Here is a 71,936-nt window from a genome sequence, read left to right on the forward strand (position 1 = left end):
TGGACTTTTTTGTGCATCTAGTCATGATACACAATAGTCTTTGTTTTTTTTGAAGATCGGTGAATGCTAAATGAGGGGCTTTTCCGTAGGTGGCGCTCTTGAGCCATTTTGCCACGCCCTTTTCAAAATACTCCAGAATACGAAATTTTTCGCCGCCTTCGAATTTACTGCAAACTCCTACAACTTTTTGAGCACATTAAAGCCGTCAAAAAGCCAATTCATTTAAGCTAAGAAAAATAATAATAATAATAATAATAATCATTTCAATTTCAATAGGGCCTCCCACCGATTTCGGTGCTCGGGCCCTAATAATAATAATAATAATAATAATAATAAAAATCCTTACAGATTCAATAGGGCCTCTCACCATTCGGTGCTCGGGCCCTAATAATAAAAATCCTTACAGATTCAATAGGGCCTCTCACCATTCGGTGCTCGGGCCCTAACTAGGGCTACGTTGTAGCACTAACGGGCCCGAGCACAGGCAATTTCAAGTCTGTTGCGGTCGGGGAAGAGAGAACGTTCGATGACCAAGCGCTCGTCTCCACATTGCCTGCGTTTGCCCTGTGCGGCAAGGAAGATCGCTCCACTTCTTCTGGCCAGCCGCTGGTGCTGAACTAGAGGTAAGTAACCTTGAAACTATCCAACATAACATATTGCTTTATCTATCATCATATGCTTACATGCCTCAAGTTTTTTGTAATATGTAATTGTTATAAAAGTTACCGTTTATTTATCACGTCTAATGAACAGATTGAAGCAAGATAACTCGACAGTCTTGTTTTGGTTGTGACATTATTTTTTTTAATGAGTTACTATCAATACGCTACACGTGTACGTTTCATGTGATAGTAACTGTTTCACCAATATTCTGATACAGGATGGTATATCCGCCATTACTATTTTCACATCGTTTATTTAGTCTGTCATGGAGTTGTAGAGTGAATTAGACAGTAGTGATAACATTATAATGTCCACACATCAGTGTTGTAAACACTTCTCCAATTAATTATATAATTATGTTTTCACACTGAGGGAAGTGGAGAGACTTGATGTGGACTGTTATCAACAGCTCTGTGGGAGATCATCACCTTGAATATTACAGATGAGGTAGAAAGACATTTTATCTATGTGTACAATGTTGTATTTCTTTGTCACGTTTTATCAAAAGCGATTTAAAGTATGTGCATTTAACCATTAGGATACAAACCCAGACCCTAGTACATCGGTTCTAGCTGAAATAAGTAGTGCTTCATAAACAACACAAAACATTCATAACAGTACGCTTCTGCTCCTCATTAATGCAGCTCCTGATGTCCCCAGCAGCAACATGGTGGAGATCTGCAGCTTCATGCTGGTCAACTGGAAGACAACTGATTAAGATTAAAAGATTAAGATTAAAATCCATGTATTCATCCAAAACACATGCACAGACATGCAAAGGCACACTCATGCAGGTAGGGACATTTAATCGCTGCTTTTTACCCATCTGGTGCAGGACACACAGAGCAGTGAGCGACCATGTACGGCACTCGGGGGAGCAGATGTTGGGGGAGTGAGGTGCCTTGCTCATGGGCACTAGAGAGGGTAGGGAGACTCTTGGATTTTTGGACAGATCAATCCAGGTGCGACTTTTGTTGTCTCTCCATGGAGTCGAACCAAAGACGAACCAGAGACCTTCTCTGCCCATAGTCCAAGTTTCTGCCACTCGACCACCGCCTCTCCTCATGCATCATCAAACTAGTAATCTACACATCACTCCATGCGTTGCTCCCTTAACTACAGATGGCCTGCGAATGTCATGGAGTTTTACAGTGAATTAGACAGTTTAGGTATGATTTTAATCTCCACACATCAGTGTTGTAAACAGTTCTCAAATTAATTATAGAATTATGTTTTCACACTGAGAGAAGTGGAAAGACTTGATTTGGACTGTTATCAATAGGTCTGTGGGAGATTATCACCTTGAATAGTACTGATGAGGTAGAAAGACATTTTATGTATTTGTACAATGTTGTATTTCTTTCAGCACTTTTATCAGAAGGGACTTAAAATATGTACATTTCACCATGAGGATATAAACCAAGACCACAGTACAACAGTTCTATCTGAAATCTGTTGTGCTTTATACACAACACAAAACATTCTTTAACAGTGCGTTTTTTCTCTTCATAGATGAAGAACTGCAGCACCTGATGTCCTCAGCAGCAACATGGTGGAGATCTGATTTGATACACTTTAGATAAGAACCCAGTGTTTTATATTTCTGCTTTGCCATAAGAGACAGAACATGGTCATCACAGCTGTGTCCTTCAGGCTCGTCTGTCCCTAATAAAATGATAGGAAACATGAAAGTGATCGTCATTATTGTAGAGGAAGAGTTACATATGAACAAAGTGTGTAATCTTATTTTCTGTGGATATTCAACTGTGTATTTGAATATGCTTTTGGATTAAAACGTGCACTACCATGACAATGAATGTTTTTAATGGAGCTATTTCACATTAAAAGTATTGCATTATAATTTAATACATTATGTATTATGTGCAATACTTTGATTGTTTTTAAGTAATGAAATCAGGTCTGTACCTGGAGTCAGTGTTCAGTCTGGTTGGATTCAAGTTGTGTGTCAAGTTGGACCTTCTAGAGGAACATGAAACCAATACACAGATATGTAAAGTCATACATGGGCCAGGTTAAGTAATTAACAGACTTTTAAATGGTAAAAATAAAATATTAGTTCAAAGTTAATCAGAGCATAATCATTTCAGATTAGGAAATAGGTAGTGCATATAAACCCACAACTCTGTATGACACTGTCTGTTCTAGTAAAGTTACAAGGCTATGACTTACTCATATTTAACAAAAGAATTCAGTGAAGTCTGTCTGAGATTAACGATTTAAATACTGAAGGTGGGAGACACGGTTATTTTTCACTGTAACACGTGACAGGACATCAACACCGTGACTCTGAATAAAGAGCCTTAAAAGACGTAGTGCTCCTTTGAACAGCTGCTCTTACAATGTGTAGCAAGTGCTAAATCTCCATTAGTATAATAGTAACAAAAATCACCCTTTACATAATTGAACATATATTTTCCATGTGAACCCCTTTAACACAGTTCAATTCAGGAGCAAAATATAATTTATACAGTATTTATTAGAGCTAGTATTAGTAAACAGATCAAACAAATGCAGTACAACACATCACACATCCACAGTGTCTCTTTTGCTTATCATCACAGTCAGTCAGAAGTGTCCGTTTAACTTACGTAGCAGTTGAGAGATGCTTCGTTGGAGGTAGCAGGAGCTAGCTCATAGCCAGTGCTGCTGTTGAGAGCGGCAGAGTTCACACAGGAAAAGACACGACGGACGGGGGAAAAAAGCTTTGAGTCCCACACTCTAACCTGCTGAGCGAACAACGTCCACAGTGACTCCGCCGCCGTCCTCTCATCCAGACTCGCCAACCGTTCTCCGGTTCTTCGTGATACACAGCTCCGCAGCTTGTGACGACGTAACTCATGAGGCGTTCACTTGCAGCTGTGTTAAATGCAGCTTCGTTTGTCATGGCGAGTTGAAGAAGTCTGCTGCAAAGCTATGAATAATCCGCATGATGAAAACTCACAGCAATGTTATGCCTACATTATCAATATATTGAGACCCATGTGACACAGTTTGACATGGTTTAGCAAAGTGAATGAGGAGAAATACATCCAAGTGTGAGACGTAACAAACCGAAAGCGGTCTCATGCTGCGTTCAGGGTAACTCTGTTAAAATGGGTTTCATAGGTCATGATGAGCTGATGAACTTTGATGCCACGCCATTAACAATCTGCATGATGAAAAGTCACAATAATGTTATGCCTACATTATCAATATCTTGAGACCAATTTGACACAGTTTGACATGGTTTAGTAAAGTGGCTGGAGGGAAATACATCAAAGAGTAAGATGACCAAAACAAGACATTTCCTGATGCCACCAGGGGGCGCTTTCCTTTTAAGTCATGATTTCTAGGTAGATGTCTTCCGGTCGCGACTCTTGTCTTATATGTGTAGTTTGGAGTCGATTGGACAAAATATGTCTAAGTTACAGAAGCTCGCTTATATTGGCGTTTAGTCGAACTTTGAGACCTCACCACGGTCACACGGTATGATGAAAAGTTTAAATTCTGATAACTTTAGATCTTCATCTTGTTTTGTAGAGTCTCATCTAATTTTTAAGTTGATCTGATGAAAGCTGTCTGAGTAGTACATAAAAACATAACACGTACCAAAATAAGACATTTCGCGTTACCACCAGGGGGCGCTGTGATTGTAAGTCACAATTTCTGCACCCATGTCTTCTGGTGGCGACTCTTGTCGAATGTGTCTAGTTTGGACTCAATTGGACAAAATATGTCTGAAATATGGAAGCTTGTGTTTTGATGGCGTTTCATCAAACTTTAACGCCACACCACGGTCAGACGGTTTTGCTAAAACGTAATCCTTCAATAACTTTAGATCTCCAATTTGTTGTGATGACGATCGTCTAAATTTGAAGTTGATCTGATGAAAGCTGTACGACAAGTACATCAAAGAAAAAATATGGAATATGACCAAAATGGCCACTAAAGTCAAACTGGCGGGCTTCCTGTTGCGTTATTCATAATGCACTGATGGACTTTTTTGTGCATCTAGTCATGATACACAATAATCTTTGTTTTTTTTGAGGATCGGTGAATGCTAAATGAGGGGCTTTTCCGTAGGTGGCGCTCTTGAGCCATTTTGCCACGCCCTTTTCAAAATACTCCAGAATACGTAATTTTACGCCGCCTTCGAATTTACTGCAAACTCCTACAACTTTTTGAGCACATTAAAGCCCTCAAAAAGCCAATTCATTTAAGCTAAGAAAAATAATAATAACTAGGGCTACGTTGTAGCACTAACGGGCCCGAGCACAGGCAATTTCAAGTCTGTTGCGGTCGGGGAAGAGAGAACGTTCGATGACCAAGCGCTCGTCTCCACATTGCCTGCGTTTGCCCTGTGCGGCAAGGAAGATCGCTCCACTTCTTCTGGCCAGCCGCTGGTGCTGAACTAGAGGTAAGTAACCTTGAAACTATCCAACATAACATATTGCTTTATCTATCATCATATGCTTACATGCCTCAAGTTTTTTGTAATATGTAATTGTTATAAAAGTTACCGTTTATTTATCACGTCTAATGAACAGATTGAAGCAAGATAACTCGACAGTCTTGTTTTGGTTGTGACATTATTTTTTTTAATGAGTTACTATCAATACGCTACACGTGTACGTTTCATGTGATAGTAACTGTTTCACCAATATTCTGATACAGGATGGTATATCCGCCATTACTATTTTCACATCGTTTATTTAGTCTGTCATGGAGTTGTAGAGTGAATTAGACAGTAGTGATAACATTATAATGTCCACACATCAGTGTTGTAAACACTTCTCCAATTAATTATATAATTATGTTTTCACACTGAGGGAAGTGGAGAGACTTGATGTGGACTGTTATCAACAGCTCTGTGGGAGATCATCACCTTGAATATTACAGATGAGGTAGAAAGACATTTTATCTATGTGTACAATGTTGTATTTCTTTGTCACGTTTTATCAAAAGCGATTTAAAGTATGTGCATTTAACCATTAGGATACAAACCCAGACCCTAGTACATCGGTTCTAGCTGAAATAAGTAGTGCTTCATAAACAACACAAAACATTCATAACAGTACGCTTCTGCTCCTCATTAATGCAGCTCCTGATGTCCCCAGCAGCAACATGGTGGAGATCTGCAGCTTCATGCTGGTCAACTGGAAGACAACTGATTAAGATTAAAAGATTAAGATTAAAATCCATGTATTCATCCAAAACACATGCACAGACATGCAAAGGCACACTCATGCAGGTAGGGACATTTAATCGCTGCTTTTTACCCATCTGGTGCAGGACACACAGAGCAGTGAGCGACCATGTACGGCACTCGGGGGAGCAGATGTTGGGGGAGTGAGGTGCCTTGCTCATGGGCACTAGAGAGGGTAGGGAGACTCTTGGATTTTTGGACAGATCAATCCAGGTGCGACTTTTGTTGTCTCTCCATGGAGTCGAACCAAAGACGAACCAGAGACCTTCTCTGCCCATAGTCCAAGTTTCTGCCACTCGACCACCGCCTCTCCTCATGCATCATCAAACTAGTAATCTACACATCACTCCATGCGTTGCTCCCTTAACTACAGATGGCCTGCGAATGTCATGGAGTTTTACAGTGAATTAGACAGTTTAGGTATGATTTTAATCTCCACACATCAGTGTTGTAAACAGTTCTCAAATTAATTATAGAATTATGTTTTCACACTGAGAGAAGTGGAAAGACTTGATTTGGACTGTTATCAATAGGTCTGTGGGAGATTATCACCTTGAATAGTACTGATGAGGTAGAAAGACATTTTATGTATTTGTACAATGTTGTATTTCTTTCAGCACTTTTATCAGAAGGGACTTAAAATATGTACATTTCACCATGAGGATATAAACCAAGACCACAGTACAACAGTTCTATCTGAAATCTGTTGTGCTTTATACACAACACAAAACATTCTTTAACAGTGCGTTTTTTCTCTTCATAGATGAAGAACTGCAGCACCTGATGTCCTCAGCAGCAACATGGTGGAGATCTGATTTGATACACTTTAGATAAGAACCCAGTGTTTTATATTTCTGCTTTGCCATAAGAGACAGAACATGGTCATCACAGCTGTGTCCTTCAGGCTCGTCTGTCCCTAATAAAATGATAGGAAACATGAAAGTGATCGTCATTATTGTAGAGGAAGAGTTACATATGAACAAAGTGTGTAATCTTATTTTCTGTGGATATTCAACTGTGTATTTGAATATGCTTTTGGATTAAAACGTGCACTACCATGACAATGAATGTTTTTAATGGAGCTATTTCACATTAAAAGTATTGCATTATAATTTAATACATTATGTATTATGTGCAATACTTTGATTGTTTTTAAGTAATGAAATCAGGTCTGTACCTGGAGTCAGTGTTCAGTCTGGTTGGATTCAAGTTGTGTGTCAAGTTGGACCTTCTAGAGGAACATGAAACCAATACACAGATATGTAAAGTCATACATGGGCCAGGTTAAGTAATTAACAGACTTTTAAATGGTAAAAATAAAATATTAGTTCAAAGTTAATCAGAGCATAATCATTTCAGATTAGGAAATAGGTAGTGCATATAAACCCACAACTCTGTATGACACTGTCTGTTCTAGTAAAGTTACAAGGCTATGACTTACTCATATTTAACAAAAGAATTCAGTGAAGTCTGTCTGAGATTAACGATTTAAATACTGAAGGTGGGAGACACGGTTATTTTTCACTGTAACACGTGACAGGACATCAACACCGTGACTCTGAATAAAGAGCCGTAAAAGACGTAGTGCTCCTTTGAACAGCTGCTCTTACAATGTGTAGCAAGTGCTAAATCTCCATTAGTATAATAGTAACAAAAATCACCCTTTACATAATTGAACATATATTTTCCATGTGAACCCCTTTAACACAGTTCAATTCAGGAGCAAAATATAATTTATACAGTATTTATTAGAGCTAGTATTAGTAAACAGATCAAACAAATGCAGTACAACACATCACACATCCACAGTGTCTCTTTTGCTTATCATCACAGTCAGTCAGAAGTGTCCGTTTAACTTACGTAGCAGTTGAGAGATGCTTCGTTGGAGGTAGCAGGAGCTAGCTCATAGCCAGTGCTGCTGTTGAGAGCGGCAGAGTTCACACAGGAAAAGACACGACGGACGGGGGAAAAAAGCTTTGAGTCCCACACTCTAACCTGCTGAGCGAACAACGTCCACAGTGACTCCGCCGCCGTCCTCTCATCCAGACTCGCCAACCGTTCTCCGGTTCTTCGTGATACACAGCTCCGCAGCTTGTGACGACGTAACTCATGAGGCGTTCACTTGCAGCTGTGTTAAATGCAGCTTCGTTTGTCATGGCGAGTTGAAGAAGTCTGCTGCAAAGCTATGAATAATCCGCATGATGAAAACTCACAGCAATGTTATGCCTACATTATCAATATATTGAGACCCATGTGACACAGTTTGACATGGTTTAGCAAAGTGAATGAGGAGAAATACATCCAAGTGTGAGACGTAACAAACCGAAAGCGGTCTCATGCTGCGTTCAGGGTAACTCTGTTAAAATGGGTTTCATAGGTCATGATGAGCTGATGAACTTTGATGCCACACCATTAACAATCTGCATGATGAAAAGTCACAATAATGTTATGCCTACATTATCAATATCTTGAGACCAATTTGACACAGTTTGACATGGTTTAGTAAAGTGGCTGGAGGGAAATACATCAAAGAGTAAGATGACCAAAACAAGACATTTCCTGATGCCACCAGGGGGCGCTTACCTTTTAAGTCATGATTTCTAGGTAGATGTCTTCCGGTCGCGACTCTTGTCTTATATGTGTAGTTTGGAGTCGATTGGACAAAATATGTCTAAGTTACAGAAGCTCGCTTATATTGGCGTTTAGTCGAACTTTGAGACCTCACCACGGTCACACGGTATGATGAAAAGTTTAAATTCTGATAACTTTAGATCTTCATCTTGTTTTGTAGAGTCTCATCTAATTTTTAAGTTGATCTGATGAAAGCTGTCTGAGTAGTACATAAAAACATAACACGTACCAAAATAAGACATTTCGCGTTACCACCAGGGGGCGCTGTGATTGTAAGTCACAATTTCTGCACCCATGTCTTCTGGTGGCGACTCTTGTCGAATGTGTCTAGTTTGGACTCAATTGGACAAAATATGTCTGAAATATGGAAGCTTGTGTTTTGATGGCGTTTCATCAAACTTTAACGCCACACCACGGTCAGACGGTTTTGCTAAAACGTAATCCTTCAATAACTTTAGATCTCCAATTTGTTGTGATGACGATCGTCTAAATTTGAAGTTGATCTGATGAAAGCTGTACGACAAGTACATCAAAGAAAAAATATGGAATATGACCAAAATGGCCACTAAAGTCAAACTGGCGGGCTTCCTGTTGCGTTATTCATAATGCACTGATGGACTTTTTTGTGCATCTAGTCATGATACACAATAATCTTTGTTTTTTTTGAGGATCGGTGAATGCTAAATGAGGGGCTTTTCCGTAGGTGGCGCTCTTGAGCCATTTTGCCACGCCCTTTTCAAAATACTCCAGAATACGTAATTTTACGCCGCCTTCGAATTTACTGCAAACTCCTACAACTTTTTGAGCACATTAAAGCCCTCAAAAAGCCAATTCATTTAAGCTAAGAAAAATAATAATAATAATAATAATAATCATTTCAATTTCAATAGGGCCTCCCACCGATTTCGGTGCTCGGGCCCTAACTAGGGCTACGTTGTAGCACTAACGGGCCCGAGCACAGGCAATTTTAAGTCTGTTGCGGTCGGGGAAGAGAGAACGTTCGATGACCAAGCGCTCGTCTCAGCGTTGCATGCATTTGCGCACTGCTGCGATATAAACGCTTCACTTCCTGTAGCCAGCAGGTGGCGCTATGATTTTAAGTCATGGTGTCTTTGTTGATGTCATCAGGTCGCGCTTCTTGTCTTACATGTGTAGTTTGAACTCGATTGGACCAAATATGTCCAAGATACAGAAGCTTGTGTTTTGATGGCGTTTAGTCACATTTTGACGCCTCGCCACGGTCACACGGTGTGGCGAAAAATTGATCTTTCAATAACTTTAGATCTCCATCTTGTTGTGATGACACTCGTCTAAATTTTCAGTTGATCTGATGAAAGCTCTCCAAGAAGTACTTGAAAATAAAAAACATGGAATATGGTCCAAATAGAAAATGGCGGGGTTCCTGTTGCGTTTTTCAAATTGCTCCGAGCGCGTTTTTTGTGCATCTGGTGATGATACACAACTGTCTTCAATTTCGTGAGGATCAGTGAATTCTAAATGAGGTGTTTCTCCATAAATGAGGGGAAGCTCCGTTGGTTGCGCTGTTGAGCCATTTTGCCACGCCCATTCTTTAAAACCATCTGAATATCTTCAAGGGAGGGGGGCTGATGATACACACATGTAGTTTGAGGGAGATGGACCCATGAACACGGAAGTTAAAGCGTTTTCGTGTGTCATGGCGAGCTGATGTGACGCCCCGCCACAGTCAGACAGTGTGACGAAAAGTTGTTTCTTTGGTAACTTTAGATCTCCATCTTGTTGTGATGACGCTCGTCTAAATTTTCAGTTGATGTGATGAAAGCTGTACGAGAAGTATATCAAAGTAAAAGATTATGGAATATGACCAAAATGGCCACGAAATCGAAAATGGCGTGCTTCCTGTTGCGTTTTTCATATTGCTCCGAGCGCGTTTTTTGTGCATCTGGTGATGATACACAACTGTCTTCAATTTCGTGCGGATCAGTGAATGCTAAATGAGGTGTTTCTCCGTAAATGAGGGAAAGTACCGTTGGTGGCGCTGTTGAGCCATTTTGCCACACCCATTTCCAAATACCCCAGATTACGTAAATTTTCACGAGGCCCATAATCTGCCCTATAGATGTTGAATGCATTCTGTAGTGAGAACACATTCAAGCACATGTCCTACACCTCCATGAGAGGGGGGAGGGGTGAGAAGGGGGAGGGATGAGAGGGGTGAAAGGGGGTGGGGTAAGATGGGGGCAGGTTGATCTGAGGAGGTCTGTTTTAGACAGAGTAAAAAGGTGCTGTTTTAAATTATCCTTGGGGTATTTTTACCAAAATATTTTACAGACATTTCATTAAGACCCCAAGGAACCATATCAACTGTGTTGAAATGGAAATAATATGTCCCCTTTAAAGCGAATATGTCCCCTTTAAGCGGTTTCGTGTGTCATGGTGAGCTGATTTGACGCCCCGCCACAGTCAGACGGTGTGTCGAAAAGTTGTTTCTTTGATAACTTTAGATCTCCATCTTGTTGTGATGCCACCCGTCTAAATTTTAAATTGATGTGATGAAAGCTCTCCGACAAATAAATCAAAGCGCACGATGTACAAAAACAAGACATTTCCTGATGCCACCAGGGGGCGCTTTCCTTTTAAGTCATGATTTCTAGGTAGATGTCTTCCGGTCGCGACTCTTGTCTTATATGTGTAGTTTGGAGTCGATTGGACAAAATATGTCTAAGTTACAGAAGCTTGCTTATATTGGCGTTTAATCGAACTTTGAGACCTCACCACGGTCACACGGTGTGATGAAAAGTTTAAATATTGATAACTTTAGATCTTCATCTTGTTTTGTAGAGTCTCATCTAATTTTTAAGTTGATCTGATGAAAGCTCTCCGAGTAGTACATAAAAACATAACACGTCTTAAAAACAAGACATTTCCTGTTGCCCCCAGGGGGCGCTGTGATTGTAACTCACAATTTCTGCACCGATGTCTTCTGGTCGCGATTCTTGTCGTATGTGTCTAGTTTGGACTCAATTGGACAAAATATGTCTGAAATATGGAAGCTTGTGTTTTGATGGCGTTTCATCAAACTTTAACGCCACACCACGGTCAGACGGTTTTGCTAAAACGTAATCCTTCAATAACTTTAGATCTCCAATTTGTTGTGATGACGATCGTCTAAATTTGAAGTTGATCTGATGAAAGCTGTACGACAAGTACATCAAAGAAAAAATATGGAATATGACCGAAATGGCCACTAAAGTCAAACTGGCGGGCTTCCTGCTGCGTTATTCATAATGCACTGATGGACTTTTTTGTGCATCTTGTCATGAGACACAATAGTCTATGTTTTTTTTGAGGATCGGTGAATGCTAAATGAGGGGCTTTTCCGTAGGTGGCGCTCTTGAGCCATTTTGCCACGCCCTTTTCAAAATACTTCAGAAAACGTAAACTTGCGCACATTTGTAATTTACTGTACACTTTAGAAACTTTTTGAGCACGTTAAAGCCCTCAAAAAGCCAATTCACTGAGCGAAGAAAAATAATAATAATAATAATCTTTTCAATTTCAATAGGTCCTCTCACCGATTTCGGTGCTCGGGCCCTAACTAGGGCTACGTTGTAGCACTAACGGGCCCGAGCACAGGCAATTTCAAGTCTGTTGCGGTCGGGGAAGAGAGAACGTTCGATGACCAAGCGCTCGTCTCCACATTGCCTGCGTTTGCCCTGTGCGGCAAGGAAGATCGCTCCACTTCTTCTGGCCAGCCGCTGGTGCTGAACTAGAGGTAAGTAACCTTGAAACTATCCAACATAACCTATTGCTTTATCTATCATCATATGCTTACATGCCTCAAGTTTTTTGTAATATGTAATTGTTATAAAAGTTACCGTTTATTTATCACGTCTAATGAACAGATTGAAGCAAGATAACTCGACAGTCTTGTTTTGGTTGTGACATTATTTTTTTTAATGAGTTACTATCAATACGCTACACGTGTACGTTTCATGTGATAGTAACTGTTTCACCAATATTCTGATACAGGATGGTATATCCGCCATTACTATTTTCACATCGTTTATTTAGTCTGTCATGGAGTTGTAGAGTGAATTAGACAGTAGTGATAACATTATAATGTCCACACATCAGTGTTGTAAACACTTCTCCAATTAATTATATAATTATGTTTTCACACTGAGGGAAGTGGAGAGACTTGATGTGGACTGTTATCAACAGCTCTGTGGGAGATCATCACCTTGAATATTACAGATGAGGTAGAAAGACATTTTATCTATGTGTACAATGTTGTATTTCTTTGTCACGTTTTATCAAAAGCGATTTAAAGTATGTGCATTTAACCATTAGGATACAAACCCAGACCCTAGTACATCGGTTCTAGCTGAAATAAGTAGTGCTTCATAAACAACACAAAACATTCATAACAGTACGCTTCTGCTCCTCATTAATGCAGCTCCTGATGTCCCCAGCAGCAACATGGTGGAGATCTGCAGCTTCATGCTGGTCAACTGGAAGACAACTGATTAAGATTAAAAGATTAACATTAAAATCCATTTATTCATCCCAAACACATGCACAGACATGCAAAGGCACACTCATGCAGGTAGGGAAATTTAATCGCTGCTTTTTACCCATCTGGTGCAGGACACACAGAGCAGTGAGCGACCATGTACGGCGCTCGGGGGAGCAGATGTTGGGGGAGTGAGGTGCCTTGCTCATGGGCACTAGAGAGGGTAGGGAGACTCTTGGATTTTTGGACAGATCAATCCAGGTTCGGCTTTTGTTGTCTCTCCATGGAGTCGAACCAAAGACGAACCAGAGACCTTCTCTGCCCATAGTCCAAGTTTCTGCCACTCGACCACCGCCTCTCCTCATGCATCATCAAACTAGTAATCTACACATCACTCCATGCGTTGCTCCCTTAACTACAGATGGCCTGCGAATGTCATGGAGTTTTACAGTGAATTAGACAGTTTAGGTATGATTTTAATCTCCACACATCAGTGTTGTAAACAGTTCTCAAATTAATTATAGAATTATGTTTTCACACTGAGAGAAGTGGAAAGACTTGATTTGGACTGTTATCAATAGGTCTGTGGGAGATTATCACCTTGAATAGTACTGATGAGGTAGAAAGACATTGTATGTATTTGTACAATGTTGTATTTCTTTCAGCACTTTTATCAGAAGGGACTTAAAATATGTACATTTCACCATGAGGATATAAACCAAGACCACAGTACAACAGTTCTATCTGAAATCTGTTGTGCTTTATACACAACACAAAACATTCTTTAACAGTGCGTTTTTTCTCTTCATAGATGAAGAACTGCAGCACCTGATGTCCTCAGCAGCAACATGGTGGAGATCTGATTTGAAACACTTTAGATAAGAACCCAGTGTTTTATATTTCTGCTTTGCCATAAGAGACAGAACATGGTCATCACAGCTGTGTCCTTCAGGCTCGTCTGTCCCTAATAAAATGATAGGAAACATGAAAGTGATCGTCATTATTGTAGAGGAAGAGTTACATATGAACAAAGTGTGTAATCTTATTTTCTGTGGATATTCAACTGTGTATTTGAATATGCTTTTGGATTAAAACGTGCACTACCATGACAATGAATGTTTTTAATGGAGCTATTTCACATTAAAAGTATTGCATTATAATTTAATACATTATGTATTATGTGCAATACTTTGATTGTTTTTAAGTAATGAAATCAGGTCTGTACCTGGAGTCAGTGTTCAGTCTGGTTGGATTCAAGTTGTGTGTCAAGTTGGACCTTCTAGAGGAACATGAAACCAATACACAGATATGTAAAGTCATACATGGGCCAGGTTAAGTAATTAACAGACTTTTAAATGGTAAAAATAAAATATTAGTTCAAAGTTAATCAGAGCATAATCATTTCAGATTAGGAAATAGGTAGTGCATATAAGCCCACAACTCTGTATGACACTGTCTGTTCTAGTAAAGTTACAAGGCTATGACTTACTCATATTTAACAAAAGAATTCAGTGAAGTCTGTCTGAGATTAACGATTTAAATACTGAAGGTGGGAGACACGGTTATTTTTCACTGTAACACGTGACAGGACATCAACACCGTGACTCTGAATAAAGAGCCTTAAAAGACGTAGTGCTCCTTTGAACAGCTGCTCTTACAATGTGTATCAAGTGCTAAATCTCCATTAGTATAATAGTAACAAAAATCACCCTTTACATAATTGAACATATATTTTCCATGTGAACCCCTTTAACACAGTTCAATTCAGGAGCAAAATATAATTTATACAGTATTTATTAGAGCTAGTATTAGTAAACAGATCAAACAAATGCAGTACAACACATCACACGTGCACCAGCATGCAGTCTCAATGTCGCTACGGAATTGACTCTGCAAAGTCAGTCCACAGTGTCTCTTTTGCTTATCATCACAGTCAGTCAGTCAGTCAGAAGTGTCCGTTTAACTTACGTAGCAGTTGAGAGATGCTTCGTTGGAGCTAGCAGGAGCTAGCTCATAGCCAGTGCTGCTGTTGAGAGCGGCAGAGTTCACACAGGAAAAGACACGACGGACGGGGGAAAAAAGCTTTGAGAGCGTCCCACACTCTAACCTGCTGAGCGAACAACGTCCACAGTGACTCCGCCGCCGTCCTCTCATCCAGACTCGCCAACCGTTCTCCGGTTCTTCGTGATACACAGCTCCGCAGCTTGTGACGACGTAACTTTTTTCAGTCTCATGAGGCGTTCACTTGCAGCTGTGTTAAATGCAGCTTCGTTTGTCATGGCGAGTTGAAGAAGTCTGCTGCAAAGCTATGAATAATCCGCATGATGAAAACTCACAGCAATGTTATGCCTACATTATCAATATATTGAGACCCATGTGACACAGTTTGACATGGTTTAGCAAAGTGAATGAGGAGAAATACATCCAAGTGTGAGACGTAACAAACTGAAAGCGGTCTCATGCTGCGTTCATGGTAACTCTGTTAAATGGGTTTCATTGGTCATGGTGAGCTGATGCACTTTGATGCCACGCCATTAACAATCCACATGATGAAAAGTCACAATAATGTTATGCCTACATTATCAATATCTTGAGACCAATTTGACACAGTTTGACATGGTTTAGTAAAGTGGCTGGAGGGAAATACATCAAAGAGTAAGATGACCAAAACAAGACATTTCCTGATGCCACCAGGGGGCGCTTTCCTTTTAAGTCATGATTTCTAGGTAGATGTCTTTCGGTCGCGACTCTTGTCTTATATGTGTAGTTTGGAGTCGATTGGACAAAATATGTCTAAGTTACAGAAGCTCGCTTATATTGGCGTTTAGTCGAACTTTGAGACCTCACCACGGTCACACGGTATGATGAAAAGTTTAAATATTGATAACTTTAGATCTTCATCTTGTTTTGTAGAGTCTCATCTAATTTTTAAGTTGATCTGATGAAAGCTGTCTGAGAAGTACATAAAAACATAACACGTACCAAAAACAAGACATTTCCTGTTGCCACCAGGGGGCGCTGTGATTGTAAGTCACAATTTCTGCACCGATGTCTTCTGGTGGCGAATCTTGTCGTATGTGTCTAGTTTGGACTCAATTGGACAAAATATGTCTGAAATATTGAAGCTTGTGTTTTGATGGCGTTTCATCAAACTTTAACGCCACACCACGGTCAGACGGTTTTGCTAAAACGTAATCCTTCAATAACTTTAGATCTCCAATTTGTTGTGATGACGATCGTCTAAATTTGAAGTTGATCTGATGAAAGCTGTACGACAAGTACATCAAAGAAAAAATATGGAATATGACCAAAATGGCCACTAAAGTCAAACTGCCGGGCTTCCTGTTGCGTTATTCATAATGCACTGATGGACTTTTTTGTGCATCTAGTCATGATACACAATAGTCTTTGTTTTTTTTGAAGATCGGTGAATGCTAAATGAGGGGCTTTTCCGTAGGTGGCGCTCTTGAGCCATTTTGCCACGCCCTTTTCAAAATACTCCAGAATACGTAATTTTACGCCGCCTTCGAATTTGCTGCAAACTCCTACAACTTTTTGAGCACATTAAAGCCCTCAAAAAGCCAATTCATTTAAGCTAAGAAAAATAATAATAATAATAATAATAATCATTTCAATTTCAATAGGGCCTCCCACCGATTTCGGTGCTCGGGCCCTAATAATAATAACTAGGGCTACGTTGTAGCACTAACGGGCCCGAGCACAGGCAATTTCAAGTCTGTTGCGGTCGGGGAAGAGAGAACGTTCGATGACCAAGCGCTCGTCTCAGCGTTGCATGCATTTGCGCACTGCTGCAAGATAAACGCTTCACTTCTTTTAGTTAGCAGGTGGCGCTATGATTTTAAGTCATGGTGTCTTTGTTGATGTCATCAGGTCGCGCTTCTTGTAGTATATGTGTAGTTTGAACTCGATTGGACCAAATATGTCCAAGATATAGAAGCTTGTGTTTTGATGGCGTTTAGTCACATTTTGACGCCTCGCCACGGTCACACGGTGTGGCGAAAAATTGATCTTTCAATAACTTTAGATCTCAATCTTGTTGTGATGACACTCGTCTAAATTTTCAGTTGATCTGATGAAAGCTCTCTAAGAAGTACATGAAAATAAAAAACATGGAATATGGTCCAAATCGAAAATGGCGGGGTTCCTGTTGCGTTTTTTCAAATTGCTCCGAGCGTGTTTTTTGTGCATCTGGTGATGATACACAACTGTCTTCAATTTCGTGAGGATCAGTGAATTCTAAATGAGGTGTTTCTCCATAAATGAGGGGAAGCTCTGTTGGTGGCGCTGTTGAGCCATTTTGCCACGCCCATTCTTTAAAACCATCTGAATATCTTCAAGGGAGGGGGGCTGATGATACACTAATGTAGTTTGAGGGAGATGGACCCATGAACACGGAAGTTAAAGCGTTTTCGTGTGTCATGGCGAGCTGATGTGACGTCCCACCACAGTCAGACAGTGTGACGAAAAGTTGTTTCTTTGATAACTTTAGATCTGCATCTTGTTGTGATGACACTCGTCTAAATTTTAAATTGATGTGATGAAAGCTCTCCGACAAATAAATCAAAGCGCACGATGTACAAAAACAAGACATTTCCTGATGCCACCAGGGGGCGCTTTCCTTTTAAGTCATGATTTCTAGGTAGATGTCTTCCGGTCGCGACTCTTGTCTTATATGTGTAGTTTGGAGTCGATTGGACAAAATATGTCTAAGTTACAGAAGCTTGCTTATATTGGCGTTTAGTCGAACTTTGAGACCTCACCACGGTCACACGGTATGATGAAAAGTTTGAATATTGATAACTTTAGATCTTCATCTTGTTTTGTAGAGTCTCATCTAATTTTTAAGTTGATCTGATGAAAGCTCTCTGAGTAGTACATAAAAACATAACACGTACCAAAAACAAGACATTTCCTGTTGCCACCAGGGGGCGCTGTGATTGTAAGTCACAATTTCTGCACCGATGTCTTCTGGTGGCGACTCTTGTCGTATGTGTCTAGTTTGGACTCAATTGGACAAAATATGTCTGAAATATGGAAGCTTGTGTTTTGATGGCGTTTCATCAAACTTTAACACCACACCACGGTCAGACGGTTTTGCTAAAATGTAATCCTTCAATAACTTTAGATCTCTAATTTGTTGTGATGACGATCGTCTAAATTTGAAGTTGATCTGATGAAAGCTGTACGACAAGTACATCAAAGAAAAAATATGGAATATGACCAAAATGGCCACTAAAGTCAAACTGGAAGCTTCCTGTTGCGTTATTCATAATGCACTGATGGACTTTTTTGTGCATCTAGTCATGATACACATTAGTCTTTGTTTTTTTTGAGGATCGGTGAATGCTAAATGAGGGGCTTTTCCATAGGTGGCGCTCTTGAGGCATTTTGCCACAGGGTGAGAAGGGGGAGGGATGAGAGGGGTGAGGGATGAGAGGGGTGAAAGGGGGTGGGGTAAGATGGGGGCGGGGTGAGAGGGGGGCGGGGCCTTCAAAACAGGTTGATCTGAGGAGGTCTGTTTTAGACAGAGTAAAAAGGTGCTGTTTTAAATTATCCTTGGGGTATTTTTACCAAAATATTTTACAGACATTTCATTAAGACCCCAAGGAACCATATCAACTGTGGTGAAATGGAAATAATATGTCCCCTTTAAAGCGAATATGTCCCCTTTAAGCGTTTTCGTGTGTCATGGTGAGCTGATTTGACGCCCCGCCACAGACAGACGGTGTGTCGAAAAGTTGTTTCTTTGATAACCTTAGATCTCCATCTTGTTGTGATGCCACCCGTCTAAATTTTAAATTGATGTGATGAAAGCTCTCCGACAAATAAATCAAAGCGCACGATGTACAAAAACAAGACATTTCCTAATGCCACCAGGGGGCGCTTTCCTTTTAAGTCATGATTTCTAGGTAGATGTCTTCCGGTCGCGACTCTTGTCTTATATGTGTAGTTTGGAGTCGATTGGACAAAATATGTCTAAGTTACAGAAGCTCGCTTATATTGGCGTTTAGTCGAACTTTGAGACCTCACCACGGTCACACGGTATGATGAAAAGTTTAAATATTGATAACTTTAGATCTTCATCTTGTTTTGTAGAGTCTCATCTAATTTTTAAGTTGATCTGATGAAAGCTCTCCGAGTAGTACATAAAAACATAACACGTCTTAAAAACAAGACATTTCCTGTTGCCACCAGGGGGCGCTGTGATTGTAAGTCACAATTTCTGCACCGATGTCTTCTGGTCGCGACTCTTGTCGTATGTGTCTAGTTTGGACTCAATTGGACAAAATATGTCTGAAATATGGAAGCTTGTGTTTTGATGGCGTTTCATCAAACTTTAACGCCACACCACGGTCAGACGGTTTTGCTAAAACGTAATCCTTCAATAACTTTAGATCTCCAATTTGTTGTGATGACGATCGTCTAAATTTGAAGTTGATCTGATGAAAGCTGTACGACAAGTACATCAAAGAAAAAATATGGAATATGACCAAAATGGCCACTAAAGTCAAACTGGCGGGCTTCCTGTTGCGTTATTCATAATGCACTGATGGACTTTTTTGTGCATCTAGTCATGATACACAATAGTCTATGTTTTTTTTGAGGATCGGTGAATGCTAAATGAGGGGCTTTTCCGTAGGTGGCGCTCTTGAGCCATTTTGCCACGCCCTTTTCGAAATACTCCAGAATACGTAATTTTACGCCGCCTTCGAATTTGCTGCAAACTCCTACAACTTTTTGAGCACATTAAAGCCCTCAAAAAGCCAATTCATTTAAGCTAAGAAAAATAATAATAATAATAATAATAATAATCATTTCAATTTCAATAGGGCCTCCCACCGATTTCGGTGCTCGGGCCCTAATAATCATTTCAATTTCAATAGGGCCTCCCACCGATTTCGGTGCTCGGGCCCTAATAATAAAAATCCTTACAGATTCAATAGGGCCTCTCACCATTCGGTGCTCGGGCCCTAATAATAATAAAAATCCTTACAGATTCAATAGGGCCTCTCACCATTCGGTGCTCGGGCCCTAATAATAATAATAATAATAAAAATCCTTACAGATTCAATAGGGCCTCTCACCATTCGGTGCTCGGGCCCTAATAATAATAATAAAAATCCTTACAGATTCAATAGGGCCTCTCACCATTTGGTGCTCGGGCCCTAATAAAAATCCTTACAGATTCAATAGGGCCTCTCACCATTCGGTGCTCGGGCCCTAATTATAGGCTCCATAGCCTTAGCCAAGGAACACAGTTGTATATCCTTTTATATTCAACCCCTGTTGGACTAGTTGGTATAACGGTATGTTACACATGTATAGGTGTAATACGATTAACTATATGAAGTTATAACAGCAGCAATAATAGCAGCACTAATTAATAATAGCCGGATAAAAATAAAAAATGTCTCACCAGTGGAGAGCTCCCCTTCACATTCGGTCCTTTCACTCAAAACCACAGATATAAGCTTGTCCTTGACCTTTTGGCCTCTGTGTGCTGATAGGAAAAAAAACTCCTTCAAGGTAATCAGTAAAGTGTTTGTCGACATAATGTGTTCCTGTATGAAAATGTGTTTTAGCATCTGTTCTTTTACGAGCCTCCGCTGTACCTTTTATCCTAAGATACTTTGTGAAGAAATGCAAAAAGATTTTTAAAAGCAAGAATGTAACTTTAAAGTGTCAGTTACAGTAAATGTGTGTACTACATAGAAGTCAAGAATACTGTACAATGTGTTTTTTTATCATTAAAGGTGTCAAATACAACTCGAAATGAAACGTGAAAAGTTGTTTTTGTCAAAGTTTATAGATCAGGATCAGGAGGAATAACTGACAAAATTCTTCGGATTTAACATGAAATCCACAAAATTACGCAGCAGCACTTTAAAACAACATAAAACAAGCACACTATGTTAGTACATAATTTCGATTTTTAAGTTTGAGTTCTTCAGCCATGATTCAGTTGCAGAGCATAATATTAGATCATATGTTATATTTCTGTGGTTGAAAAAAGAGTTTGGAAAACTACACCATATTCTATTGGCCTGGAGGCCAGCATCAAGTGTGTTATAATTAAAGACAATGAAGCTAACAAGCGTGGTGTTCCCTGTAAAGGCCAACGTGCTCCAGTGACCAGGGGATTTAACACAGTGAGTTCCAAGAGACATTTTCATTTAACACAACATCAAGATTTGTCAGAGAAAAAAGTTTATTTAACTCAATCCAAATCTATTTTCACATGTTGGTCAGTAGTAGCAGACATTCATTATTATGGTACCTTTATCTACATTCATGTAACACACACAGTCAACTCTTAGCTGAGGCCACAAAAAGGTTTCCAACAGACCTTTGTCACAGCGGACATGTTAGCTTTGTCTCATTTCAGGGGCTGCATCCATCGGAGGCTGCATTTTAATGATTGGATCACAGCGGCGCAGCTCGTCTGTCCCATTTTCAAGGCTTCCACAAATGTGGCCAGCAAATACATTTTCCCATCTCCCTAAAACCAAAAGGGGATGGAATGGGTGGATCCTTCCTGGCCCAACCTATCCCAGGAATCGTTGCGCTTCAGTGGCAAAACATTATAGTGTTGGCAAGTGACAGCGGAGGGTTGAGTATCACTCTTCAACTCAACCAAACAGCTAATGCCGGACATGCTAAAAAGCAACAACAAAGGGCATGACAACTCTGTCAGTGTGTACAAATTCAGCTCATGACACAGAGGTCGATGCCTGGGTGTAAATCATAAAATCCATCATGGCTAAATCTCATTTAGCTGTTTCAACATCAGGGTCATGGTGTCATGCATACTGGCTCATTGTCACACAATCAGAGCCATTCTTTATACTATCAGCAACACACTTGTGCTTTACCTACTATGACATATCCCAACATCTGCAGTGACAAAGGCCAGATGTGAAATAATACAGTGATTGCCGCCATCCTAATATACAGTATATAATACAAAACAGTCTATACTGCAAGAATAAAGTGGGAAATGTATTTTAAAAGTTAAGACTCTCCTCATATATTAAATTGATCATAAAATATCCAGTTTTGTTAAATACGGACAGTGCATTGAGTTCTATCAAAATTAAATAGCTATTTTATCAAACTTGTGCTTGAACAACATAAAAAGTCTCAGAGTAGCATAGACACACATCTCATCATGGCAACTTAAAACCTAAACCTTAAATTTCGTAAGAATCTACATTGTCATGTAGCGAACAGTACGTTCTTGATGCTATAATAAACCAGCACCGACGTTATGTTAAATCTAACATTAAAAGTGCAAACACTGGGCTCTCAAGGCACAATGACAAAGGCACTGCACGTTGTAACATTGTTCCTACACTGTAAAATGTAGTTAAGGTGATTTTATCTCATTTTATCACATAAGAGTGTCTGTACTTCAATTGTGAAGTAGTTTTTTTGCATAGAGGAAATGTTGCAAAGCACCTTTAAAGGATTTCTAGATATAGAAACATCAGTCAGTGCAACTTGGACACATCCTCAGTGATGAACCCAAGGTCATCGGTTATTTGACCCTCACTTGGGCGACCCAGCCAGGGGGATCATTCCTCGGCTTCAGTCCAAGTTGCCCGCTACATCATGGATTAGCCACTTCGATTTCAATAATTGTCGATTTTTTTTAATCCTTTAATTGGCCTTGGTTAAGTATGCCCACTGTTTGCATAAAAAACGAATATTAACAATATTTGCGTTTTGCAGTATCAAAATATATAATGTTATACTATTTTTCATCTATTCATCATATCTACATTTAGTTAGTCTGTGCATTGTGAGAAACTGATCTTGATCAAAGCAGCAATCTCTACTTAAACATGACAAATGCTGATATGGTAAATTGTTCCACAAGTATTAGTAATATCAAAACTTAACACGCCATAACATTACGCCTTTCTGTGGTTATCTGCGACTGCATGAAAATATTAAGGTCCCTTTCTATCAAGGCAGATTGTCTGGAAGGAGAAGGTACATAAATGCTTTCGCATATAGTTCCTAAAACATTCAATCCATTATTTGGACTTGTTCTTCAAGTCAAGCACTCGTTTAACTTTCCTCATCATGACGGCACTAATCAGCGCGCACACAACAAAAGTGACCCCGTAGAGGCCCGCAAAGAGAGCCACCTCACCACTGCCATGCAAACGTGAGTACAGCTCCCTGCGGCCCACGTAGTCGAGCTGCGAGGCATGAATCTGACACAGGGTGCAGCAGGAGAGAAAAACGTGGAAAATCTGGTGACTCTGTCCCACAAAATCGCAGCGTCCAGGGAAGCAACGCTCGAAAAGGGGAACGGTAAAAAAGAAGGAACAGCTGAGGAAGAACACAACCTGGCCAAAGTGGTAGAGAACGGCTGAGTCACTGCTGGCTGAGGACCAGGAAAAGAGTCTCATAGCCACTGGACTGCTGTCCCACATGTAGGCAATCGTCGAGGGCAGCACCTGGCACACCTTACGCACCCAGGTTGGTCGGCTGTGGTTGAAGTATTTGCCATAACAGCACCCCAGGCATGACAAACAGCTTAAGACGCTGGCGACAGGCATGAAGATCCCATGCACGTGTTTGTGAAAGCTCTCATCCACAGCATAATAAAAGTGAACCACAGCACTGCCATACTGGTACTGTGCTACCCCGACATAGTCCAGGTAGAAGAAAACGTAGTGGCATAGCTCAGACTTCCCACCCAGCATGTGAGCTAGTACGCTGAAGCCAGTGTAGCTCAAAGACGACAGGATGAGAATCAATAGAGGCCACGATTGAGGATCGCCAACAAAGTCCACAGTCTCCACCAGCTGCTGCAACTTGACCAGTAAAACTAAAAACGCCAGCATGTGAGTCCAGATGTTGATTGTCTCATTGTGGCGCTGGAACAAGGACAGGAAGTAGTAGCGCCAGTTCTGGTTGAGCGGCCGGTAGCCTGTGCAGATATTGTGATCCCGAAAGTAGGCGGGAACCTCGTTGTCTCTCATGGTGCCGGGCATGGAGGGCGCAGCCTCAGTCAGCATCCGGGGGACCTGCCTGATCTGCTGCAGGCTGATGAACACACGCCCAATTCTATCCATCACAATGGTCGCCATTACTGCATGGAGCTGGATGGTTCCTGCGGAAAAGAGAGTTGAAAGAGTTGAGATAGAGAAAAATGGACTTAGACTCCTGGTCCACAAAAAACGTTTTCCGACATGAACTCCAGATAACATCCCGACAATTGGCTACGGAGGTTACCCAGAGTTTGCCTTTCACACGTGCACAATACAGCGTCAAATCCTCTGCATTATGCAGGCGAGAGGTGGAGCAGCAGAAGTAATGTATAAACTCCGCTGCGGAGGTCACGTGATCATGTTAACCCCCCCCCCCCCCCCCCCCCGACACAGTTGTCAGCTCTTATCACGACAAACAGTTTTAACATCTTCCACTTTGTCCTCTATGTGTGTTTTATAGTTTTTTATTTGTTTTTGTAATTTTTGCCTCTAGAGCACACACACACACTCGCTCGCAGTCAATCCAGCTGGGGATCCCCTGCTGTGTTGTCACACCCTCTCCTTTCTACGGACTTTGTACTCGGAGGCCAGGTGGATAAAGTCCACAGAAACTTAAGAGCATCTTACTCTGACATTTGCCTTCATACATGCACATCCTCCGGAGAAAATATGGAGGAGCTGTGGAATCCAGTGCATGTCTGAGAGCAGCTTATTCCATTGTATGAACTTTTATTTTAGCACCACCAATTACAATTACAATGTCCCTGGTGATGGGTTCTGAATTGATCTTGACGTAAAAGAAAATGAAAAAAAAAATTAAAAGGACCACCCCCTCCATAACTTGGCACCACCCAGCCTGCAGTACTTTCTTTTCTGTGACCGCCCCTGGCGAGAAGTGGCTGCTGTGCTGAACTTCCCTGAATCAAACACTCAGATTCTGTCAAGTAATGTAACGCCGTTTGTAACGAATAACGTCGCGCTTCTGTCAGAGGTCTGTGAGTTCAGACAAGTTTTGGCCCAGTGGATAAAAGAAAGACGTAACTTCTTCTGCCCAGTGTCCATCACTGTCCATCCCTGTCCTCCCTGTCTTCGCTGGGTCTGTGTGTGGAGAAGATCTCACCTCGAAGCTCCTGGTCTCCAGAGTCCGCGGCTGAGACGATCAGTTCTGACCTCAATCCGACACCCGCTCAATAAAGTGTTCACCGCACGTTCGATCGCTCCGCTGACAGAGCAACAAGCAAGTTAGTGAGGACCGCAGACAAACCGGAAGCTTTGTTACTGTGGCGCAAAAAAAATAAAAGTCTCATTCTTTATCTACCACGTCGTGAATTTTGAGACGCTACTATAATTTCACAGCCAACAGCAATCAAACGGATACTTTCTACATCTGGCTGTCGGAAATGACAGAAAAATGACGAAACACAATTCGGTCTAGCAAATGTAAAGTAATGAAAAAGCTTTCATCTCAAATCTACATATACAATTTGATTTGCATACATGCACACAGTGGTCGGAAGTAACATTAGAGCCTGGCTCAAATACCGTACTCAAGTTCAGATTTTGATGTACTAAATTTGTATAGCCCATATTCACAGATCTCAATTTGCCTGATATGACCTAACAAAGTGTGACATCCCTTGACATCAATCCCCAGCAAGAGTGAGGCAAAACGTCCAAAACAAAACCCTTTAAGCTGGAAAAAAAATATAGAAAACTCAGAGAGAGCCACATGTCAAGGATCTCTCACCCAGCACCGACAGAAGGACAATAGACGCTGCGTGAGTGTAGCCGAGCAAGGCAACAAAACAATACTTACAACATTCATGAGAAAATACAGTATCTAGCATGATTGGAAAAGTATTTGTACATAAGGAAATATCTGACAGATGAACAGAGCAGCATTGACGTTGAAATTTACAATTGTAAAGATAGAGCTATAGTGCCAATAATAGTGGTGTATCTGAGTAGGCATATTGTATATCTAGTTGTAGTAATAATAATCCATTATCAGATACCTCCACAACCCACATCTACTGTAGACTCTTAATTCTTAATTACTTATTTATGCTACTTGTACTACCTACTTATGCACAGTGAAAAATAATAGGCTAATCTTAACCTACAGGCAGCTTTGGTTAGTAGCTACTTTGTAGATTCGCTATAAAGAATCTAATAATAAGGTTGATCAACTCAGCAGTTTGCTATATTAGTAAGAAAAGCTACGCATTCACAGCGGCAACATTAAAGTTATGTTTACACTTTGATGCATCAAAATGATTAAATCAGGCCCATTATCCAGTTTTATTTATCAACTCTGAAATAGGTCACTCTTCATAATGAGTCCTTACTTTGTGCCCTCCATTTTTCTGTAAGCGCTGGGTTTTTATTTTGAAAAGCTATACCAAAAAGCCTGTTGTGTTTGCAGCTTGACGTACCTGGGTGGATCAGCAGGAAGACGTTTTTTTTTTTCTGTCAAAGAGTGAATAAAAAACGAAAAAACCCTTATGTGTGACTTGATTGTAGAACCTAGAAACAATAGAAATGCTTTAAAGGAGTGAGATTTGTATGGATAATAAGGGGGTTCAGGGTTAAGTTGTGAAGACAGTTGTTTTCTGGTGTTTTATTGGGTAATGGAACATTTATATTTCTTTATGAAAAACCTCCTCCAATCACAAGTTGTTTCATTTCATTGGAATGACTTTGAGGACAGATAGCCAGCCGCTCTTCAAACATCTCACATCAGCACAGGAGTGTTCGGAGAGAGGGAAAAGGTATTCACACAGCGTGGGTGTGGACTCCTGGAACATTCTTTGCCAGTGACTGTAGTTCTTCTTCTTTTTTCCTTCTTCTTTAACATAGCACAGAAATACCTATCAGACAGCAGCAGCAGCACACTGGGATCACATTACTCCAAGTGTTGAGACAGGCTGCTTATCAGAGTTTACACATTTATTCAGGTCACCTTTGAGAAGATAAAAACCAGGAAGAATGCTGGGATTAGTGAAAGAGAAAGATAAATATATCATGATTTATGATTATTTATGTCTTCATCTTAAAACCCATTGAATGTGAATATAATAACTGATTAAACAGATGGTGTTAAACAGACATGTAGCCTATTCTCCCTTGACTGGACAGGGGTTGTTAGTTTATTCTACTATTTTGAAGTCACAGCTTTTCAGTTTCTCATTGATTTGAAACAATACAATACTCTACAGTACCCCACCCTACGCTATTATGCCATACAAAACACCATATTAATCTCTCAAGGGAGAAACTCTCACCTTAAACATAGATAACAGGCAAGTTGCGATACCTAGTTGTCATACTACTCTTATATCTTTCCAGTAAATATTAGGCCACGACAGCTACTAAGCTTAGCATAGCGTAACCTGATGAAACAGCTGGCTTTCCTCTTTCCAAAGATACCAAGAAACATACTGGTACATGCCATTCAGCCTGCACAGTGGATAATAAAACAACAAGAAATGGCTAAGACACATTTTTCAGGTTTCCTGTGTCCTGATATGTCATCAAATCCAGTTTCAACCTGGATCCAAGCCCTGTCATGATCTCGCCTGAAGCAGAACTGTGGTTTGAGCTCTGCTGATTTTTCAACTACAACATGAGGGACAGTATAAATGCAGCCTTTTTGTTAAATAATGCAATAGTGACCTTTGGTTCTGGATCATGGGCTAAATTCCATCATTTAACATTAGACTTAAGTTTAGCTAGAGGGTGATTTATGCTTAAGAATTTGCTAAGATTAGATTAGATATGATCAAATAAGATAACATGTTACAGCTGCAGAAAGTGACGTGAAATAAGAAGCATTATTGGATGAATAAATAAATACATAAACAAGTGGAAATAGGAACAATGTATATATTTATAATGTAAACAGGATGAATATAATGTAAACAGGTAGTCAGGGTAAAAGAGAATGACCTCAGTTGTTTGCATATTTGTGATGTGATTGTGTGTATGTTGGATGACGCACGGTGGATACAAAGGACCCTCCCCCTCCAGCTGCATGTTTCACTGAAATATCTCAAGAAACAGACATTTTGAGCAGCTCAAGCTGTTTTCATCTGCTCATAAAGTACTTGTTATAATCTGAAATGGAAGAAATAAGTTCACAGTGCAGTGGAAAGAAGAAACTGTGGTCGTGTGGTTACAGTATTTTGAAAAGCCTCAGGGGTCATTTAGATTGGTGAAATTCTTATGTACTGTCAGCACTCCTGCTGGGAGGATCTCTGAGTCTCATGCAGTAACTGTTTCTCTTCACACTTTTCAATATACACACAAGCGCACACACACACACACACACACACACACTTCAATGAGCTCACTCCGCCCCCTATGTCAGTTTATCTCTCTTTACAAACACACACTTCCTGTTGCTAACCACCCTCGCTCTGCTCAATAATTTCATTTCCTATTCCGCAATCCTTTTCAACTTTTCTATTGTTATCGCAACCATGTTCATACTATCTGTCGCTCGCAGAATTTGAAGCAGTCGCAAGAAGGCTTGCTGTATCTCCCAGCACAGTCTCAGGAGCATGGCGGAGATACCAGGAGCTGTTACACAAGGAAAGCAGGACAGGGCCGTAGAAGGGCATCGACCCAGCAGCAGGATCGGTAACTGCAGCACCGCCAGAGCCCTTCAAAATGACCTCCAGCGGGCCAATGGTGTGCACGTTTCTGACCAAACTGTCAGAAACAGACTCTATGAGGGTGGCATGAGGCCCTGACGACCTCTAGTGGGACCTGTGCTCACAGCCCAGCCCCGTGCAGCTCGATTGGCATTCACCAGAGAACAGGGCGCCACTGGCAGGTCCGCCACTGGCGCCCTGTTCTCTTAAAAGAACCTTGCAGGACAATGCCCGGCCTCATGTGGCCAGAATGTGTAGCCAGGTCCTGGATGACGATTAACTGGCCATTAAATTCCCCTGATGTATATCCAATTGAGCACCTATGGGTCATAAGCCACAGACTGTGCTTGAGCTCATTGATGCCCTGATCCAGGTCTGGGATGAGATCCCCCAACACTCCATCCGTCGACTCATCAGGAGCAGGCCCAGACGCTGTCTGGAGTTCATACAGGCACGAGGAGGCCATTCACACCACTGAGTCACATTATGAGCTGCTGTGATGAAATTCACATCAGTTGGATCAGCCTGTGATTTAAATTCTTTGCTTTGTCAGCCTAGTTTTGAATCCAGCGATCAATGGGTTGATGATTTCAGTTTCCATTGACTGTTCATACTCCATTTTGTTTTCAACAAATTATACAATGTGCATCGGTAAAGACTTTCAACATAAATCATTTGTTCATCAAGATCTGATGTGTGATTTTAGTGTTTCCTTCATTTTTTATGAGCAGTGTATAACATAAGAAGTAAGTGAAAATGTGCTGAGACAAAAAATAAGAGATTTATTGAAAGTAAAGTTGCCATTTTTTAGTGAGTCCTCAACTTTAAAAAGGATGTATGACGGTGGAGATTTGTTTTTTGGGTCATGGTTTAAATTCTACCAGTTAAAATTAGGTTTAGAAGGTTAGTGTTGGCATTTAGATTTGTATCAACATTCATAAAGTTTTGTTTAATCAAATGATACGAGTAGTAGTGTAAGAATAGTAGGTCTGTCTGTGGGTGTGTGATAAAAGTGCAGTGTATATGGGAACTGGGACAAAACACACAGGGGGATAAAGGTGGGGAGTTCAGTGACCCGGTCATGTCTGTGTGGAGCCAGACGGTGCAGGGGCTTTTGTTTTCCCTTCACCTGACAGGTCTCCTATGTGTAACCTGCTCAACCTGTTTGTTCCCCCTGCAAGGCGTAAGGTGTCATCTTCCATATCAAGACTGGTCATTAGCAGGAGCTCCACATACCATTACCATAGACAGTAACCCCTTCTGTCCACAGAGGGGCAGTGTTTCCTACTTTTTTTTAACCTCACTTGTCATGAGAGATACATTCACTCAGAAAAGAGCTTTGTGAGCAGGGGAAGCAGTTTGGAGCAGCTGTGGCACAGGAGGTTGAGCGGGTTGTCCACTTACCAGGTTTTATCTCAGTTTACCTTATTTCGCCTGCTGAATACTGACCCCCCCAGTGCTCCTGAGTCCTGACCCCCGTGCCTGAAGTGTGCGCAAGATGTGTGATAGAGAAGGTGCTGCAAATAGATGCATTGCAGGATTGTGTGTGTGAATGATACAAAAGTTTGATCATTTGATGGAAATCTTATTTAGGAATATGCATATCAGGGTTGCATGTCCTGGTGGCTTTGCATCTCTATTCTACCCTCCTGAAGCGAGGCGGACTGCTCTCACACACAGGGGGAAATGAGTTTCGTTGTCTGCAGGAGCCCAAATCTCCAGGTTTTCAGACTTTGTCCATTTACTAAAGTGAACCGGCCGGTTGAACTTGATTTTATTTTTGTTAAACGCTTCATTAAAGCACCACCCCCCCCACACACACACACACAAACCTGTAGTGTGCACTGAGGCTAGTTCAAGGGGCGTGGGATATTTGCTAATTTCCCAAACATACCTTTCAAATCGGCAAGGGATGTAGATACCATTTAAAAATAATTTGTGTGTCAAATCTGAAGAATATTGCAAAATGTGAAGAAAGCTAAATATAATTAGCGTGCATCCATCACGAGTGTCACCGTAGTATTTATACATTTTGAGCAATAGGACCGATTACTTCATACATCACTGGATCCTAACCTCCACTCTGGGATATTTGGAAGTAAAGTTTTGTGTGATCTCCAGTGCGGCTGATCTCAGTCACGGCAGTGATTTTACACACTGGTCCTTGATGCTGTGTGTTGGAAGATATCACTGACTCCGCATTTAATGGATCTGAACGTTATTAGCTGAAAGTTGTTTTTATATTTCAAAGTGAAGGTTCTTCACAGAACAGAAGACTCTGGTTCAGATAAACCATTTTATAACACTAGGTGGCACCACATTCACCAATTCCACATTCATAGCTTCAACAGCAGAACCACATCAGTATCAACAGTAAAGACGAGACAAGATCTATATTTAGAATTTATTCAAAAAACACTGAACCAGGGACTTTGCATCCTGCTGCAGACAGAGGAAGAGTAGAACATTAGAAAACAATGTTAAGCATGTATGACAGAAATGTATTTGACCAACCTGTTCATGTCACTGAAGCAGCCTGCTGACCCTCTTCCATTTTCTCTCTGGTTGAACACTCTGACCCTGTGGATTGTAGGCCGCAGTCTGCTGTGAGGGAGCCGTGTATTTCAGCTGTGGTGTCTGGACATCTTGCTTCTGGTCAGTTGGCCCCGTCAGCCTCCTGATGGGCGAGCCGCCGAAGCGAGTTGGGATGCTGTGGGTTATGGTCGGGGCGAAGAGCTGAGATGAGCGCCCTGTGGCATGGAGGCCTCCTTTTCCCTGGTTTCTGGTGTTCCACAGCGACGATGCAGGCCAGGTGTGGCTGGGGTCATAGTTCAAGCCCTGGCTCCCTTCTAGACTGCGTGGCGCAAATGCAGACGGGGGATACTCTCCTTGGGCAGATCCTCCGGTCACAGTAAACAGCTTGCTCTTGAACTGATCGGGCTGGCTGGGGTCATTTCTGATTCTCTCATTTTGAGGGATTGAAAAACTAGAGGGTTGAGAAGCTGCAGCTTTAGACTGTGAAGACACTCGTCGACCACGGACGGTGGCTGAGGTGTGCGTCCGTACAGGGCCGTGTTCTGGCACAGGAGCTCCTGCACTAAACAGTCTCGAAGACTGTGAAGATGGAGGGTAGCCCGCTTGTGCAGAGAAGGTTGGACTCTGCGCAGATGCAGAATTTCTGGACAGATGTTGGTTAGTAGGTTGTGTACCCTGCTGAGTTCTATCACTGAGGGGATACTGGTTTTGACTGTGCTTTCTCAAAGCACTTCCACTAGCGACAGAATAAGAACGGCCCAAGAACTGCGTTTTCGGGACACTTTGAGCATTTACCCGCTTGGGTTCTATCATTTTCCAATTGGGATTTGATACAGAGCTGCTCCCCACTAACCGGACCGAAGCGTAGCCAATGTGAGCTTGCTGTGAAACAGTTTGTGTGTGGCCACTGCTGGAAAACCCCTGATCATAACCATTGCGAACAGCAGGCTCTGGATTGAAGGCACTGCTCTGGGCCGAGCGTGGAGAAACGGAGGCCTGTCTGAATTTATTCCGGGGATCGCTGCCACCATCTCTTCTTCGACCACTGTCCTGTCGCGAGAACCCATCATATGCGCTGCCGCTTTGTCTCTGGGAGCCCTGAGCTGCAATAGAGACAAGTGTTAAAGATCTACAACTTGTAAATTAAGAGTTGGTTTGTTATGAAATGGTGGGGTTCTGCGCACCTTGTGTGGCCCATAAACAGCGAACATGCTCTGCTTGAAACAAACAAATCAGCAAGAAGGTCCTGCTCAGGAAATAAAAAATGAAAATCAGGAGCCATTGGACAACAGCTACACTGCACAGTCACACAGAGTGATTACTTACTTCAAACAATTTGCACAAGTCATTTCTGCATACAGCCTGGTCAATGCAACAGTAGTCCACCAACCCTGGAGTTACTTGCTGTGCACATGTGTGTGCAGCAGAGAGGCAGCATTTATTTCAGCCTGCGTCCAATCACAGTCTAATGAGCATATTGTTTGCAGGTGGTTCATGTTGTGGGGTCTGTTTGTGTGTGTGTGTGTGTGTGTGTGTTTGTGTGTGTGTGTGTGTATGTCTGTACTGCCTGCTTTGTTTGCTTCTGTCTGTGTATTTGATTCATATAATGATGCCTCCCTGATGCTGATCAACTTGGTAATGTCGCAGTGTGTGTGTGTGTGTGTGTGTGTGTGTGTGTGTGTGTGTGTTTATATGATGAACACACTGTTGGTGTGGGTTTAACTTTCATGTGATATCTTGGCCGCCCACTTTGTCTCACAATGCACTGTATTATTGATTAGATAAGTGACTCTGGATTTACCGTTGAGTTGAACTGTCTACAGGCCTGACATGTGACTTTGTGGCGGCCCTGTGCATCCACATTCTCCTCCCGAATTGTGACATTGTTGTTCCAACCTTGAACCTTTTAAGGAAAGGACGAGGGAGGAAGCATCCAGGCACATGGCTCCCATCCTCTCTTCAGCCAGTTGGAGCCTTTCAGCTCTGGGAGGCGCTGTAGAGTTCCTCTGGCAACTAAAAATGTTTTTCAAAAATGCTTCATTCCAAGTATTTTGAACTCCACAAAGTGTCATTCAGTCCACAGATGGTGGCCATATGCCTGTTTTACTAAATCCCTTTATTTATTTATTGGTGTTTTACGATGTTGCTTGTATAAATGACTCAGTGTCATTATTGCTTGTTCTTTATTTTCTTAAATTTATAACTTATCGAGTTGTTGTTCTTACTTCAGGTGGCGTTTACATGTATGTTCTCAGTGGAAAGATGATTATCCTGATTATTCCGACGGCACATGAACGCACGCTGGACGGTGTAAGAGCTGTACTGTGTCTGTGATGTGTGAATCTCTGCCATGTGACCTGTCTGTTTGTCTTTTCTTCACAGTAAGTAATGATGCTACAGTCTGTGTGCTGTCGAGGGGGTCAGTAAAAACAATAGTATTCACATTGACTGGGGAAATGTAGCAAACAGTGACACATCTTCATGAAGAGAGCTTTTTAAACATGGTGTAACTCAGGATCGCTTTCCAAAAAAACTGTAGAAAATGTTCATATGCTGTCTTAGGTTAGAGACACTTGACTTACTGGTCTGCTCAAAGGGCACTGTAAAAATGTTGTGTTTATTAAAAAATGGAAGGAAGTCTGTCGTGCTTGAGCGTACATGTTTTTACATTTACCTGGGTTTTTTTTACAAATGTGTGACTGCACAATGTCCTATAGGGAGGCGTATTTAAAAAAACAACACTTTAAGATGTTACTGCACTTTGATTCTTCACACTGTAGTGAACATTTTGACACTCATATTCATTGTGAACCATAACCTATATTCTTATATATAATTCTATATAGGGGAGAGCAGGGTAATGTGGGACATCGGGTAATGTGAGACACCCCCTGTATCTAGGCAACGGAACACATTTGTAGTCATGTGACCATTATGTTTTCAAGCCCCTCTCATTCCCCCCTTGCCTTGAAGGAGAAGTTGGTGCTGGTTCTGTGGTCATTATGTTTTTTCACAAAAATGTGTTTTTTTTACAGGTAAAAGTATTTTGTTTTGCTTTGAACTTAATCAACCGTTGTTTCAAAACAAATTGAATCAGCTAGAAAAACTTATATCATATATGTTGGTGAACTTCCAACATACAAAATCATGTGATTGATGCTAGCTCGAGATTAGCCTGAATTGCTAAGAGATGTTGTTTTTTCTAAAATTGTGGCTGTGGGGTAAAGTGAGACATCAAGGACAAGTTAAGTTTAGTCTTAAACATATTTTAGTGTTATAATTATACATTACATATGTTTTATTGTTAATGTCATAAACATTGTAAAAAAGCCATCATGCCAATAAACTATACACCAGGAAGACAACCTGGGGCCAAACACCCCTCGCAGAGATGGAGAGTGCAGCCGCTGAAGTCATGTAAGGAAAGAAGTCCTTAAGAAAAGCTGAAGGGATAGAAATATTGATAAGACAACCATCAAAAGATTCATAAAGAAAAAAGAGAAAGGGAAAGTAAAATCAGTAGCCTGGGGTGCAGTAGCTGAGGTAAATAGAATATTCACAGATGAGATGGAGGAGGAGCTTGCCAAACACTTGAAACAACTAGCTGACCAGTTCCATGGTCTTGCTCCAGGTAAGTGTGGTGAAATGGCATTTGAATACACAAAGAAAAACAATATCCCTGTCCCTGTCAATTGGACAGAGACACAATGTGCAGGTAAGATAGGGTGTGCAAGAGATCACATGAATCATAATAATCATAAATGTGCTTAATTGACCAATCCCCATGATTCTGTTACTAGTTCGATATTAGTGGTTGTCAATCTAGCTGTCAGGATTTTAACTATTACAACATGTTTTGTTATGGTAGTTTTAAAGTGGAAAAAGTAAGTGGATCACTTTACCAACAGGGTAAAGTGGGACAAAAGACCACTTTTTTTAAAACAAACATATTTTCACTGCCCTTTGTCCTGAAGACATTCTGATCATTTCCATTTCTAGAAAATATCCTGAATTAATGGGAAATGTGTACATTTTACTGATATATCATTTTAGCTCGCCTAGAGTGGAGCAAATGTAAAGCATTTTCCACATTGCCCTGCTCTCCCCTACTCCTAAGTTTCAATATCTCTTTAAACATAATGCACAAATACAGTATACATCTTTCTGCAATTTGCTCAGGTAAGTTTCTCCAGAAAAAATATTTACAGAGGGTTCAAGCTTCTGTGTGAGCGAACAGTGTTTTACTCAGTCCCCTCTGTGACATCCAGGCAGAGCTGATATCAGTCCAGTTTTTAAGGGCAGCTAACCGGAGCACTAAAACCCTCTGACACATATGGCCAGAGGATAATGTCTTGCGGGTCATATCGAATTTGGATTCTATAGGCTATGATCAGAAAACAGGAAAGGAAAAAAAAACAGTGTCAAATTTTTTTTGCCTTTCCACAAACTAAGCTGGGGACCGAGGTTGACCGGGCCTTTTCAGTTTAAGGAGCCGACGCTATGAAACAATCTCCCAGAGGAGGTTAAACTGGTTGACTCACTCATCATACTCTTTTAAATCTCCCTCAAAAAATATATTTTTGTATTTTGCTTTTATTGGATTTAGGGTTGGAACTCACTTTTATTCACCTCATAACACATTTTTTAAACACTGGCATTCTTGCAAACCCTACTTTATTTTCTTTAATTATTTTGATCTATTATCTATTAAATATTATTTCGTCTTGTTTTGCATCTATTGATTGATTGCTTGATATTTAAACTGCCTAATTGCTTATATAATTTAGTCTTTTAAAAGCACTTTGTAACTTTGTTTTAAAAAGTGCTATAATAATAATAATGATGATACTCATTATTGTTATTGTTGTTGTTGATGTGTGTTCAGGGGAAGCGAGTGTTGACTTACTCGTTCCCGTAACCCCCACATTTCCATCCTCTGTTTGATAAATCAAGCTCTCCAAACAATATCCCCATCACACACTCACACTCTATTCAAGTGTTGTTGATTCACAGCTTCATAAAGCCACAGCAAATGTCATATTAGTGTGATTTCATCAGTGTCTAGAGTCTGTGACCATGTGGGACGCTCTACATGAAAATGACCCTCGACACTGTACACACACACATTCAGGCTGGTACAGGACACACTCCCTAGTTGTCTGGCAGAAGTGCATCTTCATACCAGGCTGTGCTTGGTCAAGAGTGTGATGACCGATGAAACGTCACTTGAATGTGTCACCCTGCCCTAATTTCCTCAAACTCCTTCCTAAGGCCATGTCTTAGACCTAGAGTTATTCAAGCTGACAATGTTTTTTATCATTGTGTGTGAGTGTGTGTGTGTGTGTGTGTGTTTGTGTGTGAGTGACATTCACTCCTGTATGAGCAAGGGTGGCAATAGCAAATTTCCTAGGAAAGAGTGACAGATGACATACGACGACCAGATGAGCGTGGTGGCTTAGATCAAAGACACAATTTCCTGTGAGAGGAAATGGCGAGGAGGATTTTTATTTTTTCAGGAACCGTTTCCTCCTCTCTGAATTCTTTCCATTACGCCTATCAACATTTATACGGGCGAGACAGCGAGTGAAAGTCCCCGACTGGAATCAGGAATACTATCACTGATGACACAAGAATAATAGAACAGGCTCTTCAAAAATATCTTACACACATCATGCAAGGGTAAAATAAATAAAACTGTAAATGATTTACTCAAGTCAGGTGACCATCATCTGCCTGAATGTTGATTTCCACGGAACAGAGGAAAGACACTGTCTGAGCTGCACAGACCCCCTCATTTAACACACACGCGTTGTGTGAAGGTTCCACTCTGCTCACAAGCTTCATTCATATTAAGATAGATATGTAACTGGATGTGCAGGACCAGAAATAAGATGCCATGGTGGAGAAAGCAAACACAGCGTTGTCCCCTTATTTCGGTGTGGTACAGTATGTGGAGATGTTTGTGAGGAGGGTCGGTAACGTTGTTGGTTGAAACCACACAACGGTGGCTAGATTAGAAAAATGCAGCATTTACCTTTGTTGCCTCTCATCTCCGTTGAGCCATTGATTGTTGACTTTGCGTGTCATTGTGTCACAAGGACGGAATTATGACAGTGGTGTGTGTCTCAGTCCAGGGGCTGAATCCTTCACGAGCTGTGTAAATCACGAAGGCCAGACTTAAAAGAGATGGTCTGGTCTACAGAGGATTTCTGTGGTCGAGATCCCCAGCTCGTCCTATCCTAATAGCTGTTGCCTAGCAACCGCGATGAAGTTGGACACCTGGGATGCGCCCTCTGGAGCCTTTGCTTCTCAGGGATGGAAGGACACATTTGTCTGCAGCATCTGGCCTTTTAAATGGGACAGTCTTGTCTTTGCGCTGTTACGCGATCTGTGCAGACTCTGACGGATGCAGCCCCCGAATTGAGACACGGCCTATGTGCGTGTGCATGTGTCCTTCATATGTGGACGTAATTACATTCACTCAGCGAAAAGAATGTGGCCACATGCTTCCTAGACCATCTCCACATGTGTCTTGAGTGATCAGATCTCAGGACACATTTGGATGCATTCAGACCTGTGCTCAGTGCCGACCACTTATGATCGTATCAGGATGGATGTTTGAACCAGATCTGAACAAGGACTTTCTGGTAGAAGGCTGGCCTGGAGATTCACATATAGTGGTGTTGTTGTCTGTCGGAGAAACATTCAAACACCTGCCGAAGTTTTCAAAACCACGTCAGTTATAGTTCCCGCTACAGAGGTGTGTCCATGACCACATTTCTCCATGGCAACACATGCAAGGTGGAAACAATACAAGCGATGCTGTTAATAATAATAATAATACAAGTATATGTAAGCTTTGATTTGAAGGACGCCACAGACTCAGCCTGCTGTGTGTCCTCTTGCAGGTTCCAGAGTCTCTAAGCTCTTCCCTGTTGCTGCTGCAGCAGGTAACTGCAGTCCGTGTTATGAAAATTAATTTAAATTATGTGTTTTAATTGAAAGAAAGGTTTCATCGGTGGCTCTGTGGCTCTGTGGTGAATAAAATACATCAGGCTCTGTTTTGCAAGTTGGATCAGTTGGTGACAATAAGAGCTTATTTAAGTTTTAGAATTCGTCCCTTAAGGCTGCATTCACTTATTTCCTCTTTATTTTTTGGTGTGAGGTTTTGCATGTTCTCCCGGTTTTAGCCACTTGCTTAGCTCCAAATGAATGTGAGTGTGAAGGGTTGTTTGCCTTTATGTGTCACACCTGTGATAGATTGATGACCTGTCCAGGATGTACCCTGCTCCCTACCCTACATAATCATATGTTTTTGGCAACCTAAGCATTATTTTAGGGTCCATAGACAGAGATGAGCGTCACTTTGTGTGACACTGTACTTTCACATCACAGGCAGTCATTTGATATATGGTTAATAAAATGAATACTGATTAAAGCAGCTTTAAAAGATGATTCTTATTTATCTCAACTTAGCCTATTTCCCATTAATGTGGCTATTGTGGTTCCATGGGCCGTGCCAACTAACTGTACTTGCCACCTCCTCTTCAAGGAAACAAGGACTCATGGGGCAACTTGCCAGCTGACCTATATTCATCTGTGTTTGTTTACTTGTGTGAGGCTGACTCCCACCGCAGTTATACTGTGTCAAAGGAAACTCTAAGCTAAATGTAACGGCCCATTACCCCCTGGACTAGTTAGGACAAATCATTCCACTTTGATGTTTGACCATATTTTTCTGACCCTGAGTAAACAGACGAGACGCTAAATCAGAAGGAGGAGGAGATTTGAAAGACAGAGGCAGAGACCTCAAGCAACAGGACCATTGCAAACACAACTGCACCTCAGGACAGTGGTGGATCTCCTGTGGTAACTGCTCTGCACAGAGTGGGGCCTGTTGATTCCTCGTTTAAAGATCAATATGTCCGTGGTTTAAGTTCATTTCACCAGCTATGAGAAAATGATTCTGCGGCACCCACATCATCATCCTGGAGCCTTTTATTTCACTTCACCGAAATGGATTGATGTACAGTAAGAAAAGGGAAAACAGTGTGTTAAAGGACAAAAATGGGAAGGACGTTTCTTTCTGTGTGGCGTAAGCATGTTCTCCCCTTGTGTGCGTGGGTTTTCTCTGCTGGTTCTCCAGCTTCCTGCCAAAGTCCAATGTCATGCAGACAGGGATTAGATCAATTGAAGACTATAAATTTACCCTAGATGTGAATGTTAGAGTGAATCTAGCGTGGGGGAGCCCTGCCGCCCACCCAGTATCAGCTGGGATTGGTGGTATAGATGACGGATGGATAAACTGACAATATGTATCCCACCAGCAATAAATCCATTATCTGGTTTGTTCTCTGCTATGAGTTAAGAATACACTAGTAGCTGACTGGATAATTAGCCTCAGGTGTGAATCTCCAATAATACATACATACTGTGACGTGTTGTAATGCAGGGGGATTAGATCAGCCAGCAAGTTGATCGTTTCCACAAATTAGAAGTTTGCCATCTACATACTTTCTAACTCGCAGATAATTGTTTGATATGATTTATATAAAAGCAAATTTTATTAGGAAAGAGATCAGGATTGTGCTGGTTGCCCAATTATCCACTGTTTAGTGGGAGTCATTGTTTCTTCGAGTCTCTGCAGTTGGAGGTGGTGAGTGCAAAGACCCATAGAGCCACAATAACCATTGTAGCTAAATGTGCCGGGGTGAAATATACCAGAAATACCTTTTAACAGAGATATCAGAAAGTTATTGGTGAAAAACACAATTCTTGTCGCCCGTAAGGAATGGTTCTAGGGACAGCAGTTAATACTCGAAGACAAAGAAATGAAAACTATTGATTTAGAAGAGAAAATCAAAAAATATGATTGCAGGTTTTCCAGACTGATATTATACGGTTTCTTTGGACAGACCTACAACCTATATTGTATCTGATATCTGATATCTTATTCCTCTTTATCTTGCAGTGCTGTAACAGAATGTCCAGAAGTCCCTAATGTAGCAAGATGAGACAGCAGATGGAGTCTCCTCTCCGGAAGACCATTTGGCCTCCGAACTGTTCTTCTCCTCCTGACCAATGAGGGGCCTCAGATCCCTGTCGGGTGCGCTGGACCTCCTCCCGCTCCTACATCTGCTCCTACATTTTAAATAATGAAGGTAATAATAATGAGCCCAAGTCTGCTCCCATCAGGAGGGCGAGAGGTCAAGCTACCTATGGAGAGTTCACTCTCCACACATTCCATGAGCAGCTCCAGGATTTGTCCCCATCAGAGGCTGCTCTCTTTCTGCTTCTGTTCTCAGCTGACATTGCTCTGGAGGTTAAGTTAAAGGACCGTTCCAGTTTATTTCAAATTTTCAAATTATGTGAAACAAAGCAACAGTTTGGCCACGTTATCTAAACAACTTTTTCTGGAGGCAAAACTTAAGTGAAACGAAAAACAACTTTCAGACGTGTACTGAACTCTGCAGTTCCTTGGTGTTTTATCCAGAGGAAGTGCATGTGTGAGATGATCCGCAGTTTCACCGCCTGGCCTCTGAGTCTAATATACGTAGAAATCAAGGAGAATTTGATGTGAGAACACAGAAGGGGATCCTACGCAAGCGAGTGGGGGGTTTGATAATGCTTCTAACACGCAACAGACGCAAAAAAAAAAAAATATCTCCATGTGAAAATGACACCACTGGATTTATAAGCGATTCACTAAAGAGCTGTCTTTTTTTTTCTAGAGCGTTTATCCAAAATAATATATGTCTGCAAAGAGACTGGACCGAGACAGTAAATGCATGCAACACAAAACCCAAAAAACATTAGGCTGAAAGATAATATAATGCTGCGCAGAGCTAAAATAATTGTAAAGATGGACGTGGCTTTGTCAAGATAACCTACAGTCATTTGACTCTTTTCTCGTATGACATTATTCATAAGCACAGATTTGATGTTCTCATAAACTGTGAACTACTGTAACCCGACTACAAAGAGGAAGAAACCCATAGCCTACAATAAATGAAGCCGTATATATAAACCATTGTGGGTTTACAAAGGGGCTGTTCAAATAACTCCTGTTTCCAGCCTGAATATTGTATTTGTCTCTGCTCAGTTCCAGCCCAACTCATTGACGCATGAAGCAGATGATGAAGTACTGCAGGAGTTTTGAGTATCTTGTCCTTTCCTTAAAACGGGTCAAGGCCATTTATAATCAACTGACAGAACAGGCCTTATTCCCTTTCTCTGAGAGGACCAGGGGATAATCTCTATAATGAATCATAGGGGGGTTATTCCTGTGGTATGACTAATCAACTGAAGGGCTTGATTACGTTTGTTCACCACTGGAACAATTCATCTTTATACCCTGTTGTCCTCCCTTGGGGATCTTTCTAAGAAGATAGCGTGGAGAACACATGTGTTGACTTTTCCTTAAATCTCTGTACGTTCGATAAGCTTCAGCTCGTTCGGAGTTTGAGAGAACAAGGCAGGATGGGACAAAGGGTTTTCTAATTGAAATCTCCCTTACCCCATCCTCCTATAAACAACCACAGCAGCAGAAAAACAAAACTTCTGACGAGCCACATGGATCGAGAGACTGATTCGTGGCTAGCTGGGGGACAGCAAAGCTCACAACAAGACTTCAGGACTCTCTCCTCTCAGAGCATAGAGGCCCAGAGGAGGGGAAGTTCTCGGGGTGGGGGCCTGTAAGGCCTGGACGAGCGGTGCTGTTGCTGCGTTCTACAGTTGTTGTCAATTCAGAGATCAATGGAGGCAAAGTCATGAGGACTTCAGAGGGACGCTGCATTGTTGCGGTGGAGTGTTTTACATGAGGCCGTCTTTCATAGGAGACAGGACTTTGTTGGGAGCATTTGTTTCTCATTTTCTGCGGGTCCTGGGGATCCAATGCGGTTAAGCACCAAGAGGTTTTGTTTAAATTTCAAGAGCATAAACTATTTCATCATGACATTTGGACACATACATCTTGTACAAACACTGTGGTGCGCATACCCAAGTGGGACTAATAGATTTAACAATTAAGCATAAATCAAAACCATCGCCGTGAGTTTTATTGAAGTGGAACTTTTTCTGTAAAGAAATAAGAACCATAATGCTAGACCGGGACTAGTGCGCTGGTTGTTCTTTTTTGCGATAACTAATATTACAGGCTGGTGCTAGGCTGCTGCTAGATTGCTGTGATGCACAATTTAGATAAAAACTACAAAGCAGTGTGGTGATTCGACTAATTTTGTTCATGATAGTGTATAAAGTCACCGTAGTCCCTTTTTACTATACTAAGCACTGTTGCTTCACCTTTGTGCATGACAGCACACTCACGAGATCATGACTGTTTGTGCTTATTCTGTCTTCACCTCAGATAGAAGTTCAATTTTTTGGTCAAACTGTGACATTTCTGTGGCTTTAGCTGACTGTGCTGACAATGGTGTATAAGTCACCAGGGATAGGGGAACTCCACTGCTGAGAGCAATTCATTCACTATAGTTGGTTCAGTTTGAAGCTTCTGAATGAAGGATTTGTTTTCACGGTATGTGCACTTATCACCTCTGGCGCACAACTCACTGGAGCATGTCACACTGTTGCATGGCTTGAAAACATTTCAGTTCTTTCTTCAGCGAGGCCTACAGCGTTGTTTATGTACTTTTTGTGATTTTAAATTATAATAAAGAGCTTGAAGGAGCATTCATCTTGGGGTCAAGTGATTTATATGACCCACTTGTAAAGATTAAACCAGTTTACAGCGGATGGCAGTAAGCCTAGCTTGCTAATGTCGGCACCTTAGACTGTATATTGAGATGGACGACATGATAACTGCCAAAAAATGTAGCCATACTTTTTTGTTTGCCCCCTGCTGGCTGGCTGCAGTACATGTTATAAATTTGACGTCCCCCATGTTTGTGGATCGACCAACGTAAAAGGTCAAAAAACAGGTAAATACATTCTCAAAGATGGTTGCTATCAATTGGGGAAATGACACTGATGTATGTTTAAACACGAGTTTGGCTTGAATCATTTTATGCTATAATTGGCTGAAATGTCAAAGACAGACTGATTGAAGTGCACGTATTGAGTGGACTTTGCCACTGCAGCTCTATCCCTGATTCCTACTGTGCCGACTCTAGCTCCAAACGCTTCATGGCCTTATTTTTGTGTTATCTTGGGTTCATGTCTGGATTGTGGGAGGAAGTGCACACATGTTGTCCCTCATGTTCAATCTCAATTCCAATGTATTGTCTTTCATGTGTCCAGTTGAAGTGGGCAAATTACCACACTGTCAAGACTTAAAGCAACGTGACTCAAATTTAGTATATACTGAACAAACAGTAAGAAGTGTATTGCTGAAGCTAGTACTTTTATGAAAAAGATCAATATGCCATGTGGGTGAGCTGCACCAGCCTCTAATTGCTTACATTATCTGGCCCCACACATAGTCACATTGATCATGTGCGCAGCAAGTCAATGGGTAATACCCCACTGGAACCACTTTAGTGGTTTAGTTGCCACCTTCGCCGACCTGACTGGTGGGACATGATGTACAGTATAGGCAGCATAGAGGAAGCTGGGTGAAGAGTTTCATCGATCTCTCTAATAAAATCATAGTTGGAAGAGGGAAAGAGAACCAGACTTAGTCTCAGTGCTCTGTGCTCGGTTTGGTTTTCAAAGTGAAAAACCAAATGTAAGTCAGAATGTGTCAGTATATGCAGTATATGCTGATGGTAAATGTAAAAGGGAGACAGCTGCATTTGTCATACCGCGCCAGTGGAGAGAAGGGGGGGGGGGGGGGGGGTGCCACTTTGTCTCTGTCGTCATGCCGCTGACTGTTGTGGTCTCTTTTTAACATGTTCAATTCCTCACAGATGTGGTGTTCACTTTAAAGGCATATTCCCTATCATGGCCATTAAATCCATGTAATGGCGCCAAGATGTTCCCAGAGACAGGAGGCGTATGAAATAAGGAGCAACATACTCCAGAGGAACATACTAAAACTGAGAAGAAACCCTCAGAGTGCATGTTTAGCAAAAGCCACATGGTGCAAGGGAATAACAGCAACATAAAGCTGTTAGTTTATAACATGGCTTCCTCAAAAGAAACCTCAGTGGCAGAACAAATAGCTTGTGGGAATACAAGACAAAGCAAGCAACATCGAAATAAAGACGTGATCTTTTAATCAGATATGTGCAGCATACACTTTGAAAGGACATAGTAATTGGAGCATTTGTATTGTTTTTAACAAGCCTCTCTTGTGCACAGCCAGTAATGGAGAATGTCTGGGCGTATTAGTGGGGCTCCTCTCTTTTCATTGCATCCCTGCTGAGACACTATTGCACAGCCTATAGCAAACAGACCATATATTTTTCAAGCAGACAGGCTCATAAAAAGTCCCCCGAAAAAAGGCACAGCTCCTTATCCACACTTTAATGAGAGAAAACGGAAGTAATGACATGCAGGGAGTAATCTTTCTTCTGTCTGCTCCGCCAACTGACACCAATAACCCGTGGCCGACTTAATGCCCCGGTTATGACACGTTGTGTAATAGCAAGTGAAAACTTCTCCTCAGGGTTTTTCTCCCACAGGCAAATATTAAGAATGATGACACTTTAACAATCGCTGGATCAGAGCACTCCACTTTGTCATCATGAGAGAATCCTATTATGCGGCGGCATAATGGCCCTCTGTGAAAACCGAAAGAGAATGAGTATCACAAGGCAACAGGAAAACAAAGCTTATTTGAGGCGTCTCGCCATCCGAGCTGCCCTTTGTGTCAGAGCACGGAGCCCCAATTGTTTTCTCCTCAGCGAGTAAATGCCCGGCTTAATGTGGTTCCGCGGCTCGGAGGAATGATACCATGAGTTTGGTCCCAACGATATGATTACATTCATTTCAGGACACACAAGATTACATTGGCACTAAATGAGTATACAGACTTCGACAAGTTGAACTTTGTCTTTCCACATGCAGTAGAACGGCTCCACGCTGCAAACAGTTCTGGAGCTTTGCAGGACATCTTGACAGGATGAAGATGCTACTTTGGCTTTTTGAACAATGGGAGGCTGCTGAAGTTCTCCCGAGGGTTCCTTTCCCTCATTCCAAACGCCTTGATAGTTAACAATTTGGGCAATAAACACTTAGAGGAATGGCAGCTTGCCATCCCCTCTCTCTGCCTGCATTTGTCTCACTTTGTAGCATCAAAAGAGAACAGCTTTTGTCATGTAGCCATAGCAAAAGGTGACAACACACGTGTGACATCTGAGGGCAGAGAACCGTCCTGTTTTGTGTGTCGTGTCATTCAGGTTATATTTGAAACATGCATTCGAGATCAAAGGCTTAGATTTGACTTTGAAATGCATTTTTTGACATATCGGGATGGAAGTTATGTGAAGGAATTGATCTTAGGAAACAGTAAAGGCATACAAGGTAGAGACTAACCAGAAGATAAAGAACATATTCTAGTTTCTCTTCAAAAGGAGCACTACTTCACTGGGTCAGAGCAAACTGCTGAATGAAACAATGTAGCTGGTGTTTTGGAATCATCTGTATCTTATCACTGCGAGAGAGAAAAAAAAAAATCCCCTAAACAGAAAAATGTGGAGAGCCAGACTTTTCCTTCAAAGAGCCTCCAGAGCGGCTGTTGTCTTTAAGGAGGGAGGGAGATTGCTTTCAGCAGCTTCGGCCCTGGACTGGTTCTCATCATTTTGACAATAAAACTCAAGGAGTTGAAACAAAGCAACGTTTCAGGAAAAAAAGAGTGAGGGGGCTAGGAGATTTCCGCTGGTCTGTGCCGAGTAGTCCCCCCCCACCAATTCCTCAATCCTACTGCCAAAGAAAAGCAGAGTGGTGATTTTAAGGAGAGCTTTAGTCAAGCTTTTGGGGGCTTAATTCCTCTCTGGCACCCTGGGGGACGAAGGGACCAAAGGGCTTGAAACGGTTCAAAGATGAATGAGTGATTGTGCTTCAAACTCCCGGAGGTTTGTGTTGGTAGTGTCAGGATTTATTGCAGCGTTGTGTTGCTTTGTTTTCACAAGCCAAACAGATCAGACACAGAAGACGGAATCAACGTTTTGCTTGAGTTCAGATCAGATCACTACACCAAGCTGACCTCTAGGCACTTACTGCTTTGTGTGACCTTGACGAGTAGACAAGATATGAGAAATATCAACGAGCTCTATCTGTAAGATCTTCGTCTATTGAGCAAAGAAACGCTCATCCGTACAGAGGGAGAACATTCGATGTGCATTGAGGATATATGGGCAGTGCATGCTTTAAACAACAAGGCTTATAGAATTATTCACACTATTGTATTTATATATTTACAGGCAAAACTGTACAATTTTTACATCTCCCTATTTGATAAATGCGTTTAAAAAAGAGTCATATGAAAATACACCGGGGGTGATTGTCCTCTCACACGTCAGCGCCCGTGGAGATCTGTGATATCCGGGGGTCAGAATCGATCTCAAAGCGGTAGTGGTAGCCTTCCAACACCTCCCTGAAAGCATCTCGCATGTCGTAGATCCGCTTCTTGATGCCCTTGCGGTTGAGATAGAGTACAAATAGGAAGATGAGGCCAATGAAGCCCAGGACTAAACCCAAGAACACGTAGGAGGTCTGCAAAGCAAGGTCGGCCCCTGCGTCTCTCTGTTGGCATCCAAGAGTCATCGTGCCCACGGCGAGCATGGACGTGTTTCTCATGCTGGTTGGGAAGGAGCACACTAGACTATCAGCGTTCCTAATCCGCCCCTGGGATCTGTTGAGCCACAACGCGAAGGGTTCAATTCCACATGTGCACGTGAAGGGGTTCTCTTCCAGCAGGAGGGCCACTCGGGGCAGGGAGTCCAGCTCTCGCAGGCCCTCCTCTGGAAACGTCTTGAGGGCGTTGAGCGTGAGGTCCAGCTCCTCCAGGCGCTCCAGACCTGCGAGGGTGGAGTTGTGGATGGCCACCAGGGAGTTGTTGGACAACAGGAGCCGTCGGAGGCTGTTCAGGTGCGAGAAGATGCGCGAGGGCAAATAGATGAGGCTATTGTGGGACAGGTCCAGTCCCTGAAGGTTCCCCAGGGAGCTCCAGCGGAACGACGTGGCCAGGTCCATCACTGTGGAATGGTTGTAGAGGGCCCGGCTCAGGTTCAGCTCCTGCAGAGACTGGTTCAGGACGGTGAATGCCTCGGGGTGAATGATCGCCAGCTGGTTGTTGCTCAGGTCCAGAGAGCGAAGGCTGCGGAGTCCGGCAAACGTGTTGGACTCCACCTCAGATATTCTGCGTTTGAGGACATCCAAGAGATATGGTTTATACTTTGCAGACCAACACTTCTACTACTTTAAATGTTACTTTGGAACACCACTGATCATGGCTGAAATGATATGAACAAAATCATGAAATAGCTCTGACAGCTACATTTAAGGAATAATGAGGACAAACCAATGACTGAGGACGTTTTCCTAAAAGCTATAATTTCCATGGATTCCCCCACGTCCTGTTTGCTTTGCCTTAGCAGCAGAGGACAGAGCAGGACACTCTTACCTGTTGTTACTCAGAGACAAGTTGGTGACGTTCTCCAGTCCTCTGAACGACTCTGGTCCAATGCGAGTGATCTGATTCCCGGTGACGAACAGATTCCGCGTGTATCCGGGGATCCCCTCCGGGACACTCCGCAGGTCCTTGGAGACGCACTTCACCGTGTGAGCCGCCTCCGAGCACTCGCAGCGTGGAGGACACGACGCGTGGACGGAGCAGAGGAGAGCAGCGGAGGAGAAGAAGAAGAGGAAGGAGAGGAAGAAGACGCACCGGTCCGGATCCAGCATGTTGGTGGGTGCACTTCCAGTGCGCGTGTGCTGCGGGAGAAGCAGTGAGTGAACTGGCACACCGCGGCGGGAGGATCGAGTAGAAACGAGACGATCAGCTCCTCCTGGACTTCATCAGCCTCCTCTTCATCGCGCGTTGTCCCGGCCGGGAATGTGCGCTTCAACTTCGCCTCCGTGCACAAAGTGTGGCCGGGAGGCGGCGGGCTGTGATTTCCATGAGAACATAGGAAGGGGTCGTGCCGATCAGAGGGGTGGGGGTGGTAGGGGGGGTGTTGCTTGATCCTTGTGCCGTGGCAAAGAGGGGCGTCGCTCTACTTCTCCAACAATGAAGTTAAAAAAGGACCATCCACTCCAGCGCGATGATCCGGGGGAGGGGCTTCTCTACCGCATGCCCCCCCCCCCCCCCCCTTCCATCAGGGGATGCGTGAGGAGACGGCACCTCAGGCAGAAGATGTAACTAATAGGGCATTTACTGCGTTACTGTACTTTACTCAAGTTGTTTATATTTACCTTTCCCCTTTATTCCACAAAATTGATATCAGGAAATATATGTACCTTCTACTCCACCACATTTTAACAATGCATCTGTTTTCAGTAGCATAGTTCTCCTTTTGCGCAATAACTCAGAACTGCATAGCCTACTTCATAGTTTGTGTAGATTGTATATACTTGACTCTCAAACTTGGACCTCTTTATATAGCTAGGTGTCACTCTTTTAATTTGTCTCTTTGTACTATCTGTCTATCTAGTCTGTGAAATGTGTGTGTTAAACTAAATATACAGTAGAAATAGTTAAAAGTGTAGCACAGTGTTTCACTGCCACTGGTATACTATAGTTTACTTTTAATACTTTGAGTACATCGAAAAGCAAGTAATTCCTTGAACTCAAGTATAAACGTTGACGTGGTACTTTTTTTCCAATATGCTTTTTTTACTTCAGCAAATGTTTGAGTACTTCCCCCACAACTGCTTCAGCTTCCATGCTCCTCATTATGTTTAAAAGTTGTTGTACGTGCAGCCCATATACATAAGGTCCCTCACCTCATGGAAGAGGGGTTTATAGGCCAGGTTTTCTTTCATCATTGTATTATTCAAAGTTTGATTTGTAGAGGTTTCTGTGTGTATTGTGATCAAATGTGATGACTGCCTTTTAGTTTCACGTTAGTGTTTGCTGATTCTGACGTCTCTGGTCATTCCCACCTACCCAGGTGGTATGGTAAAGGTTGGGGGAGGGCTGCTTCGTGGGGGCTAGACTGCAGAAGCCTTTGATCCCCCCCCCCCCCCCCCCTTTCTTGGACAGCAGCATAATGGCCCCTGTGTGACTTTACGGCACTTTGGTAGCAGGGTATCAAAGCTGTGACGGGTTTCCTTCCTTAATGTGTATTCTGACAGATTATGATTGTCCCCCGAATCACTTCTGAGTGTATTTATAGAAACTTGCTGAGGAGAAGGATTTCGCCTTCCATGGCTCAGAGAAACTCTTAACATCATCTCTCCATCCGACAGCCTTGATGAAACACAGTTGTAACCATTTAATCATGGAATCCAATTAGAAAATCACTCCCAGAAAGATCTACAATAATATACATCTTTATTGGTATTATAGCTGTAAGTCTTAAACACATTCAGAATTCACACAATCACTTGCATTTGAGTCTTACAATTCCCAGTGGGCTAAATGATCTGCAGCATAGAAGATATTTTGGGGGATCATAGAAACAAAACGAGGTTTGGAAATTGCAGACTGGTATATATGGATAGTGGCACTAATAATAGCATCCCAACAGTCTTTGTCAATGGTCTGAATCCCTGGGACCACATGTCTCCACATTCCTGGACCTGGCTCTTGGATACAACAAGGCACCAAAAGCCGGCCACATCTAAAATAATCCCCCCCATGAATGTGGCCTTCTTAGTCCAGATGCTCCAACAAAGGACTGGTGTGCCATTTTATTTGAGCAATTTTCTTATCTCTCCTGCTAAGTTATACATAGGGATTTAAATATGAGATGCAGTAAAATGACAATGTTGTGAGTTTCGTCAGCTGACTTCAAAGGGCTATTCATCCATTACCTTTCATGGCTCCCAATGCAATGAATAAGCTGTTTCACCAAAGAACAAGCAACATATTCAAAGACACAGTTTTGCCCCCCACCCCCCTCTATTTTATGACATTTAACTCCACTAAAGAGAAGGAAAGGGATTTTCACTTTTCTCTATGTTTGTACAGGTATTTTCAACCGACACGTCTCTGAGTTTGGACAGAGATGGATCATGTCGCTGTAGATTGGACGTAATAAACATATTTCCAGATTACTGTGAGTAACAGCCAGCTGCATACAAGGCCATTGGTCTGCTTCCTTGTATCTAATGTCGAGAATATTATATACTATATTATTTATTTGAGATTTTAGCTATAGCATCAAATCAACATTAACATACGCAGGCCTCTTATAGTCTAATTTATTATTCATTCCTTCTATGGGTTTACCAGCTATCATATGTTAAGTTGAAACTTATAAAGAGAAAGACACGTGTGATGCAATGAGCAATGTAATGCAGATGATAATTAATCAAGAAGCCATAGAATCAAACATACACTTCTTTCTTCCTCAAACCCTCCCTATTTCTTGAATGCATGCAATACACACATGCTGGCATGCAATCACATGCTCTCTCCTGTCGGTTGCTTGACTAAAGCACACACACACACTCACTCACTCACTCTCACACAGATCTGCAGAGATGAAATGCAGAAGTAGAGTAAAGAAAACAAAGATGACACTAAATCATTCAAAGGATAAATCCTTAGAGAAGGTGATCCAGTTTGCAAAGTACACAAAGAGCACCTGGTGTACAGTATAATATGTGTTCAAATATTTACAGGCAACATGGCTGAAATACACACAAATAGTCCTAAGAATATCAGCTTTCTCTCTGAGAAGAGCCCAGTTTAGAAAGCTGGCACTGTGTTAGCCGTACCTCGTATTAGCCCCATTACCACGGAAATAAAACAGACTTTAATTAAAGGCTCACACTCTCTGTGCTGGATTACGGCAGGATGTTGGCAGGTACATTATCAAACCTTCGTGAAAACAGTGCTGACATTTCACAATGACCTCCGAATCTGATCTGCAGACGTGGAAAACAGCAGGAGCGACGCTGGTCCGTCGCCGGGAGAAAGTGGGGATATTCATCAGGGGTCGGTGAGTGTGAAAAACCTGAGGATCCTGGCTACCTGCTGCTTCTGGCAGCACCGAGGACAAAGAGAGGGCTCAACACTTTTTTTCTGTTTGATTGCAAACAATGAGGGATTTGAATCTACTCAAGAAATCCATGGCAACGGAATTTGTGCGCCAACCATGATGTGGTTTAAACGTTTTCTTTTTGAAAATAGCTCAAAAATGGGATTTGTGAGGAAGGTCGTTTTTAGGCACTGCTTTGTCACATGAAGTCCAAATGATCAGATATGAAACAAAACATCTCTTAAAAAGTAGATTCAACCAGGTTTCATAACTCGGACATCAAGGAGCTTTTCATTCGCTAACTTATGAGTCATTGTGAGCTGTCTCCCTAAATAACAAGCAGCATTTTCAAAGACACAGTTTGAGTTGGTCTCCAGTTCTCTTACGTTTGGCACAAGGATAGAAAACCGAAGGAGCATTTACAAATCTGCTTGAAATTTGCTACAATCATTGCACTGATGATCTGAACTCAATAGTATGAAAGTGTTAGTCGTAAACCTACTTAATCTACTTCCATGAGGTGATACATGTAATGCACATATAAAAAAGATTTATCTTTAGAAGATGCAAACTTTCTAATATCTTATAGAGTTAGGCTACATCCTTACTGCAACATTTTGTTTGGAAATGGCATTTTCAAACTAACATGATCTATGGCCACATGAGCGTTTCTGCCCATCCAGACTTAAACGCAGCCCCGCAGTTATCAAACTAAAATGGCCCCCAGCAGCTTTGCAGTACTGTGGATGCCAGGCGTATCAGCAGGGGAGTTTATGCATTTTTCAAACAAAAACGTAGTAGTATGGATGTAGCCTTAGTCTGAACACAAGTAAGAAAATGTACAAACTGCTCTGGCACATGTTAGCTGCGGTAGAACTGTAGAAGAGCTATGCGAGACCAAGAATGTAATGCAATAAATTCCCTTGAAAGGAATGTAAGCGTTTTAACATTTATACTCCCGGTTATAAAATGGCATTTTGGGAGCACTAAGTTATTCCTCACAAAGCAAGATCATCAACATCTGAAAGCAAGGCATAGATGTGATTCCCTCAGAGAATCCATCAATGTATGCACATCCGTTCCGCTTCTAATGCAGCGAGACATTTTCTACACTTTGCAGGTGGTGGTGGCTTGTACCTGTACTCAGTCTTTCATAATCAAAATCCAGCAATCATATCCATTAAGTGTGTTTGTATGGTCCTGGTGGTTGGGGTGGTGGGAGGGGGTAGTCAGTCACTTCTCTCAAAATAACTGAATATTAATGGATTCCGTCATTAGGCTATTTCTGCATCACCACTGGAGAAATGCAACAAGCTTTCTGCTTTCCACAGACCAAGCATGCATACATATGTTGGGACACTGTTGGGCATTCTCTTGAGAGGTGAGTAGTCTTTATGTCCTCTGTCATGTTCACTCGACACTGGGTAATGCCCCTCTCCCATCCTTGTTGTTAAAAAGGGTCATCCCCCCACGTCCAACCTGCAGGAGGTTCCACTGTGTATGTAACCCGCCTCCCAGGTCACCGGAGGTTGATGGCCAGGGCCGCCGTCAGGATGATGCCCATCAGCATCAGGAAAGGCAACCAGGTCTTCAGGAAGCCTACACAGCTGCATCAGAAACGGAAACACAGAGAAGAGGGACGCTGAGGAAACACAAGAATGAGCACAGGGGTACAGTAGATACACAACAACGGCTAAAATATGATTGTGTAGATCAGGGGCCTCATTTATGGTTACGGTTATAAATGAGGCCCCTTGTCTTAAAAAGGACGCTAAGTGCGTCAGCTCGCCTGCTCTAAAATGCTTCTCCACGTGTCTCACATGACCACTTATGATCAATTCTCCCTTTCTCGTGCTGTACGCAAATAAGCATGTACGTCATTTCTGTTCGCAAAAAATAAACTGTTTGGCTGAATAGATGTGTCCATTGTCAAATTGTTGTTTTTTTTTTTTTTTTTGGGGGGGGGGGGGGGAAGTGTGTGTCTATGTGTTGGTGTGAGAAGGAGAGAGAGAAAGATCGGAGCCAGGAGGCTCTGAGTGCATCAGTGCACATAGCATTACAGTGAAGATGAAATACAATGAAGATGAAATACAATGAAGATTTCCTCATTTAAAAAAAAGTAATTATGCTGTGATCAGTGTTAATGTTGTAGCTGTGGTCACAAACAACTGGTCTCCAATGAGTCCTCAGTGAGTCTTGTGTATATTCACATCTGTATCTAAATCTCCAAAACATCTCCTACCCCAAACCCCTGATAAAAGTCATCACTAACCCCGAGCTGTTTGATGGAGCTGTGATACTAGAGGTGAAGCAAATTAATGACTTAATGGCTTAGGACGTTTGTGTGTTAATGTCATAGCTGCTCTCTATAGCACCATTTCACAGTGGGGATGCTTTTGAATTTCCTGTGCACACATCTGCTCATTTACCTTGTACAATCATAACTGAGTTAATGGGATTTGTAGCCCACTTGTGCAACCGTAGAAGGCACAATCAGGGCTTTCCTTCTCTCCCTCCCCCTCTCTCTCTCTCTCTCTCTCTCTCTCTCCCTCTCTCTGTCGCATCCTGATACACAACGTGCTCATGAACAACCAGTGAAATCTAGCCCGAGCCCCTGGGATCCCACTGAGAAACCACATTCACAAGCATAAGCCCCATTTCTTATGGTGGCACTGAGGACATGATAGAGCTGCTACTAAATTGGATGTTAATGATCAGATATTTTTTTGGCCTGAAGATCACAATCATGCCAAATGAAAACAATATCTGTTTAATAATAAATAAAAATAAAAGTCTACAACAGCCAGGCATCAACAACATCAACAACAGACCACTCTGGAGAAAATCCAGAGATTATCCAGAGTTCAGGGCATGTCTGGAAGCAGCTCTTGATTCACCCACACTTAATTTTTATATCACTTATGGATTATTAATGCAGTTTTCCTGGTGTCACCCCATCTCACCTGACGTGCTTTCCGTGGATCAGAGCGAGGAGACAGAGTTTGACCATGTTCCACGAGGTACTGTTTTCATACCGCATCAGATTTAGAGCCATGGCAACATGCGAGTGACAGTTGTCACAGCAGAGGTTGTGCTTCAGAGAAAATAAGAGAACAAAGGTTAACTGGTCTATTATTATTATTAATGTTTGGAAAGAAGGGATAAATCTAAAGTCCTTATTACCATTCTGTGCTTATACTCCTCCGACGCATCATGCACTGCTGTGTCCCAGGCGTTGGAGCCACTAGCGTAGACTTTGCTTACGTCAAGCATCCAGTATCTACATTTAGAGAGAAACATAAACCGTGCTGTACTGGCTGAAAAAACCTTTGTGAAGGTGCAATCACAACATCTCAACAACTTTTATTTACTTACTTTGTTGGTTTTCCAAAGCCCATGTTGTCTTCCTGCGAAAACAGAACATGCTGGAGTTATTCTGTACTGTATATCTGCAGTTGGTTCAAATGATGGACGTGGTTCATTTCATTTGCATTTTTTGTTTTGTTTGCAGTAGGTCCACAGTTGTGAAGCCAATCATTTGACAGTAAAACAGATCAGCCCAGTCACATGTGCACTAACATGTTTTTGGACTCTTTAGACACTGGACTATCTCAGTTCAGTTTATTGGCTTCTTGGTTTTAGCAATTTAGGAAATGTGCCTCACATCCTGTTTATCTTAATTCACCATCAACTTTGTTTGTGTGAAATGGGCAAACGAGTCCACGTAATAAACAGTTTTTTTTTGTATATCCAAAGTGACTCCAAATGGGGCTTAACAACACATTATTTTATCATTTTTGAAAGGGGGAGGAATGTAAGAAACTTGTAGAATCTAAAGCACATCTCGGAGTGTTCCTGGGTTCTTTGGTGTGCATTTTAGGAATCACCACACCCACCGTCTTCAAATCAGATATTCAACAAAGTTGTGTTCAGTTATATAATGTAGCCCCATCGTACTTAAGTTTAATCTTGTGAGCATCGTAAATTAGGTTTAATCTTGTTTATGATTTACCATCACAAAGCACATCATCCAGCATGAATGCAGAAACATCATTCCACGTGGATTAATTTGTATCGTTGATGTTATAATTATACAGATTATCTATTGATTATCATAACAACACTTCAAACGATAATTCAATAAAGTTAGTCACAATTCTTACCGACAATTGTGCTGTATTTTGGCATCTGTAGTCTTTCAGTCTCATTGATCTATTACTCAATCTGGACAGTCTGGATCAAATTACAATACTACTGGAAAACCACTGTAATTGATTGTAAGTTACTTCCACGGCCAACCTCTATGGCTTTGGCTCAGTAGATAGAAAGGGGCGTCCACTAAGCAGAAAGTCAGTGGTTCAATCCCCGGCTCCTCCAGTCTGCATTCTGTAGTGTCCTTGGGCAAGATACTGAACCTCAGATTGCCCTTGACAGCTGTGTCGAGGGCAATCTTTGAGGGGTCACTGAGACAGGAGAGGTTTTACCAAACAGTCCAATTTCAAGTCACCCGTAGGTGATTCTGAAAACACATATCGTTGGACCACCTTAAACTAAAAGGTCAACACTTCAAGCTCATACTCAGTGTCTTACTTCACATCCGCTGTGCCAGAATACAGCCGGTGTACTTTTAATACTGAGATATTTGTTTACTGTTTGTTTTTGTTTTCATTTTTGTGTCTTTCTCGTGTTAGAAGCGTCATAAAAATCCCACATTCGCTCGCTGTGATTCCTGCAGAGGATCTCCCACGATGTTCCCACATCAGCTCCTCTGACTTTTGTTGGACTTGAAACTAAGGGGCCAGGTGGAAGAAGTCCACAGATATTCCAGAGGTTCTCATTCAGACATTTGCATTCACACGTACACGTCCTCCAGAGAAACTCAGGAAGATGTCCAGAGTTCACTGTACGTCTGAAAGCAGCTATAGAGGCCACATCGTTTCCTCAGCATCAGAAACTGTAAACAACACAGCTTCATAGTCATTACTCACTGAGACAAAGTAAGGTCCGGCAAAGTCTCGAATGACTCCAGTGGAAGTGCAGATTCCCATGTGGCCAATAAATGGAAACAACCATCTGAGAGAAAGAAAAAAGTGTTTTAAATACAGCCTGTTTTGACACACACGTTTAAAATATGATGTCTCAAAAAAGGAAGTTTGCATTGAACTAAGGAAATGATACCATGCTAAAATAATCACTCATAAAAAGCTTAAAACATCTTCTCACATGGTTTAGAAATTCAAACAGTAGAGCAGCATTTCAGATGCTTATGTGTTGCAGCCTAACAGACACATTCGTTTGATCAGGTCATGGGACAGGGACAAATAAATGATTTCTTTATATTTAGAGCAACTGGCTGTACTAATACTAACACTGCACTGATAGATGATAATAGATAATGGAAATCAGAGACACTGAGTTGACACACAGTCTCGGGGCTGAACAGTGGTGCAGCCAAAGTGAACCCTTCTTCAGATGTAATAAAACAACAGGAAAAACACCACATTCCTCCATTCTGCTCGTGTGGTGTCATCCGAGTGTCCACAAGCCCTGAGTGTCCACACTGGGTTTTTCAGTTCTTTTATTATGTCTGAAGAAAGAGTCACAACAAAACACTCCCCCCCGCCCCTCCATCGGCACAGTGGGGAGTAGATAATTTATCAATTTGAATTTTTTAGTGAACTATCCCTTCAACCGTAACCACGACTGATTCATGACTATCACTGACCTCACAGAAAAAGGGTTTCCCGTATATAGATGCACTGTATGAATGTGTGTGTTAATAGCAATGAACTGTAAAGTGCTGCGAGTGGTCATCGTGACGCAAGAAGCGTTACACAGATACAGACCGTTTACCTTTTCCTAACTACAAATTCCATCTCACCCCTAACCCTGCACCAGGACCTCAGAGGTTAGGTTTGTCCCCTTTAGGACCAGACCTTGGTCGCCGTGAGGTCTACTGGTCCTGATGGGGTCACTCCTTAAATGGCTCTTGCTTATAGCACTTTGAAGTTTGGCTTTCTTGAAGAGATTGTACTTTCTTGATTCTTGATGATCTGGGTTTGTACCCTCCTGGTTGAATGCAACAGCACGCACGCACAGTAGGAACCACCGTTTTGATATTTACACACAAAAACAACAATATGGTTAAGGCCCTTACATTTTCACTTGTGCTTAAATAGTTTAACACACCTGTAACTGTGAATAAATACGGTCTGATCTGTACAGTGGTAGGAACGCAGTAACTTTATAACACGGTAATAAGTTATCTCAGTGTCATAAGCTTCACCCTCCACTTGTTGTTGGGTTTTCTGTCGTTATTTCGTTACTGTTAGCTGGCTTTGCGATTGTTTTCCACGAAATAAACGTGTGTCGCTAATTGGAGTCATCGATGTGTGTTTACTCAGTGTTCGACACATGTGTCAGAGGCACTGGGCAACAGGAGAGGGGACAATACGTAAGCTAGCTAAGCTAAGCTAGTGGAGCTGTCACTTGGTGCCGTGTCCCGGGGCGTCGGTCCGGCGGCTCAGCGGAGGTTCACTCACGATAACACGGGGATGGGCGTCCACACGACGCAGTAAGGGAAGCGGCCGTTGGCGGCGTTGATTCTCTCGGACGCTGTGTGGTAGTTCTTCATGGTGTCTTTCTCAACAACATCCGCCATCATCAGCTGGGGAGAATGAGCTTCAGCTGTCCCACTTCCTTACGCGTCAAGTCAGCCGAGCGCACGGAGCGAGGCCGGAACTCGTGCGGTGTCCGCTTCAGAATTAGTCACGTGAATTTATTCTTTCCTTTTTTTCGTCATTAACTTAAAAAAGGCGCTTAATATAGACATTTTTATCATTATATAATAATATAATGTTATAGGGAAAACCATGACAGAAAATACGTGGGAAAATTGTGTATGAATAGCAATGAAAGATGTGTTGTTAATAATAGAGATTTACTTTGAAGGTACAACGGAAAAGCTTCTTTCTATTCTCTGTAACTTGACACTATAGTGTTGCTTGGCAGCAACAGCAGCTTCCGGGGTCACTGTGAGCTCAACAGGGAAACATATCCTTAATAACACACGAAGAAAATATTGAATAAAAAGTATTTTTTTGTGAATAAAGACTCGGGGCAAAGTTTCATTCTAACTTTATTATCTACAAGAAGTAATTTTATTTTCATTATTAAATTAGGCTTTTCAATAATTCTTCCCATAAATAAAGCAGTGATATCAACCATAGCAGTTGTGGTAATGTGTAGAAAATATGAGGTTGTCCAATGTGAATGTATGACAGCAGATGGCTAATTCAATTAATCTGTAAAATTGGAGCTGGGTTTTGCTCTGACTGACAACAAATATGAGCTAATGACAACATCAATAAACAATTGATATAATGTTTACAGCAACACTTTACTCATATTTTAATAGATTGAGACAATGCCATTAATATGAAATGTTTATTTTATTAATTGTTGATCACCATAAAATTAATCTTTAATAAAACATTAAAAAAAGAGAACACAGGAAACATTTATTGATTCCAGTTTGTTCAATGTCATGATTTACTGCTTTTTTCAGCTTTGTATTATTGTCAATTAGACATCCATTGGTTTTCATTGATCAGTTAATTGCTTCTCACCTTGACCTTCAGGAGATCAGCATGTGCAACATGTATCCTAACATTTTATAGATAGAGTTTGACTGATCAAGCAAATAATTAATTGGTATTGAAAATAGTCATATTCAGCCCTTGTCACTAGTCACAAGTCAACACCTTACGTTTTCTGACGTCTTCATACTATTTCATCTTTTACTTGCTAAAACTGCTAAAAAAGTTCCAAACTAATAACCACACAGGATAATATCTTACAAATTCACAATCTCTCACCTCATTAGTTTTTAGTTTTAGTTACACACAGGTTCATTTCATTTGTTCAATTGGAATCTGTTTATTTGCTTTAAACCTTATATTGTTTATACAACACTGGAAGGTGACTCTACTTCCACCTCAAGACTGGTCATTAGCAGGAGCTCCACACGCCATTACCATACACAGTAACCATCCACTGTTTCCACAGAGGGGCGGTGTTTCATTTTTAACCATGCTGGTCATTAGAGATACAAATTAACTCGGATAAGAGCATTGAGGACGCAATTTGGGGCACCCGTGGTACACGAGGTAGAGCGGGTTGTCCACTTACCAGAAGGTCTGTGGTTTGATCTCAGTCTCCCTCATTTCACCTGCTGAATACTGAACCCCCGAGTGCTCCTGGCCCCTGTGCCTGCAGTGTGTGTGATAGAGAAAGTGTTGCAGATAGATGCACTGCAGGATCGTGTGTGTGAATGGGAAAATGACAAAACTGTACAGCAAAGTTTTACATAAATATTTACCATTTGGAAAATTGACAGGTGGATGTTTTGTTCACACTGTTCAAGCTAAATTAATATGACATTTTTATATTTATAGATAAAGATATTTTGAAAGTATTGTGTAAAAATACATTGTCCTTTTTGTTTGGCCCAAACTCCCAAAACTAAGCCCTGCTCCTCTTTTGTGAGGAGCAGCTACTTGGTGTTTAGGATTATGCACAACAGGGTTGCACCGTGTTCCAGTGTTTATAACTGTTGCCTGGCAGCAAGAAAGTTCCAGCTTTGAATCTCTGGAACACTGGAAACTCTACTCACACAGGGGCTTCTCTAAAGTAGAGGAGCCAAGCACCAGGACCTGCCATTGTCTTAGCACTTAACATTTCAATTGACCTTCTTCTTCTTCTGTGGTGCAAAGTCACTTCGAGGAATGATTGTAAATTTAACCTTGAGTACAGTTTCCTCCCTTTGTCTGATTGAGCCTTACACAACATTAACTGCAGCTTAAGTTGTGACGACCTCCCTCTTGTCCTCTGTGACAGAAACATGAAACTTAGTGTATTTCACGGACCAGAGCAGGAAATCAATATCACAATCCAACAAATTACACTGAGTCAATGGACTGATTCATTATGGGAGTTGTAGAGTGCAGGTTTGTGAGTGTGTGTCGTAGATAAGTGACAAGGTTTCATTTGCCTTTAATGAAAAGTATTTCATCCCCCAGGAGCTGTTGAGCTGACATGTTGGTGTATAGGAGATTGCTGTGTCGCTTTGAAATTATTGCATTGAAGAGCAAATTTCTCTCGTTTTTAACCATGAAAACAATAAACACAACATTTTAACTTCCCCAGTCTTTTACACAACCTCTCTGATAAACTTACATTTCCAATGTGTCTGTTAAAGTGTAGAATGAGACGCTTATATAATTTTGTCTATGGGTAATCACAGCCCAGGGAGCTGGACTGGAAACCAGGAGACGTGTGACATTTTACTTTTCAAACCTCTGACTGCAAAGGAAGCCCTGCCAGAGAGTTACAGTCCCCACAGCAGCACTTCCTCTGGCCTAATTGGGCCGGACGGCTCGGCCAGATATTGAGGTGGCATTTTGCGAGAGAACTCCCTCGGCTCCCAGATGATGAGCCCAGTGTGCCTTCCTTTATCAACGTCTACCTGCTTTCGCTGACTAGTTTGTTTTTGCCCTTCGCACAATATATCACCTGTCACATCTAATGGGACTCAGTATGGAGTACACAGGACCCCGGCAGATCCCTTGGGTTCATCTTTGTTTCCGTCTCCACCACCGCTGCCATAGATAACCCGTTCGATAGCTGCAGCCCCGCACTTCCCTTCGCTGGAGAACTCTCTCTGTGCTACCATGGAACAAGCTGCATAAAAGTCCCATTGAAGCACTTGTGTTATAATTAAAACTCAATAATAACAACAGACCTATGAAATAAAGTTCACACTTGCACTCATCATATACCAATGTAGTTGGGAAAGATTGTGGGGGACCAAGCAATGAGAAAGAGAGGAAACGCAAAAGAAAAACCTGTTTACCCAAAGAAATATAAAGACATAAAAAATAGGCAAATAGAAGAAGTCAACAAAAGGTAACTATACTTAACGTAACAGCTGGAGACAGTGTTAACTAACACGATGAGACATGAGACCACATATATAGGGTTTGGCCAAACCAAATAACCAGAAGTGGTAAACAAGATGGCCACCAACTGCAACTATATACAAACAAGATGGGGTCATTTTCCACCGTCAAAGTATCGCCTGGGATTTGAGCAACTTGCCTCAGGAGCAGTGTCCAACTTTTCAGAAGTGGATTTGCTCAATATGGAATCCCTGCCACACAGACTAGAGCCTGGGGTTAGACAACTTGTTAAACTTAACAATGAGCTGCAGACGAGGTGCTGAAATCGTGGTGAGAAACGAGGTGACAGTCAAGAAACCAGAGATGAAGGATGACTTTGTTCTGCCCAAGAAAGACAAACCGGTGTGTTGGACAGTCAGTAAAGACCCCCAACATTGAAGATGTCTCCCACAGCGTCCGCATATATCTCCCTCTGCTTGTGTGACCTGTTCTAACAGTCTTGTCACTAGGGAAATACGCAAAAGAGATAAAGTTGGTGAGAGTTGAAGTTGGTGTCGCTCTGTCTGGACCATCTGAATTAGATATCAAAGTCCCCCAACGTAGACACCACAATGAACTGTTGGTTGGCCCTTTATCTATAACCTGACCTTGTGCTGCTCGGAGAGACAAGGGAGTAACTGTGGAACTAAACAAGCACTGTTCTCCTGTACAGATATAATATACATAATATATGGTGGCTTATACAGTAATGAGGAGGATGGTCAAAATGTTCTTAATACCTCATTTGACAACTCACTCCACAAAGACAGCTTCATATAGAATGTAAACAGGCCCCTTGTAGTAGCGACAGTCAGACTAGTTTTGGGTCGACCAAGAGAATGACTCCTTACTCACGTTAATGATTTCCCTGACTCTAAAGCACTGGCAGAGTTTCTGCAAAACCTGGACAAGGAAGATGAAGCGTGCATTCATTTCTTTGAGTGGAGAAAGTACTATGTAGTCAGTCCTTAGGTGAGAAAAACTGAATTCATTCATCCCGTCTGCCTCGCCTGTGACCACATGTCAAGGGACCAAATTACCATGTGATAAATTACCTTAATGAGGGGTTATTTTCCTGAAAACTAAGGATAGTGCCATATCTCACCATGTAATCGAGTGTTTACCATTAGTGGCGGCTCCCCATATTATTTGTCCTGCCACGTGTCATAATGAAAGATAAAACAAAAGATGATTTTTCTGTTAAGCCTTTTCTGCCAATATTTTCTATGGATTTTACATGGGGAAGTTGAGCGATCATGTTAAATCTGCAGTTACAAGCACTTTATAACAGGACTTTGGTTCTCGACATCCTGCAGCTTATCAGGTAAGTGTTCAAACAGTCCATTGGAGGAGTTTCTGCAAATTATTGTCGAAAAAGTTGCAGAAAAGACAACATGTGAAGCTGGAGAAGGATTTTCCAAAGCCTGGTGACCCAAAAGCTGTAAGGGGGTAAAGTGCTTTACAACACCTCATAAACGGGGACTGATTATCAACTAAACCCCCATATTGTCACTGGCTATTTTCCAAAAAGTATTTACTGCAGCTTGTGCAATTCATCTTTGGTCATGTCTCGTTTAAACCCTCTTTTCTGTTCTTCTCTTGACAGGAAACAGTAACCTCTGTATTGGTAAGTGCTGTACTGGCTGCTTGTTTTCCACTTGATAGGTTTTAAACCATTGGATTACTGTTATTTAGCGTCTATTCGCTTATTTCAAAAAAGTACCAGGTCAAACATCCGGCACCCATTTTTTGATACGTTACTGCCCCCTGCTGGGCAATATTATCTTCCTGCAATACTGGAGAGTTAGGTCCACATTTCTTGACCCTGTAGTTTTAAAGGCTTATCCAGCCAAAGACAATTTTTTTTACTGTTTACTACTTGTGAGGAAGTTTGATTCTTCTGCTGTTGTTTATGTTGTCTATAGAAAAATGTAACGCAAGGTGAAATTGCCTTATTTCATTGTGATTCATGTTCAGATGCAAATGATGATCGTGCGTGATCTCATGTTGTGGAATATACTTCAATAACGGCCCACAATATTTAAAATATATACCACATATACTCCTTTGTCTAAGTACTTATGTGGGACATTGAAGTTGTAGTTTCTGTTAATTGATACAGTAAAAATGTACGATTTACAGTATGGGTGCATTCAGAGCGAAACTCAAATCATTGCCAGACATTTTGGAGAATTATGTTTTGACAGTACAGCAAAAATCTGAAGTCATATTACCGTGCAGATGGGGCCTATAAATCTGTTTTTTCTTTAAATTGACACAGTCAAAATGACTAATTTACAAGTATCACGTCATGTAGTAGAAGGGACAGAGTCGTCTCCATCTGCTGAGGGGACGGAGGTCCTGTTAAGGACCTTTTAAGACACTGTGGAGACACCTGCAGCGTTGTACACCATTGTCTGCTGGGGGTGTGGAAGCTCTGAGAGGGAAATAGAAAGCTCGGTTCCAGACTGCCCACTGCAACTCACTGTGGAAGTGGGTGAAACTGAAATCCATCATGAACAACACCTCACCCCCCCTGATAACATGTTAGGGGCTCTAAACAGGAACCGCCACAGGTCCAAATCCCACTGAGGTCAGACACTACATATTTTATTATTTTATGTACTATTGAAATATATTTTATTCTATTGAAAGTTCACTTATAAAAAATGCGAATGGGCAATGCCGAACTTGTTGACTCTGCTTCTGATGAGAGGCAGTGACCCGGAGCTCTTTGTGTTGCATCCTGTCCTGAAATCCAATCTATGACTGGCCAACATGGGCTCAACGATGGGGCCCACGTGGGACCATGGGTGACCCCCCCCCCCCCCCCCCTTTGGGTCTGACGATACGCTGTTGCTAATCAGCATAGGGTCTGTATAACAATGTCTCCTCTTTGGAGGCTACAAGCTTCCATATTTCCTTTAGGAGCAAGCACACTGTAAGTCTGTAAATCAAAGCACTGCTTTACCTGAGCCCCATATAACAATCATGTGTGCCTACACTATTCATTCTTCATCATGACATTGTCAAAATGTTACAATCGTGATCAAATGCAATGCTTTTCCCACATTCCCCCCTCCAGCCCAGCTTACATGTGCTCCCCTGGTTCATTCTGTAAAGACCATCCACCAGAAGAATAGATTTCTCAAACGATATAAAGCTTCTAAATGGATAATCACTGTAACACTGCACCCCCGCGATACCTTCCCCTTGCCGTCATTAACACACATCAAAACAACTCAATTTATATATTCATTTATTTGAATACGATTTAAATCTTTCTCGCCCTGGCCATGGTGACCTGCGCTTGGCTGCGGGTGTGTCCTTGTACCTCCAGGATTTTAATGGTAACCTGAACAAATGATCCCGTCTTTTGAAATATAATACTTTTAATATCAATGAAGACTATATACTGCAGTATAACAGCAAAGTATGTCCATTCAGTCTTATCAGGAGTTTTTTTGCGTTGCCACCATGACATCTATGGCAAAATCCAGAAGGTTCAACTCTCCGAGTCAGGTTTTGTGTATCCTGAAGCATGTGCTGACATCTCTTGTGAAACAAATGTTTGGAATGAACACCAAAGATGAGGATAGCGCAGGTGGGCTGATATCAGCTCTAGGTGTCCGTGATGGGTGTGAGACCAATGAGGTTGTTTCACCGGGCGTTGGTGTTACATCGCTTGTTCTCTTGCATCCAGTCACATGTAACACCATATCCTCTCTGCGCATGATTGTCTTACTGCAGTTTGGACAGTGGTAATGACCGGTGCCTCTGCACGACATGTTGCATCGGCAAATGATGGTGTCTGCAAAGAAAAAGGAACCTTACTGACTTGACACCTCAGAAACACAAAAGTGTACAAAACAACTTCATGACACAAAAATGTTATTCAGTATTCAATTTTCATAGGAAAGGATGTCATTTTTCATTACTCACCTTGGAGATGCACTGCATTGTGTACATGGGCATTCAGGTGTCTCCGTATGGTGTCGCCTCGTGAGGTGATGAACTTCGGGCACAGAGGACAACCAAACTGATCAAAGCCGTGGTGGGATGTGCTCACTAACTGTCGTCCACTCCGGATTATAGACGGGTGCATCTGGAAAACAATTCAATTTTCGGATTATTATGGGTCATTCTGGATTCATGCTGAAGTTAACCAGTAACATACACATAGCACTAAACTATGGGCTCATTTGCCTGGCAGTATTTAAGCCAGGTCCTTTGATGGTTAGTTGTGGATGTAGTCAGGTTAGTCAACTGCATTCTACACTGCAAGGTCTGAATCTCCAGGTGTGCCAATCCAAGTCAACCCCTGCTGCCCAGCAAGCTAATCCAACGTGATTCAAACATTTAAACTTCAGATATTTAATAAGTGCTTACCATTACTTGTCCTGCAGCTATTGCATTCAAATGCTAACATTAGCTAACTGGTAGGAGTCACTTGGCATTTTCATACCAATTGTGAATATATCACTCTGAGGATGGTTCGATATATTACAGTTTGATAAAACAATATTAAATACAACCTTGGAAAAGCCCCAAAAGTTCATATAACTTCCTTAAAATGTTTGTCTGTCTGTATGCAGAGCGCATATCTCCCAAGCTATTATCACCTACACACCTGGCATGTCTACAGGAAATTCCCCCAAAAAGTGCAGTGCTGAGTTTGGTGCTATTGAACAACAAGGATTTGTTCCTTAATTTAAAATAATGAAGCGACAGTGTGCAAACATTCAACATCCTCTGAAAAACTACAGCAGTGGTCAACCACTGTGGGTCAAAATCGCAGCCAGATCTTTTGATAATTTCACTATTTTCATTTCACATATCCGTGTGAGACACAGACGGACTGACCTGTGACAGGTGCAGACAAACAAACAAGTGTAACACAAGGAAGCAACATTTTCAACCACGACATCATGTCCATGAATATGAAGTGGCAATCTGCTCGCTGGTTTTGGTTCTGGGTGCGAGATGCCACCTCATATTCATGGACAACCAGCCCCAGTGGAGCACGTACCAAAACCACACCGGTGTGACTCCAGGCGTCATTTACCGCTGCCAAGCCATATATACGACAAGACTTAGAGATACAAAGATATTACTAGATGGGGAAGGTATCTCCTTTCAAAATAAAGGAATACGGTGATATAATACCTTCACCTTCCAACACGTAAAAAACACAGTGATATTAGTCATCCTTGAGCCCAGGTTAATGGTTGTGCCAGATGTAAATGGTAAATGGCTTTGTATTTATATAGTGCTTTTCTAGTCTTGATGACCACTCAAAGCGCTTTACAGTACAGTTTTACATTCACCCATTCACACACACATTCATACAGTGCATCTATTTGCAGCACTTTGTTATTCTATGGGGAGCCAGTCGGGGTTCAGCATCTTGCCCAAGGACACTTCGGCATGCAGATGAGTCAGCCTGGGGATCGAACTGCCGACCTTCAGGTTAGAGGACGACCACTCTACCCCTCAGCCGCAGCCGCCCCGTAATGAAACCCCTTTGGGTATTCCTGATATATTGACCTTCCACCATCAAAATCTGATCAGGTCATCCATGAGTCCAATGAATGTTTGTACCAAATTTGAGAGACATTCCTTGAAGATTTTCTAAAGATATTACGATTTACAAGTATGGGACGAACGTTAGGTCGTATTAACAACCCCAAAAACATGGAGGCGTAGTGATGGCTGCCTCGTGTAAGATCACTCAAAACGTGAGTTGTGAGCCTGTGAGGAGAAAGTGGGACACCCGTCATCTGTTGCTACCTTTGAACAAATAGGGGATTGGTTTTGCCTCTGTGTTTGTTTTGATACCAACCAATCAACACTCACTTGAAAACCCACTGGACACCAGACAGGGAAAACTGCCAAAGAGAACAGTGAAGTCTAAAGCTACTGAAGTCGCTAGTTTGGGACAAGGACGTTGTTGTAAGGCTCATTTCTCATTTGCACACATTCCTTTAAGTTTGATATAATAGTAGGAAGTCATTATTCAGTCCAAATTTAACTCAGTCCCTCTAACAATTGGAGCAAGCAGAGTGACAAACAACACTTCTACTAAAAAAATGTTTTAAAATGTTTTAATTTGGACAGTTATGTCACAATTTATACATATATTCCACTGCTATTAAGTAACTAAGATTCCAGTTAATCCCTTTCAAGCACAACATTTGTGAAGATGTATTTTCACAATGAACTCCAAGAATTTCTACAAAAGCATATAACTTTTTCAACTTTAGAGCCAAATTATCTCTTTACAATATGCTATAGCTCTAAATTGAGCCTCTGTATGTTCAAAGCCAAGATTGTCCTGAAAAAATAATGAACACGTGTGTATCATGCTATATGTTGGTTTCAATTTAAGAAGCTTAAATTTAAGAAGACATGAATTATTACTGTACCTACCTCACAAACCAAACAATACTACTTACAGGGAGTTTCTAAATGTTTGTTTCCAGACAGGACACATTGTGGTCCCATTGTCTATTTCTAACCAACTTCGCTGTCTTCAGTCTCAGGTTCAGAAGATTCTTCAGGACCTGAATCCTTGGCTGGTTCAGTTCATCCAGAGTCCCCTCTGTCCTCCTCATCCTGACTCGGATGAAGCTGCGAGGACTCACCCACACACTGGTGGGCCTTTTGCTGATAAATCCAGCTAAATCTTTCCTCGCAAATGCTGCAACTGAGCGGTTTCTCTCCTGTGTGAAGTCTGACGTGTATCTGCAGGCTGTCCTTTCGACTAAAGCTTTGACCACACTCGGAGCAGCGAAATGGTTTCTCTCCAGTATGAACTCTGAAATGGGCCTCTAGTTTGGCCTTGTAACTAAACCTTTGCCCACAGTCGAGGCAAGTAAACGGTTGATCCCGTGAATGAATCCTTTCATGCATCTGCAGGCGACTCTCCTGATCAAATCTTTTACCGCACTCGGAGCAACTGAACGGTTGGTGTCGTGTGTGAATCTTTTCGTGTACCCGCAGGCAGCTCTTGTGATTAAATCGTTTGCCACACTCGGAGCAACTGAAGGGTTTCTCTCCTGTGTGATTCCTCAAATGGGCCTGCAGACCGGCCTGATGGTGATAACTTTTACCACACTCAGAGCAGGTAAACGGTTTCTCTCCTGTGTGAGTCCTCATATGGGATCGCAGATATTCCTTTTGACCAAATCTTTTGCCACACTCGGAGCAACTGAATGGTTTCTCCCCGGTGTGAATGGCCTCGTGTGTTTGCAATTGGCGCTTCAGCCTGAAGCGTTTGCCACACTCAGAGCAGCTAAACGGTTTCTCTCCTGTATGAACCGAGACGTGTGTTAGCATATCACCCTTTATCCGAAATCTTTTCCCACACACAGAGCAGCTAAAAGGTTTCTCTCCTGTGTGAATTTTCAAATGGGACTTCAGATGCTCCTTGAGGGTGAATCTTTTATCACACTCAGAACAACTAAAAGGTTCCTCTCCAGTATGAGCGGTCATATGTGCCTTCAGATAGTACATACGGCTAAATCGTTTGCCACACTCTGAGCAGTTCAATGGTTTCTTGTTAGTTGTACATCTCATATCACTTACAGGCTTAGGTTCCCTGGTCTCTATCCCATCAACATCAGTGTTTATGGCCGTGTCCTCAGGACATGGTTGTAAATGTACATCAGGACCAGAGTTCCCGGCTGGTTCTGGTCCCCCACTGTCCTTTCTGTCCTCTTCAGTCTGTCTCTGGTAAAGCTGTGAGGACTGAGGTTCCTCTTCATCTCCTTCAGTTTTCACAGTGTCAGGAGTAAAGGTGAACTTGATAATGTCAGTCTGCTCCAGTTCCTGAAGCTGCTCTCCCTCCTGACTGATCCACAGTTCATTCTGTTCCTCTTTGATGTGGGGGGGTTCCGAGTCCTCCTGGTCCACACTGGAGATCCAATCCTGATACTCAGAAGGAGCCACTTCCTCATTCACCTTTAGTTGCTGGACGTCTACAGGGGGGAGTAGAGCGAGAGGACACTGATTTAGTTATTTGCACACATGAAAAAAACACTGCCCGACAGTTGCATCATTGAACGTTTAGACTTTGGAGGTGAGGACAGTGTTGATCCTCTCCTACAATTGGTCACTTTGTACACTCCAGTTCCAAGCCTACCTATCATATATCCCACTGCTGTCAATATAAAAGTCAAATTCTACAAGGCTAAAGACTCTCACCCTTTAAAAAAGCTGGTCCAGATGCCCCTGTACTAGGGCGACCCTGTGATCTGACAGCGTATTAAAAAAGGAGAAATATTTTAGTGTTTGCAAAGGCAGCAGAAAATCAACAGTCCGACCTCTCTGGCACGATTCCGGTTGTTTCGCACCAGTAATTACATCATTGTTGTCGTTTAATTCAAGCATGCCACATTAAATCCAGTCAGTGGACAATCCACACTAAAGACTTTAGCATATAGGATAAAATGGTGAATGTCCCTTGTACATAATATAAATATATTAGAATATAACTCATATTTAATAGATAATATTTCATGTCTGTTACAACTCTCACTCCTTTAAAATCAAATCTTTGTTGCTGCCTTTCAGTAAGTCACATCTGCTGAGGCTTTTTAATTCATTCATTGTCTCTGTAACTTTAATTCTTATATTTGATCTATTTTTTCCTATTCTCTGAACAATAAGGATTTCTAATTGGACCTGAATGTTCATTTATACATATATGTTTAAACATTCATACATCATTTTCCTTCCAATAAGTTTGATCCGATCTTTATAAATTCTGATCAGATGAGGTAAAACAAGTGTAACTCTCAAATGAGGGGAGAACGAATTGAGACGGCTCACTATTCAAGTTATTTGATCACAAATTTTTGTTTTTCCCCCGGAGCTGTTGGTGGAAATCACGTGATGCATTTTACTTCTCTTCTTATTTCTGGTGAGAGTTGCACATGCGCAGTATCATCATTGCTTTTGCAACCGGCAGATGTTTGTGTTTTGCAATATCACCAGACTCCCTTTAGAATCGTTCACTTTTGAGATGATGGCATGATGGTATTGATCTGTTCAACGCTATTTCATTCAAACTCATATATTCAGACAGAACTACATGGCATACTCGTTATGTACTGGACGTTTACCAGAATTGAGGAGGTCTGTCCCCCAAAAAAAACATTTTATACCACTGATATGTCAATATAACAATGCAAGTACAATCTTCCAAAGTGCAATAAACTTTGTATTTTGGAGAATAATCAGTTTGTTATTGGACAAATGTGAAACCATCCTAAATAAATTAAACATAAAACCACACACAACCAAAACATCAAACAAAAGGGACTCTCAGGCTCTGTTAACAAAAACGGTTTGAGTATTACTTTAATATTGGTACAAAATATATTTTAACAGGATGATGGGATGGCTATGCTTCAGATGAGTGCCACACAAACTGACAATGACATTTTAGTAGGGCTGTGAAAATATTAAAATTTTTAATCAAATTAATCACAGGTTTCCATGGATTAATCATGATTAATCACATTACCGATTTTCTCTGTATATTTTTGTGAAAACAAAAATGTTATGACAAAAGATGGATATATACATTTAACATGTTTTCTTTTTATATTTATAAATAAACAAAACAATGGTGCTGCAACTCAGTAGTTCTTTAGCAGTTCTCTTTGCTATTCCATATTCCATTAATATAATCTTCATCCTAAACAGAATTCGGGCTTCTTAGCCATTGTATGGTTGAAAAAAACTTGTTTATTTTCTTTATTAGAGCAGCGACTAGTGCTAAGTGGGCGGAATTGTGGGTTTATTGGAAGGTCCTTCTGCGCATGCGTTAAATGCGTAAAAAAAAAAACAGCTCTACATTTTAGCAGTTTATTTAACTGATAGTGTCTGATCATGAAAGATCTAAAGTCATCCCTCTGATCTTCGAAGAGCAACCAGGTCAGAGTGCAACTACCCTCTGGCAGCCAGCTCCATCTTGGACATTAGGTTAAAAAACCTTTCCCTTTGTCAAACTGGAAACGCGGCTTATCAGTGAGACACAACTCTGAGGTATAGTGATACACAGGCAGCACATAGCGATCTCTCTGTCACTGATTCAACTGCCTCAACGAGAACAACTCTGTCACTGTGCAAGGGTCTGCCACTGCAATGGAATAGTGCAGACATGTTAACAGAGTATCTCCTCTGTCGGAGGGAGCTCAGCAGCATGACACTGCTCCCCTGTCCTATTCTAATGATTCACACATAGAATTTAAAAGAACCGCTGATTTCATATTGAAGAACTCGTCTCCTGTCTACAGGAGTGTGTGTGTGTGTGTGTGTGTGTGTCTGCCCGTCACTCGTCACACACATGACGTTCAGATTTATTTAAGCTATTAAGCAATGGTGTCAGATCATGAATCTGGATTGTTCCCGTCGCTGTAGCCCCGATGTCCTGGCTGTGTGCGTCACGCCTCATCTTGTGTTGTGTGAGGCAGGTGTGTTTTAATACGCGTTCCATAAACTCCAAAGCAAATCAAACAAAAAGCAAAGTTCGGGCCCTAATAACATCTGATTATCATTGATGTTCATTTTTATTGTGTAAAGTGAGGACACACGGCAAGGTCATACAGCTCGGTACAAGGATAAGGATATTATGATTTGTGTCTGCCCGGATCCCCAGGCAACAGTGGCA

At 41.7% G+C, this 71,936-nt stretch overlaps 5 protein-coding genes across 6 annotated transcripts in view; all 5 read right to left on the reverse strand.

Annotated features, from left to right (window-relative positions):
• Positions 1-20,804: 20,804 nt before the first annotated feature.
• Positions 20,805-25,244, reverse strand: paqr7a (progestin and adipoQ receptor family member VII, a). The gene is made up of 2 exons (XM_062410398.1): positions 25,143-25,244; positions 20,805-24,144 (listed from the first exon to the last, which is right to left on the reverse strand). Exon 2 carries the CDS (start codon positions 24,119-24,121, stop codon positions 23,057-23,059), a length of 1,065 nt encoding a protein of 354 aa, XP_062266382.1. The 5' UTR covers positions 24,122-24,144; positions 25,143-25,244; the 3' UTR covers positions 20,805-23,056.
• Positions 25,245-31,067: 5,823 nt separating this feature from the next.
• On the reverse strand, positions 31,068-32,648 carry LOC133972618 (uncharacterized). Of its 2 annotated transcripts, none has more exons than XM_062410162.1 (4): positions 32,539-32,648; positions 32,397-32,458; positions 31,192-32,315; positions 31,068-31,116 (listed from the first exon to the last, which is right to left on the reverse strand). In XM_062410162.1, exons 1-3 carry the CDS (start codon positions 32,559-32,561, stop codon positions 31,201-31,203), a joined length of 1,200 nt encoding a protein of 399 aa, XP_062266146.1. In that variant the 5' UTR covers positions 32,562-32,648; the 3' UTR covers positions 31,068-31,116; positions 31,192-31,200. The 2 variants fall into 2 exon arrangements, with proteins under 2 accessions (XP_062266146.1, XP_062266145.1); XM_062410161.1 differs by having other exon boundaries at positions 31,068-31,119.
• Positions 32,649-44,382: 11,734 nt separating this feature from the next.
• On the reverse strand, positions 44,383-48,269 carry tpbga (trophoblast glycoprotein a). Its single transcript, XM_062409193.1, has 2 exons — positions 47,735-48,269; positions 44,383-47,470 (listed from the first exon to the last, which is right to left on the reverse strand). The coding sequence occupies exons 1-2, from the start codon at positions 48,013-48,015 to the stop codon at positions 46,621-46,623; spliced, it is 1,131 nt and encodes a 376-aa protein (XP_062265177.1). The 5' UTR covers positions 48,016-48,269; the 3' UTR covers positions 44,383-46,620.
• A 1,320-nt stretch (positions 48,270-49,589) lies between these two features.
• Positions 49,590-57,956, reverse strand: tmem222b (transmembrane protein 222b). Its single transcript, XM_062409880.1, has 6 exons — positions 57,803-57,956; positions 56,249-56,333; positions 54,636-54,667; positions 54,444-54,540; positions 54,224-54,354; positions 49,590-52,867 (listed from the first exon to the last, which is right to left on the reverse strand). Exons 1-6 carry the CDS (start codon positions 57,922-57,924, stop codon positions 52,780-52,782), a joined length of 555 nt encoding a protein of 184 aa, XP_062265864.1. The 5' UTR covers positions 57,925-57,956; the 3' UTR covers positions 49,590-52,779.
• A 6,544-nt stretch (positions 57,957-64,500) lies between these two features.
• zgc:165409 (uncharacterized protein LOC797807 homolog) overlaps positions 64,501-71,936 on the reverse strand; it is an 8,745-nt gene continuing 1,309 nt past the window's right edge. The window contains exons 2-4 of the mRNA XM_062410333.1: positions 68,846-69,237; positions 65,201-65,363; positions 64,501-65,069 (exon numbers count right to left, since the gene is read on the reverse strand). Of these exons, the coding sequence (XP_062266317.1) occupies positions 64,777-65,069; positions 65,201-65,363; positions 68,846-69,237 (848 nt within the window). The 3' untranslated portion in view covers positions 64,501-64,776. The remainder of the gene's footprint in view (positions 65,070-65,200; positions 65,364-68,845; positions 69,238-71,936) is intronic.

This window comes from Platichthys flesus, chromosome 17, assembly GCF_949316205.1.
Source record: "Platichthys flesus chromosome 17, fPlaFle2.1, whole genome shotgun sequence".
NCBI classification, from domain to species: Eukaryota; Metazoa; Chordata; class Actinopteri; order Pleuronectiformes; family Pleuronectidae; genus Platichthys; species Platichthys flesus.

Excerpts from the sequence above, each read along its gene's own strand:
- paqr7a (XM_062410398.1), bottom strand. The coding sequence starts at position 24,121 with ATGGCGACCATTGTGATGGATAGAATTGGGCGTGTGTTCATCAGCCTG.
- LOC133972618 (XM_062410162.1), bottom strand. The coding sequence starts at position 32,561 with ATGACTTGTGCAAATTGTTTGAA. Across the intron at positions 32,459-32,538 it reads ACTTGTGCAAATTGTTTGAA|GACCTTCTTGCTGATTTGTT; the intron begins GTAAGTAATCAC and ends TTTCCTGAGCAG. Across the intron at positions 32,316-32,396 it reads CTGTTTATGGGCCACACAAG|CTCAGGGCTCCCAGAGACAA; the intron begins GTGCGCAGAACC and ends TCTCTATTGCAG.
- tpbga (XM_062409193.1), bottom strand. The coding sequence starts at position 48,015 with ATGCTGGATCCGGACCGGTGCGTCTTCTTCCTCTCCTTCCTCTTCTTC. Across the intron at positions 47,471-47,734 it reads TTGTCTCTGAGTAACAACAG|AATATCTGAGGTGGAGTCCA; the intron begins GTAAGAGTGTCC and ends CCTCAAACGCAG.
- tmem222b (XM_062409880.1), bottom strand. The coding sequence starts at position 57,924 with ATGATGGCGGATGTTGTTGAGAAAGACACCATGAAGAACTACCACACA. Across the intron at positions 56,334-57,802 it reads ACGCCCATCCCCGTGTTATC|ATGGTTGTTTCCATTTATTG; the intron begins GTGAGTGAACCT and ends TCTTTCTCTCAG. Across the intron at positions 54,355-54,443 it reads AGGAGTATAAGCACAGAATG|CACAACCTCTGCTGTGACAA; the intron begins GTAATAAGGACT and ends TTTTCTCTGAAG.